This window comes from Microtus oregoni, unplaced genomic scaffold (genome assembly GCF_018167655.1).
Source record: "Microtus oregoni isolate MIOR12 unplaced genomic scaffold, Mior012 000006F_ref0000085, whole genome shotgun sequence".
Lineage (NCBI taxonomy): Eukaryota > Metazoa > Chordata > Mammalia > Rodentia > Cricetidae > Microtus > Microtus oregoni.
Window position 1 is genome coordinate 49,720,328 of NW_024543065.1, and position 72,089 is coordinate 49,792,416.

Genomic DNA, 72,089 nt, shown 5'->3' on the forward strand with positions numbered 1-72,089 from the left:
GGAGTCTCGCCCGCTTGAGTGCCCCGAGGATTCGGACCCAGTGCCCAGACAGACTGGACTGGGTGATGTTATTTGCAGAAAGAGGACAGTGGGGCCGAAGTGGGGAGGGTTCTGGATGGGAGCTGGATGGGCTAGGAAGAAAGAGGAGGTATGCAGGGAGTGGAGGCCCTGCAGAGAGCCCAAGCAGGATAGGGAGCCAAGGAACCTCTGAGCTCCCCTTCCGAGGCTGGCGCCCCGGGGCCAGAAACTCACCCCAATGCTGTCTCTCCTGGCGCCGAGAGATCTGGCCTCTGTGCTGGTGGGCAGGTTGCAAACAAAGCGCCTACCCTGCTTGGTGCAGGCAGGCGATAAGGAACCATTTTCTAAATATAACCCCAGTAGCATAGACATTGGGAGTGGCAATAAACAAATGGAACACCCTGAAACTGAGAAGCTTCTGTAAAGCAAAGAGACAAAAAGGCAACCTACTGAATGGAAGAAGATCTACACCAATTCCACATCAAACAATAAACATTCTCCAAAATATATAATGAACTCAATAAATTAGACCTCAAAATACCAAATAATTCAATTAAAAATGGGGTACTGAACTAAACAGAGAATTCTCAACAGAAGTATCTGAAATCACTGAAAGAATCATAAGTAAAAGTTCAGCATTCTTAGCCATCAGGAAAATGCAAATTAAAAAACTCTGAGATACCATCTTATATCTTTCAGAATTTTTATGATTGAATACAACAGAGTAAAATTCCCTCATTGCTGGTGGGAATGCAAATTTGTACAACCACTCTGGAAACCAGTTTGGCAGTTTCTCAGAAATTTGTTAATCAACCTAGCTAAAGACCCAGTCATACCACTCTTAGGCATACCCAAAGGATGCTCAATCATACTACATTTGTTCAACTATGTTCATAGTAGCATTATTTGTAATAGCCAGAATTTTAAAAACCCTACATGCCTCTCAACAGAAGAATGGATTAAAAAAATGTGGTACATTTACACAATTGGGTAATACTCAGCAGTAAAAACACAATAACATCTTGAAGTTTGCACGGAAGTGGATGGAACTGGAAAAAAGCCAACCTGAGTGGGATGAACCAGACTCAGAAAGATGAGCATGATGTGTACTCACTCATAAGTGGACACAAGCTGTAAAACAAAGGGTAACAAGCTTATAGTAAAGACCCCAGAGTAACTAATTAACAAGAAGATCCCTAAGAGAAACATATAAAGATCCCACTGGGAAGGGGAAATAGACAAGATCTTCTGAGAAAAGTGGGAGTAGAGGGTAGGTGGTGAAGAAGGGCAGAATTGGAGGAGGAAGGGAGAAAGGGGCGGGGGAAGAAAAACTTGAGTAAATGGGATAGTGGAGATGGGTGAAGGATAGAGACATAGAGCAAGGAAAGAGATATTTTGATGAAGTAATCCATTATTGGGCCAGAAATAAACTTGGCACCAGAGAAATTCCCAGGAGTCCACAATGATGATACCAGCTAAGGCCACAAGCAATAGTAGAGAGTGTGCCCAAACTGGCCTTGCCCTGTAATAAGATGGATGAATATCTTAACTGTCACCATAGAATCTTCATCCAGCAACTGATGGAAACAGATACAGATATTTACAGACAAACATTGTTTCAAGCTCCAGGAATCCTCTTGAAAAAAGAGAGGAGGGATTGTACGAGCCAGAGTCATGATGAAGGAACCCACAGAAATACTTGACCTAATCTCTGGGGAGAATATTGACTCCAGACTAAAAGTTAGAGAGCCTGAATGGGACTGATCTAGGCCTTTTGCATGTTTATGACAGTTGTATAGCTTGGTCTGTTTGTAAGTCTCCTAGAAGTGAGGCACTTAGATGAATTCTGTGAATCTGTTTGCCATTCTGAATTACTACTGAAAATTACTTCAATTATGCAAGGGGTCAAGCTTAGTCCTAACACAACTTGATGTGACATAACATTGGAGAAAACAAATAAAATGGTCTCACACTAGTTCAGAATTGAGCATGATAAAGGGTTTTTTATTTAAGGGGACTCACAGATCATAGTCCTCCACATGAGCACGTAACAGGAACTGAATTGTAAGAAGGTGCACCATTTCCACAGCTGGTACCCCCAAACCAGTCTCATAGTAGTGCTATCAGCATCATGACAACATTTCAACCAGGTGGTGTCATTGTTGTGGGTCCCCATCTTCTGCCTGGAAGCTTCAAAGATTACTGCATGGAAATCTACTGTTCATTGTGGAAAATTTAAGCATTATTCATATAGACATATTCAATGAAAGATACAATATAAACAAATGGGAATGCCTTGATTCGAAATGAATATAGTGGCAACTGGAAGTATCAATATAGTTGTAGTTACCTGCATACAATGACACCTGAAAGTTCTCTAGAGGATGTACAAGATTAATGTCAACCGTTTATTGTGTTAAACTATATGTTTCCTTGATTTCTATGGGGACATAGAGAAACACAAAGTGGGCTGAATTAAACGAAGTGAAACAGAGGGAGGGTCTCAGTTTCTCATGAACTGCAAGGCCCATAGAGCCTGAGGAGCCATGGACTATAATCTGAAAATTTTAGGATGCAGGCTTCTGTAGGCAAGTAAATAAGGACAACTCCATGGCTCCCTAAACAATTCCCTTCATACTCTTAGATTATTCTAAGATTCATTTTTTATCTTTTGTGGTCCTGTGGCTCATTTTGCTTTCTATCAAACACATGGAAACATTGGCAAAATTATGCTTCCTCAGGGTTAGGTGAATGCCAGTCCAACTGATTGTCTATGTATGAAATTTCTTTACATGCATGAAGTATTGAGGGGATTTTGTGGGTTCTTCTTAAGGAAGGTCAATGTGAAGCCTTATTATGTTTAACCTTAAAGAGAAAAGCCTTGGATGGCTCTGGCCCAGGCTGGGCAGTGGCTATAAGTACAGCTAGAGGGACACAGCCCTCCATGGTGCAAGGTAGGCAGGGAGTGGGCCTATTAGAACCAGCACAGACAATAGGGATCTGGATCCAAGATTCTCGGTCTGTACATTCAAACTTTGCCGGTGAATTTCACACATGACAAAAACTGTTTCTCCCACAGAACACAGGAGGCTCACCATCTCTGAGCACTCAGGTCCTCTGGTATCTGACTATGATTTTTCTTCTGCTTGGTTCTCTAAGAACATAGATTGAAGGAGGAGTTTTAAAAGACCAATGCTGGTTACTAAAAGGCCTTTGCAAAGATCAGGGATTCCAGAGGAGGCATCTTCTATATGGTGTCTGCACGGCACTGCTGCCTGAGGCCAATACCACAACTGGCCATTCTAACCTTAAGGAGATTGATGATGGTATGAACCTAAGATTCAGAATACAAGCTAGCTGTCAGTATAAAATGGTCAAAGTCTGCAAAAGGTGATAGGTTGAACCTGTCAGAAGGCAACTGTACTCTCATTTATTCAGTATCATGAATGACAGAGGACCCTGTGAGTATGTAATCTGGCAATGACTGACTGCCAACTGAAGTGACCTACTCAACCTGAATGCTACCTGTGAGTAATTTTTGTTGCATCATGACTATAAGTGCCTCCATATAGAGGTCTGGAGCTGGAATGTTTGTGACATTCACCCATTACACAGATGCCTTGGCTGATCATGTTGCCCTGGTCTAGACCAAGAATTTGTAGCAAGGATCAAGGTCCAAGAGGTGCAATGGGGTGGAAGGACTTCTGCCTAGAGCAATTCAGGGTGATGGACACAAGGCATATCTCAGACTCAGCTCAGTGCACTCATGATGACACAGTGGGTATACATTATACATTGTACCCCTGATGGATCAGGTGCTTGTGCTTGCTAAATAAGAAATCTTCTACTACAATCTGTACCCAAGCTCTGGTTGGGACATCCTTATCTAAGGTTACACTGTAAATCAAAAAGTTGTTATTTTGTAGCACGAATTCTAATTGGTCTTAATAATAAAAGCTCAGAGTCAGCTAACAGAGGGTGAAAACTGAAGGATCAGAGAAGCAGAGTGCCAAGTCACCAGAGTTCTTACTTCTAATGGTCACCAAAGGGGTAATCCTGTGTCTACAAATCCTTAGACTGCCTCAGACTGCATCCATTTCTATAAATCCTCAGACTGCCTGAGCTCCTGTGTCCTCCTGCCTTATATTACTATCTCTGCCCAGCCACATCACTTCTGTCTCCACCTCCCTAGTGCTGGAATTAAAGGTGTGTGATCCCAACTGCTGGAATCACCTTTGTGTGATCTCTGTTTCTCTTTTATACAGATTTATCTCATGTAGCACAAGGTAGCCTTGAACTCACAGAGATCTGTCTGCCATTGTCTCCCAAGTGCTGGGATTAAAGATGTATGCCACCACTGCCTGGCCTCTATGGATAACTAGTGGCTTAGCTCTGCACTCTGATCTTCATGCAAGCTTTATATGTTATAGTATAAAAAATACCACCACACTATTTTCTTCCCTATACCCAAATTTTTCCTTCCCATTGCTGACATTATATTTGGTTTTATTGTTTGTTCCAGATAGTTTGAATGTTTCAATCATGTTCCCCTCAGAAGTCATTTTCATCTAGGGGCAAACCTCTACATCTCATGCCTCACATCAACTAACCAACACACATAAAACTCTTGACTTATCAATGGGAAATAAGAAACCCCAGTAATCCTCCAAAAGTCTCTTTATCTAAAATGTAACTACCAATCCTGTATCTTCCTTGTCTAGAACATTTTGGTATCAATAGGGACAAAGCCTTGGTTTATGGGTAGATATAGAAATTAATTCATAACTTGTCTCGAGGGACAGAAACAAATCTCAGTCTTCTTATGAGAGTCCACATCTTTTTTGTCCTCTTCTCTTTGAATATGATTTCTCCTGGGTGACTTTTGATTGGTCTGGAGATGTGAGGGGGTGAGCTCCTTTCAGGTGTGAGGAAATTCCCAGGTAAGGAGACTTTACTTAAGGTCAAGTAGATGCTTCTTTCTGTCACTCATTCCTTCCTTACCCCCATTTGCTAACATGATTTCTATGACCCAGAAAGAACACTCAGAACTTTGAGCCATGTTCATGTTTCTTTACCCCAAATTCTCCCAGATCCTGTCTTGTCTCATCTGGTAATTGGCTTCTGCTCTGAATCCAATGGAGCCAGAAGAGGCAGGTGATGAACAAGAATAGGAGACCAGTCCTGAGTCAGGATGAAACAAATGTTTTAGTGATGCTCTTCACAGTGTCTGTGGTGGATATCAGAGTGCCCCTGGTTCAGAATCTGGAAGGAAGGAAAAGTAAAATACAGGGTAGTTGTTATTGAGCTGTGTGATGCTTCTTAGGATACAGCTGTGTGGCGCAGTAGACACCAACACATGTGAGGACCACAGCAAACAAAGAGGGCCACTCACTTGGAGAATGGGGAACTTCCTTGGAAATCTCCCTGTGGAGGAGAAGGACGTAACTGTTTACAACATGATCCTAGTTATCATCAACTGTTTTCTTGACACAGCCCAAAGTCAAGTGGGTGGAAACCAGAGTCTCACTGGAGTAATTCCTTATTATTTCAGTCTGTGGACATGTCTGTGAGGGATTGTCTTAATTGATGTAGGAGCACCCAAGCCATTGTGGACAGCACCATTCCTAGGCAGAAGATCCTTGGTTTTACAAGAAAGCTATCTCAGAGTGAGTAATAGAGGAGGCCAGTGAATGAGCCAACAAGTATCGTGTTTTCTGCCTTGACTTTCATCAATGCTAAGAAATGAGTGAGTCCAAGAAGAAAAATGGACCCTTCTCTCTCTCCTAAGCTGCTTTTACTCATGATTTTTTTTATCATAGCAAGAAAAAAAAGCTAGGACTTTGTATAAGTAGGAGCAGACAACACACCCATTTGAATCAATGTTCTCTGTACTCAAAATCAGATCCCCTCAGCACCCTATATGCAAAGAGAAGGAAGGATTTACATCACAAAGATGAACCAAAAAGTTCATTGAAGCCCCTAGGTTAGTGTCTTCTCCTTGGAGTCTTAAGAGAAATTTTCTGAGCATAAAGCTCCTCCAGAGAGTGCCCATTCTCTGGATACACAATGTTTCAGTTTTAGTGCAGGTCTTTGCAGGAATAATCTGAGGCCCTTTATAGACAAACCCTTCATGTAATATGAGTCCTGAAGAACACAGTGAATAGGATGACAGGCCCTCCATACACTTGTGCTGAAGGTATCAGGTCACTTCACATTTGAATTGTTGTCAATTCATGCTGTAGCCCCAGACATGAAATTTCAGTTCTCCCATAGATATTCAGGGAGAAATATGAAGATACATGCTCAACACTTAGAAAATGTTTCTCTGAGCTATAACCTTTCCTAGAAGACTGGATTTCATATCTGTCCCTACTAACCTAAAGCTCTCTCCCAAGGCCCTACTCTCACCTACTGGATGCTTCTTGTATCTGAATCACCTTTCTTCAGGGCAAGCTTAAAGCCCCATCCCTCCTGGCATCTCTCTATGGAAAGACAGAATTCCCACTGGAGAATTACCTAGACAAAGGCCATAAGAGGCTCAGGAAAATTGGAGAGGACATTGACTTACCTAATATACAGCTCAGTCAACAAATAATGCTGAAAGTTGGCTTGAAGTTCTTTATAGAAAGAACAGTCTTTTCAATGACACACAAGTCACATCTTCCCCAACACTAAGGACATGAAACTCATAAACCTCTCCCAGGACTCTGTTCTAGATCAAGAATTTGATTGGTGAAATTATTAATAAAGGCTTGCTCTTAATCCCTTGCATTCATTCAGCTGGTCCCTTTCCATCCTTCAGAGTCATTTCTGTCACCTTCCTTACAGGAGCAAATCCCACCTTTCCAGAGCACTGAGAACAGTGCACATGGGGTGCACTTAACAGGGCCCCTAGTCAAAAAGACACATAGGTGGATAGAGGCTCCCTCTTTGGTTCACTCTGACCCAAGGCCATGACACAGCAGATTTCAGACCTGGGATGAGCTATTGTTCTCTGAGGGCATGGGGATGTTTATCAGCATTGTTGCTAATGTGTTTCTTGTAGGTGAAACATAAAGAGAGAACAGTTGAGAGGGATGTGGGGCAGCACTGAGAGTGTATGGAACAGAGCAGTGCCTTAGACTCAGATCTCACCACCTGACACCCACTTGAGTATGCGAATTTCTATTGCCCTAGAGGAAGCTCAGATCAGAGGGAGGAAGGAGAGCAGAGGGAGGAAGGAAAGCAGAGGCTGGAATTTGGTTGGAACCGAAGCTCTTCTCCTCAGAGGGAGAGAAGCACCATGAGAAGAGAGATGGAGATGTTCTCTGTGCTTCCCTGTAAGTGGGGTACCACTTGGCAGGGGCTCCTGATCACAGGTAAGACACCAGCTCTCTGGGACATTAGCGAATTTCTATGGTCTATAAAGAGAACGGAATTCTGAGAGAAGAGTCAAGATTTCTGTTGTCATAGGACAAAAATACAGGGAGGGAGAGAAGCTCAGCTACTTGTAGCTATCTGTGGACAGGAGATGATAAATGATAAAAGCCTCTACTCCCTATTCAAAGTCAAACACATTGCCTGCCATTTCTGAAACCTGGTATTCCCTATCATGACAGGGTGACTCTTCCAATTGAAATTAAACAGGGGTGGGCCACTATGGCAAGTTAATCTGTGGAGACACGAGAATCTGAATGGTAGATGGAGAAAACAAACTCCTTCTGGGCTTTTTCTGCCTTAAAATATTTCAGAGATTGAATGTGCTCATACACACCCTGAGAAGTATGCCTTCACAAGTACACACATACAATACATAAATAGATGCAAAACCGTTAAAATCACACTTGAGTATAATTTTTCTTGTTGCCTATAAACCTGGAGCTATGTAGAAAGCAATTTTCTCTCGCACTCTTCTTTTCTCCCTTCCTCATTACTCCATTCCTTTCTTCATCCATCTCTCCTTCCTTCCCCCATTCCTTTCTATTTTCTTCCTGCCTACATTCTGTCCTTCCTTCAATCCTTCCTTCCTTGTTTCCTTCCGTCTCTCCATTATGAACTGTTATCTAAGTCTTTGCCTAGAACTGAACCTCCAAAAATATCAGACTAATCTCTGTCCTCAAAAATTCCTGATTCTATTGAATCTGACATCAGCATATACAGAAAATGATTTCAGGGTTTGACTGACACCACAAAGTATACAGAAATAAAATTTAAAAAGTGAGGATTTTCTAGAGGAAGAAGTCAGAGAGGCTTCCTCACACCAATTCGGGGCAATGGTAAATGGAAAGCCAGCCATACACCTGATCAGAGAATTCCTAAGATGAATTTCAATGAGAGGTTCTGAGGTCATGGAGGTCAAGCTGCTCATGTGTTAAGGAGGGTACAGAAACCCCTACTCACACACCTAGGCTGAGTTATGATGTCAGCTGTTCAATATTGATTGTTTTTCTCTTTTCCCTTTTAGCCTACCTTTTAACCTGTTGGTACCTGCCCACCACTGTCCAAGTCATTGTTGATTTAGTGCCACCCCATGTTGTTGAAGGAGAAAATGTCCTTCTTCGTGTTCGCAATCTGCCAGAAGATCTTGATGCCTTTGTCTGGCACAAAGGGGTGACAAAGATGGACCTCGGAATTGTACTTTATTCACTGACCACTAATTTAAAAATCACAGGGCCTGGACAGAGTGGTAGAGAGATAGTGTACAGAAATGGATCTCTGTGCCTCCAAAATGTCACCCAGAAGGACACAGGATTCTACACGCTACGATCCTTAAATAGGCATAAAGGAATTGTATCAACAACATCTATATACCTGCATGTATACTGTAAGTGATTCTATGTGAACTATCAGTGCTGGGTGGGTTCATTCCACTGGATACACACAGGATGGTGGCCTGTGCCTACCTCCCCTCTACATTGTGTCCCCATCTTTGTATTTTGGCATTTAGTGTGTGACTTGCAGTGCAGACTTTCCTTTTTTGGTGGTTAGAGACACAGGATACAGCAGAGAGCAACTCCAGGGTCAGTTGCTATTTTCTTGGTTCAAAAGGATATTAGCTTTGATAACTTGACTGGAACTACAAACGGAACAGAACAATAACAGAAAGAGTAAAAGCGCGAAGATGCAGGATCTGTAGGGGAAGATGTCATGAAGACATCATGACAAAACTATCCTACTGTAAATTTGAGCAGAGATCTGACAGCAGCGAAATAGCAACATACAAGTGCAGGGACGCAAATTAGGATGATAAGATACTTACGTACACAGCTAGATGGAGCAATGAACACACCTGTTCAGGATATAGGGCTTCATCTCACCAAAATGCAAAGTTCTTACTATTGATGGATCTCTCTCTCCACTTCTAGCCTTCCTTTGGACCTGTGGACCTCTTTCCACCTCTGCCCAAGTCACTATTGAATCAGTGCCCGCCATAATTTCTGAGGGGGGAAGTGTTCTTATACTCATTCACAATCTCCCAGAGAATATTCGATCCCTTTTCTGGTACAAGGGGATGATTGTGTCCAATGATCTTGAGGTTGCAAGACACATAATAACCATGAATTCAAGTGTGCTGGGTCCTGCACACAGTGGTCGAGAGACAGTGTACAGCAATGGATCCCTTCTGCTCCACAATGTCACCTGGAAGGATGCTGGATTATATACCCTACGAACTCTAAGTACAGATATGAAAACAGAATTAGCACATGTGCAACTTCAGGTGAACAGTAAGTGATTCTCTGTGATCATTCAGTGCAGGGTGGGGCTTAGACACATAGGATTATGATGCCTGGCCTGTACCTCCCTTCCCTCTGCACTGTGTCTCAATGTTGGTGTTTGAGCACTAAATGCATGACACACGTTAGAGAAAAATGATCATACGTCAGACTATATCTTCTAACTCTACCCCACACATGTCAAGGAAGACCTTGATGGAAAATAATTTAGCTCAGTCTCTTGGGAGAATGTAGAAAAGGGAGCCCTGAACTCTGTCATCTTTCCAAGGCTGGACTACTGTGAGAGAGGAATGTTTTGCTAGACTCAAACCTTACTTTCTTGTATACCTGATAGGGAACAATGTTTTTTTCACTGTCCATATCAAATTGGTGTATTTATTAACCCCAAGTTGAAAGTGTTATAAATAAAATCTGTCAACTGGGGCAGGGATCATGGAGGTATGCTGCTTACTGGCTTACTTTACATGGCTTGGTAAGTCTGCTCTTATATATCATCCAGTACATCTAGCCCAGGAGTGGGAATGCCTGCAATAGTCTGAACCCTTCCACATCAATCCTCAATATATATATGAAGATTGAGCAGGCAGCAATAGAAAAAGGCCTATCTATAGGCCAAGCTGGTAGTGGCATTTTTAATTGATACCTTGTCTATCAGGAGGGCTCTACATTTTGTCAAGTTTATGTTAAACCATGAACCAGCCTAAGTGAGCCTTTTTGAAGACCTGAACCCTGAAGATCAGACTGCTCCTGGCTTTCACTCAGTCCCAGTCCTGAAGAGTGCAGGACAGAGAAGAAAACTCTTCTGGGAGGTGAATTTAGAAGTTGAATGGAAACACAAAGAAAACAAACCAAAATGAAAATAAAAAACCTGAAACAATAAACACAGATAGTAAAAACCCTGGAAGTTCATGGAAAGCATCCTCTCAAACCCCCCAGTGTGCAGTGTGTTCAGTGTCTGCCTGAGGACAGTGAGGGAGCAGGCATGCAGATACTTGAGGGGAGATTTCCATCCTCAGAAAATTGCACTTTAAGGGGCACTGAAGGAATGGAGAAGGTCACATTACTGACCTTAATTAAGTGGAACAGACATTTAAACACTAGGAACTTTAGGCTGAGTGATGAATTTGTCTGCTCAAGATGGAGGTAATCATCTTTACACAAAGCACAATTATCCCCATGTGATGATGGTTTTTCTCTTTCTCCTTACAGCCTCCCTTTCTCCTTGCTGTAACCCTCTCACCTCTTCCAAACTCATGATCCAAACAATACCTCGGTATGCTGATGAAGGGGAAAGCATTCTTCTCCAAGTTCATAATCTTCCAGAAGAACTGCAAGCTTTTACCTGGTACAAATTGATATCTAGGACCGAGGTCCTTAAAGTTGTAGAATACAGCAGAGCCACAAATTACACCACCTGGGGGAGCGAACACAGCAGAAGAGAGATGGTGTACACCAATGGATCCCTGATGCTCCAGAATGTCACTGAGAAAGATGCAGGATTGTACACACTAGAAATTATAAATAGAGATTTCAAAATTGAAAAAGCAGATGTGAAACTTCATGTGAGCAGTAAGTAACTTTCTAAGGCCTCCACCTGCTGGGTGTGGCTTATGCTACTTCATACACTGGACTATCAAGACTGGCTTGCTCCCCATTACATTGGGTCCCCACAGTGGGGTTTGGATACTTACTGTGTGTCACACATATGCTAGACAGGGAATGTGTGCTCAATAACTCACCACAGGCTCTTGTGGCTATGAATACAGTCCCAAGAGAAACTCTATGGTTTCCAGGCAGGCCCTGGCTGAGGAAGCCATGGGGTCCTCACAGAGAGTACTAGAAAGCCCTGACTCCAAAACTCTCTCCTTGGATTGATTCCAGGTTAACAGTGCTTGGTTTTCACTTCATGTTAGAACTGACAGAGAACAAGGCTTTACTGACTTTCCAAGTCCCGTAGAGTGTGGAACAAGCTGTGCACTGCCATGACAGGTGCAGTTAGGTAGAACATCTGGGAATCTTTTTTCTCCTGAGTTTCAGTAGACAGGTGTCTAGGTCATAGCCTATTTTTCTTCCAGGCTTAGGAGACTTAATGGAAGATCAGTGATCTCGTAGAAGAAAAGGAGGAGCTTGCTAATCCACAATGTCCAGAGCCCAACCTAGGGAATTCTCTTCTACATGTAAATAGCTACAGATGCTGCTGATTTTAGCAGCTCCTACATACCAAGATCGAGGCACTGCTCATAACTAAGCTTAACTCTTAGACACAACAGTGATCATTTACAATTTGTCGTATTATAGGAAAATTGAGACTCAGGGAATACAGTGACTGAATCAGGGTCACACAGACCATGTGTGATAGATCAAAAGCACAAGTTATGTATATAATCACAGCTCTAACTTATTTATCCTGGAGGATTTATTAAGCATGAATTAAAGAGGAGATGATTGAGCTCTCTAGGGATACTATCATTTGCTCTCCTCTGTTTCTTTTCAGAGCCTGTGACACAGCCCTTCATTCGAGTCACCAACACCACAGTTACAGTAGAGAGCTCTGTGATCCTCACCTGCCTCTCAACTGACACTGGGATTTTCATCCGTTGGATCTTCAATAATCAGAGTCTGCAGCTGACAGAGAGGATGACACTGTCCCCAACAAAGTGTGGACTCAGCATAGATCCTGTCAGGAGGGAGGATGCTGGAGAGTATCAGTGTGAGATCTCCAATCCAGTCAGTTCAAAAACAAGTCTCCCAGTCACCCTATCTGTGATGAATAAATGACCTCTTTTCTCATCCTACAGTAGAACGAGGGCATTAATTTATCAACAACAAAGAGAAAAATTTGTGATGAAAATGATCAGGTACAGCCAGAAGTTTCACTCATGCCTCTACTCTTGGGATACATATGTCTATAAGGACAGGCAAAGATTTAAAGTGAGACTCTGTCTCTAAAGGAAAATAAAGACATCAATAAAGTAAACAAAAATGCAAAGTCATTAAGAGCTTATGTTGTCTATCAAATATATAGCCAAACCTCAGATTCCCTGGGAAATCATTTCAGGAACCCTCAAACTTTTTGAGTCTGCTGTAAAAATGGGGCAGTGTTTGCACAGAGATAAATGTTTTTTTTCATCTGCTCAGATACATTTTATGTTTAACTAATTCACCTAACATTGATGCTGCATGGACATAAGCAATCCATTCAGTGAGGATGAGTGACAAAAGAAGAATTTGTCCACGCTTCATTGTGGACATAACTGGTTTCTCTCTGCATAATGTCTGTCTGGGATTTCTGCATCTGTTCTGTTCTCATGTGCTGGCAAAGAAAGCCTCATTGATGACGACTGGTATGAAAATGATCTTTGAGTACAGCATATTATCATTAGGAACTATTTTTTTCATTTTTTAATTTTAGCAGTCTTATTTGTTTTTATCCCACACATTTTGGGTATCCAGTCTCTTGTTCTAGGTTACACAAGCAGTGGTGGATATGGGTTCCCTCTTGTGAAGTGAATCTTAAGTGAAATCAGACATTGGTTGACTATAATATGTCCCAAGGGTGGTAGAGCTGTATATTGAGGTAGAATGATACCCATCTTTCTGAGTATCAGCCTTGTTGATTTCCATAATGGCTTGACAAGTTTGTGTTACCACCAAAAATAGAAGAGTGTTCCCTTTGCTCCACATCAATGCCAGCATGAGCTGTCACTTGTATTATTAATCTTTTTTATTTTCTTTTTTAATTAATTTTACATACCAAAGAAAGTTCTCCCTCTCTCCCCTCTTGTCATTTCCCCTGCCTTACCCCATTCCTTGTCCACTCTGCAGAGAGGGTAAAAACACACATGAGAAGTCAAGTATTCTTACATATTGAATTGAGGCATGACTAAGTCCCTCCCCCACTACATCAAGGCTGAGCAAGGAATTCTACCATAGAGAATGGGCTTACAAAACAATGACTTCTCGAATTTTGCATGCAAATGGATGGAAATAGAAAACACTATCCTGAGTGAGGTAACCCAGACCCTCAAAAAGATGAATATGGGATGTACTCACTCATAATTGGTTTCTAGCCATAAATAAGGGTCATGGAGTCTACAATTGGTCATCCTAAAGAAGCTAAGTAAGAAGGTGAACCAAAGGAAAAACATATAGTTGTCCTCTTGGCTATGGGAAGTAGACAAAATTGCCCGTGAGAAAATTGGGAACTTGGGGGTGGGGTGGGATGGGGGTAAGGGGAGATGAGGAGAGAAAAGGGAGAAGGGTAGGATGGGGGGAACTTGGGGAAAAAGGAGGACTGGGATAAAGGAAGGTTGGATAGGGGAGCACGGAAGCACAATTCTTAGTTAAGGGAGCCACCTTAGGGCTGGCAAGAGACTTGAACCTAGAGTGGCTCCCAGGTGCCCAAGCCGAGGTCCCCAGTTAGTTCCTTGGGCAGCTGAGGATAGGGAACCTGAAATGACCCTGTCCTATAGCAATACTGTCGAATATCTTGCATATCATCATAGAACCTTCATCTGGTGATGGATGGAGATAGAGACGGAGACCCACACTGGAGCACTGGACTGAGCTCCCTAGGTCCCAGTGAGGGGCGGAAGGAGGGAGAGCATGAGCAAGGAAGTTGGGACGATGAGGGGTGCACCCACCCACTGAGACAATGGAGCTGATCTATTGGGAGCTCAGCAAGGCCAGCTGGACTGTGACTGAAGAAGCATGGGATGAAACTGGACTCTCTGAACATGGCAAACAATGGGGGCTGATGAGAGGCCAAGGACAATGGCACGGGGTTTTGATCCTACTTAATGTGCTGGCTTTGTGGGAGCCTAGCCAGTTTGGATGTTCACCTTCCTGGATATGGACGGAGGGTGGAGGACCTGGAACTTACCACAGGGCAGGGAACCCTGACTGCTCTTTGGACTAGAGTGGGAGGGGGAGAGGAGTGGGGGAGGGGGAGAGGGATGGGAGGAGGGGGAGATGGGTGGGAGGAGGGGGGGGGAAGTGGGAGGCTGGGAGGAGGTGGAAACTTGTTTTTTTTTTCTCCTTTTCTCAATAAAAAATAAGTTAAAAAAAAGACAGTTCATGCACCAGGAATAAATCCTGGTCCCATTGCTAGGGGTCCCTAAGCAGATCAAATCACACAACTGTCATCTACAGTCAGAGAGGCTACTTCAGTCCCATGTCGTCTCCCCAGCAGTCAGTCCAGGGACCATGAGCTCCCACTAGTTCAGGTAAGCCATTCCTTCAAGTTCTCCTCAACCATCCTCTTCTACCCTTCCTTCTACACACTGCCCCCATGCTCCCAAATTTTGACAGGCAATCTTGTCTGCTTCCAATCCTGGTCTATAAAAAGCTATCATATCTCTGGAATAATCTTAGTTGAGCAGGTCAACCCAGGGATGGAGTGCCAATTAATAGAAGACTACTCATGTAGCATGCACAATCCCTGATTCATTTCCAGCACAACACACAACACAGTCTCACTGTACAATGTGCAGTGTACATGTGTGCATGGAGTCAATTCTGAGATGTTCCCCATCTCCATCACCCACAGAAGCAAGAAGGGGCCATAGGACCTCCTGAAAATGGAATTACAACTTGCTTATGAGCTATCCTGGGTGTCCTGGGAACAGAACGTCAGTCTGCTAAAAGTATAGTCATTGTTTTAATCACTGAATCATCTCTCCAACACTCCCAAGTGGATGTTTACATAGGCAATTATTACTGGTAGATGGTAGAGGTATGTATGGCACAACTACATTAGTGATTTTGAAATTTAACATTTTCTTTTATTTATTTATTTTTTTTATTGAGAAAAAATATTTCCGCCTCCTCCCAGCCTCCCACTCCTCCCCATCCCCCCACTCCTCTCCCCGTCCCCCCACTCCTCTCCCCCTCCCTCTCAAGTCTGAAGAGCAGTCAGGGTTCCCTGCCCTGTGGAAAGTCCAAAGTCCTTCCCCCTCCATCCTGGTCTAGGAAGGTGAACATCCAAACTGGCTAGGCTCCCACAAAGCCAGAACATGTAGTAGGATCAAAACCCAGTGCCATTGTCCTTGGCTTCTCAGCAGCCCTCATTGTCCGCCATATTCAGAGAGTCCGGTTTTATCCCCTGCTTTTTCAGTCACAGTCCAGCTGGCCTTGGTGAGGTCCCAATAGATCAGCCCCACTGTCTCCATCGGTGGGTGCACCCCTCTTGGTCCTGACTTCCTTGCTCATCTTCTTCCTCCTTCTGTTCCTCATTGGGACTTTGGGAGCTCAGTCCAGTGCTCCAGTGTGGGTCTCTGTTTCTATTTCTATCCATCGCCAGATGAAGGTTCTATGGTGATATGCAAAATATTCATCAGTATGGAATAGGATAGGATCATTTCAGGTTCCCTATCTTCAGCTGCCCCAGGAAATAACTGGGGACCTCGCCTTGGGCACCTGGAAGCCCCTCTAGGTCCAAGTCTCTTCCCAACCCTAAGATGGCTCCCTTAGTTAAGATATGTGCTTCCATGCTCCCCTATCCAACCTTCTTTATCCCAATCATCCCATTGCCCCAAGTTCTCCCCATCCTACCCTTCTCACTTTTCTCTCCCCATCTCTCCTTACCCCCCTCCCACCCCACCCTTAAGATCCCGATTTTTTGCCTGGCAATCTTGTCTACTTCCCCTACCCAGGAGGATAGCTATATGTTTTTCTTTGGGTTCACATTCTTATTTAGCTTCTTTAGGATATCAAATTATAGACTCACTGACCTTTATTTATGGCTAGAAACCAATTATGAGTAAGTACATCCCATGTTCATCTTTTTGGGTCTGGATTACCTCACTCAAGATAGTATTTTCTATTTCCATTCATTTGCATGCAAAATTCGAGAAGTCATTGTTTTTTACCTCTGAGTAGTACTCTACTGTGTATATATTCCACACTTTCTTCATCCATTCTTCCATTGAAGGACATCTAGGTTGTTTCCAGGTTCTGGCTATTACAAATAATGCTGCTATGAACATAGTTGAACAAATGCCCTTGTCAAATGATCTGGCATCACTTGGGTATATTCCCAAGAGTGGTATTGCTGGGTCCAGGGGTAGGTTTATCCCAAATTTTCTGAGAAACTGAAACACTGCTTTCCAAAGTGGTTGCACAAGTTTGCATTCCCACCAGCAATGGATGAAGGAACCCCTTCCTCCACAACCTCTCCAGCAGAGGCTATCATTGGTGTTTTTGATTTTAGCTAATCTGACAGGTGTAAGGTGATATTTCAAAGTTGTTTTGATTTGCATTTCCCTGTTCTCTAAGGAGGTTGATCATGACCTTAAGTGTCTTTTGGCCATTTGAACTTCTTCTGTTGAGAATTCTCTGTTCAGATCAGTGCCCCATTTTTTAATTGGGTTAATTAGCATTTTAAAGTCTAGTTTCTTGAGTTCTTTATATATTTTGGAGATCAGACCTTTGTCTGTTGCGGGGTTGGTGAAGATCTTCTCCCAGTCAGTGGGTTGCCTTTTTGTCTTACTGACAGTGTCCTTTGCTTTACAGAAGCTTCTCAGTTTTAGTAGGTCCCATTTATTCAATGTTGCCCTTAATGTCTGTGCTGCTGGGGTTATACATAGGAAGTGATCGCCTGTGCCCATCTGTTGTAGGGTACCTCCCAATTTCTCTTCTATCAGGTTCAGTGTGCTCGGACTGATATTGAGGTCTTTGATCCATTTGGACGAAATTTAACATTTTCCATATGAGACCATTGTTATTTATATAAGGTCAATTCCTGAAAGGGTTACTTCTTTAAGGAGTACAATGGTGTATGATGAGAGACCAATGTAAATTGTTTGAAATAGTGACTCCCTATGCATAGAGAGTCCTAAGTTAGCTGCAAGATTCATTGGAAGGATGAAAGCAAAGTCTTTTCATCTGCCTTTCTGTATTAGTGGCAATAATATCCCAGAAAACACATGATTTCCTGTCCAACAGGTGGACTGCAGAGTCGTGGAATTTTGCAAAAATTCCCCTGAGGCAGGTAGTTTAGTTCTCAAGTCATATGAAACTGTCCATTTGTTTTTGACGCATAGAGCAGACATTTCCTCAAGATGCTGATTCCTGAGATTAACATCTCTGAAAAACAGCACGTCTTCCTCCACAGAAACCTGAAAATGTCTTCAGGGTGAAGAGATTGCACACATGGTTGTATGCAGACAGCTTGTCTGTAATCTATGGCTCATGTGTGGCAGATCTACACAGTAAGTTTTCTGTGTCTCAGTTTCCCAATGATAGTATACATGGTTAATGAATGTTGTCATGATGATAAAGTAGCCCCACATATAAACATAGTCCTAATACTGTGAAGGGACAGATGTATAGATGAGCAACATCTGTTACTGCTTGCCTGCAGGAGAAAATTCACAGGACTCTAAGCACAAGCAATCATCAAGGGAACATAAGTCCTCTGTCACTCTACTTAGAGACCCTGACCATCTTGAGAAGTCTCATAAGCCAATTAACTATTGACTAATGGCCAGGGCAACAGTGCAGCTTGGATGCTTATGCTGAGACCCAGAAAGAAATGCCCAATTGACTATTGGGTACCCAGGGATTGTGTGGAATCCCGGGGGTTAGAGTTAAGTGAGGTTGTGATTACTCTTCACATAGGAGGTAGGGACTGAACTCAGGTCCTCTGGAACAGCAGCAACAAGTGCTATTAAACACTGGATTATCTTTCAGTCCCCCATTTCTCATTCTCTTCTCTGTTCCCTTTTAGATCTAGTCAAACCCTGAATTCACCTTCTAAATAACTTTCTGCCTTCCAGTCCATCTCACTTAGGGCTTTAATTGTAGAGAACAATCTTGCTGTTTTGGGATGCTCTAGTACCTCAAAAAAGCAGAGACATCTCTATGTGAATGAATGAATGAATGAATGAATGATTATACAAGGGCTCTGACTTTGAAAGGATTATCATTTTGGTTGCTAATAAAATGGAATTATATTATAACATAACTTTTATTTGCAGTTACTTATGCGTTTTATATATGTTTGTGAGAGAATATGTACATCTTTATTCATGCGTACATCAGTGCATGGGTACAAGAAATTCTATTTTACATATAAGAAAGATAGAATATTTGAGTGAATTGGCTCTCCCCATCCACCAAGTTGAAGTTAGGGATTGAACCCAGCATTTCCACCCTGGTAGCTTGTACCTTTACTCTCTGAGCCATTTTGGTGGCCCACCATGATCTGATTTTCATTTATAGGGAAATCATGTCATAGTTGAGAACACCAGTTTTCAGAAAATAATTGCCAAAGATGATACACTTTGACAATAAAACAATCTGGTTTCTCCTCCCCTTACTCTTTCCATTTCCCCAAGGCCTTTCTTCTGCCAAACATTTGTAACTCTCCATCCTCTCCCTTTAGGCTGTGAGAACAAATACTTAGTCCCCTCTCAAGCTCCTATCATAGAAGACTCTTGCCATACTCTGAGTTCCCCATTCACTGTCAAGGCATGATCTCCACCACTTTGTATTAGGATACAAATCTGCAGTTTTAGGTCATGTCCTCACAGCTTTAATCAGACCACATCTCTTGCAGCTCCTTCTAGGACAGAGAGTGTAGGAACTGTCTGTGCTGTGACCTGTATGCTCTCAGTTTACAATACCTGGCTCCTCCAAGTTCCTTGTCACTTACACTACACTGAACTGAATAAATGATGTGAAACTTTCATCTGTAACTTTCCTATGCTCTGGGAATTGGGGGAAGTCTGCTTGATGATGATGCCCAGAACTGGAGAGTGCTCACAGAAGAGGTTCCTTGGATTCCCTCCATGATCACTCTCATGGCAGCTATTTCTTGTTCTCACACTCTCCCAAGCTTTCTCTTGTTTTCCCTACCTTTTAAAACTTTTAGGATATTTTTTAGAATTTTCTTGCATGCTTGTTGCATCTACATCATTTCATGCCTCATTCTCACCCTCTATCACTTTCCATGACTTCCACACTCTCTCTAATTCATGCTACTTTTATAATCATTACTAGAATACATATATTTATATAAAATTTATCAATGTATGAATACAATCTGCTGGGTCTACTTAGTGTTGCTCATGTGTGTATGTGTTTATGACTGACAATTCGGGATTGGATGATCTATCAGAGGCTCATTCATGGAGAATACTGATTTTCTGTCTTTCAGCATTCATTAATTACTCTAACACTTTACTTTTGGGTGGAGCTATTGGAGATTTCCTCATCCATGCTAGGATTTAAGTTAGTGTTGTCATTATTTAGGTCTTGTTGAATCAGGCATACAATTGAGAATGCTTGGGTGTAAAGTCCTTGTCATATATAGAACACACAATCTCACAGTAGACATGCTGGTCCTCTGACTTTTTACAATCTTTCCACCTCAACTTTTGAAATGATCCCTGATTCTAAACAAGGATATTGTAATATAGATAAATCATTGGGACTGGACATCCTGCAATATCTGTTGTTCTAAACATTTTGACAAATTTTGGAGTTCTTTGTTGGCCTCCATCTGTGCAAATAGAGGCTTTGTTGAGCACTATGAGAGCTACAATTAGCTGTAGGTACAATGATTCATGCTTAAATTTACCTAGAAATTATATTAATTTAGGAAAGTGGCCGCACTACGTATTCTTCTAGGGTCTGTGACCTTATTAGCTGAATTAAGCTGTCTAGGACTCCAATACCAGAAATGATTTCATTCCTGTCAAGCATATCTTACATCTAATTATATAGTTGTCTGTTACCTCGAAAGAAATAAGTGCCTTCCTAGAAACTTTATGTATATCTGCACATGCTATTTTACTGAGATTTGCAGATATCAGAACTGAGTAGGACTATAGTGATATTTATTTCTGTTTTAATAAAAAAAGATTGTCTAAAAATAAGAAAAGCCAAGCAGCCAAGCCACTAGGGAAGCCTTACCTCTATCAAGGCAAGGTGGCTATAGACCAAGCAGACTAAATAGACTAAACCTCTCTCTCCTCTCAATTTTATATTCCCTGTAGTTCTGGAACTAAAGATGTATGACTCCCTAGTACCGAGATTAAAGATATAAACCACTACCATCTTGATTTGTTTTAACATTGGTCTAGTGTAGTCTAGGGTATCTTTGAACTCACAGAGATCCATCTGTCTATGTCTCCCAAATTTTGGGATTAAAAGATTGTGTCACCACTGTCTGACCTATACTGCCTTAGTTTTGCCCTTTTGATATCCAGGCAAGTTTTATTTATTAGAACATAAAATAAATATCACTATATAGGACTACTAATTATTTCCCTCTGTTTCTAGGTTTCATAGAAACTCTAACTATTCTAAGATCTATTTTTCAGGGAGAAGATGTCTGGGTCAAATCCACTTAGAATCCTCAAAGCTTTGTGTCCCAAACCTGGGATGTCTCTTATTATTGGGTACAGCAAAGAGTACACAATAAGAACTTAAGTCATAGGGGTATGGTGTTTTTCTTCAGAAAGCATCGATCCAATCAGGGGCTTTGGTATGAGGAACTTGTTCTACCCCCAAAAAACAAGTTTCATGTAACAATTAATAAATATGCTTCTGCATAACTGTTTGAGGTTCAGTGCATCAGAGGCTGTTCCTCTCTGCTGTCACACAGTCAGATTACATCCTGGAGTTACCTTCTTTCTTTTGTGGTCCCATATAACTCAGAATACCATCAAATTCCAATTGATATTCCACTATGGATGAATAAATCTCATGGGACTCTACCTCAAAATGAAGAGCTGTAAGCAATCAATGAGTTCTGAGAGAGGGACAATCATTATTATTTAGGAATGGGTCCTCAAAAGGTCATCCAATCCCAATTGGTCAGGTAAAACTTAAGTTTATATGAGCAATAGTAAATGGGCCTAACAGATTGTATTTACATATTTATTAATTTGCACATAAATGAGTGTGATATTAAACATTAAAGAAGAAGTCATAAAGTTGAGATTGAGTGAAAGTATGAGAGGGGTAGAGTGGAAAAGAGAGAGGGGAAAATGGTGTAAATACAATAAGCATGTTAAATTTTTCTTTTTTTATTGATTTTATTGAGCCATACATTTTTTATGCTCCTCTCCTTTCCTCTATTCCCCCTTCAACCCTCTATCATGGTCCCCATGCTTCAAATTTACTCAGGAGATCATGTCTTTTCCTACTTCCCGTGTAAATTAGAACCATGTATGTTTCTCTTAGGGTCCTCATTGTTGTTTAGGTTCTCTGGGCTTATGATTTGTAGGCTGATTTTCTTCGCTTTATGTTTAAAAGCCACTTATGAGTGAGTACTTAAGATAATTGTCTTTCTGGGTCTGGGTTACCTCACTCAAAATGATGTTTTCTAGCTTTATCCATTTGCCTGCAAATTTCCAGATGTCATTATTCTTTTTCTGCTGTGTAATACTCCATTGTACAAATGTACCACATTTTCTTTTCTTTTTTTTTATTGAGAAAAGGAAAAAAAAAGTTTCCCCCTCCCCCCAGCCTCCCATTTCCCTCCCCCTCCTCCCACCCTTCTTCCTCTCCCCCCACTTCTCTCCCCCTCCCTCTCCAGTCCAAAGAGCAGTCAGGGTTCCATGCCCTGTGGAAAGTCTGAGGTCCTCCCCACTCCGTCCATGTCTAGGAAGGTGAACATCAAAACTGGCTAGGCTCCCACAAAGCCAGAACATGAAGTAGGATCAAAACCCCGTGCCATTGTCCTTGGCTTCTCATCATCCTTCATTGTTCGCCTTGTTCAGAGAGTCCAGTTTTATCCCATGCTTTTTCAGTCATAGTCCAGCTGGCCTTGGTGAGCTCCCAATAGATCAGCCCCACTGTCTCAATGGATGAGTGCACCCCTCGTGGTCCTGACTTCCTTGCTCATCTTCTCCCTCCTTCTGCTCCTCATTGGGACCTTGGGAGCTCAGTCCAGTGCTCCAGTGTGGGTCTCCGTCTCTATCTCCATCCATCACCAGATGAAGGTTCTATGATGATATGCAAGATATTCGTCAGTGTTGCTATAGGATAGGGTCGTTTCAGGTTCCCTATCTTCATCTGCTCAAGGAACTAACTGGGGACATCGCCTTGGGCTCCTGGGAGTCACTCTAGGTTCAAGTCTCTTGCCAGCCCTAAGGTGGCTCCCTTAACTTAGATTTGTGCTTCCGTGCTCCCCTATCCAGCCTTCCTTTATCCCAATCATCCTGTTTCCCCAAGTTCCCCCCATCCTCCCCTTCTCCCTTTTCTCTCCCCATCTCCCCTTACCCCCAACTCACCCCACCCCCAAGATCCCACTTCCCTCCCCGGCAATTTTGTCTACTTCCCATAGCCAAGAGGACAACTATATGTTTTTCCTTTGGTTCACCTTCTCATTTAGCTTCTTTAAAATCACCAATTGTAGACTCTGTGACCTTTATTTATGGCTAGAAACCAATTATGAGTGAGTACATCCCATGTTCATCTTTTTGGTTCTGGGTTACCTCACTCAGGATAGTGTTTTCTATTTCCATTCATTTGCATGCAAAATTCGAGAAGTCATTGTTTTTTACCTCTGAGTAGTACTCTACTGTGTATATATTCCACACTTTCTTCATCCATTCTTCCATTGAAGGGCATCTAGGTTGTTTCCAGGTTCAGGCTATTACAAATAATACTGCTATGAACATAGTTGAACAAATGCTTTTGTCATATGATTGAGCATCTCTTGGGTATATTCCCAAGAGTGGTATGGCTGGGTCCAGGGGTAGGTTGATCCCGAATTTCCTGAGAAACCGAAACACTGATTTCCAAAGTGGTTATCCATTCCTCAGTTAAGGGGCATTTAGGTTGTTTCCAGGTTCTCACTATGACAAACAATGCTGCTGTGAAAATAGTTGAGCACATGTCCTTGTGGGACGATTGAGCATTGTTTGGGTTTATACCCAAAAGTGCTATTGATAGGTGTTGAGGAAAATTGTTTTCTAATTTTCTGATAAATAGTCATACTGATATCCAAAGGTGCTTGTACTCACACAAGCAATGCAGGAGTACAAAACTTAAAAAAGAAAGAAAATAAGGGAGAGCTAAGTAGAGGGAGGGAATGAGAAATAGCTGCTCTGAGAGTGATCATGGAAGGAGGCAAAGGAGCCTTTCTGGACAGCATTCTTCATTTCTGGGATATACCATTTATCGTTTTTCCCCCATTTCTCAAAAAATGAGGAAAGGCCTTAGCTTTTATAACCTCATGGGAGTAGGGAAAATTTTCACCCCATGTGATTTAGTTCAGCATAGTTTAAATGACAAAGTCACAAGGAGCATGGAGCATGTAAACTGTGAGGTTTCAGGAAGACAGCTCTTACACTCTATGCTAGAGTGAGCTTCAGGAGAAGTGACTTGAGGAAGGCTGTGAGAATCAGGCCTAAAGTGTAGACCTGTGTCCTGACACAAAGTTGAGGATACCATGACTTGACAATGCGTAGAAGAAGCGGAACTCAGAGAATAACTGGAGTGTTCTGAGATAAGAGCTTAAGTAGGGACTTGGGATTTGCTCCTGCAGAGCACAGGTAGAAGACAGATGGGGAAAGTCGTTCAGCAGTCAGAATCTCTGGGTGAATAAGTCATGAAAATGAGTGGATGAACATAATGTTTCCCTACTGATACTTGATCACCTTTGACATTTATGGTCTGAAGAACAATGCTCCCAACTATGACAGGGTGACTCTCCAAATGAAAATCAGACCAGAGTGGGACACTGAGATTGGTCAGTGGGTAAAGTCACTTGCTTCCACAGTTGACAAGCTGAGTCATTCCCTGATTCTATCTGGAATAAGGAGAAAATCAACTCCCTCATGCCCTCTAACCTCCATATTTATACAGTAGCATTCTCACTTTCAGTGATACATGCATAAGTAAGCACATACATATCACACACATATACATAAAATCCATATATACTATAAAATTAAAAATAAAAATGATATTATTAACTGACTGCATTACCTACCCAAAAATGACATTCTCAAAAGGCAGTGCCTTGGTATACTCATCCATCCATCCATCCATCCATCCATCCATGTATTCATTCATGCATTCATTCTTTCATTCATCCACATGGCTGAGCCTTTTCCAGGCACTACTGTTGGCAGACAACTTGTTCATTCCTGACTGCTTAGACCTGAAATAATCACACAGAAACTATATTATTTGCAATACTGTTGAACCAAAAATTTAAACATATTTTTAACTAGCTTTTATATCCTAAACGGACCCATCTCCATTAATCTGTGTATCGCCACATGGTTGTAATTTACCAGATAAAGTTCTGTCCATTGTCTGGCATCTATATCGGACCTGGTTGCATGGCTTCTCTCTGACTCTGTCTTCTCTCTCTCTCTCTCTCTCTCTCTCAATCTCTCTCTCTCTCTCTCTCAATCTCTCTCTCTCTCTCTCTCTCAATCTCTCTCTCTCTCTCTCTCTCTCTATATATATATATATATATATATATATATATATATATATATATATATATATATCTTTCAGCCTGGCTTTACTCTGTTAAGCCATTGGCCCAAAGCAGCTTTTTTATTAACCAATGGAAATGAAAAATATTCACAGCATACATCACCTCCCCGTTTTTTGTCTAAATAAAAAGAAAGGTTTTAACTTTAACATAGCAAGATTACATATAACAAAACAAGTATCAAGCAAGAATTACAACATTTATGTCTACTTTATTCTTTATCATAACTAAGGAAAACTATAACTGTAACTATCTATTCTTCAACTCCATCAAAGATTCCAGAAGGATATAATATTACCTAAGAAAACAGGAAACACATTGCAAGCAACTTCCAAAACTCTAGAACTGACAGAGACATCTTGCTACCTGGACAGTCACCCAAAGTTCTGTAACATTTCATCAACCATCTTCAGTCTATAGGTCCATAGTATCCAGTATACTTTTCTATGAAGTAGGAAATTTGAAGATCTGTTCTGCCTTGCAATGGCAAATCCATCAGTTGCTTTCTTCTGTGTCCTGCAGAATATCTGGCAGACTCTTACATGAAGCTGGAACCCCAAGGGATTGTCTCACCTTCTTAGGCAGCTACATCAATCATTTTTCTGTAGGGTCCTTCAAGTCCAGTCAAGCAGTTCAGGCAAGAGCAGTTTCTTGCCCAAACTGCATGAGGAACCTCTTCAATGCCCACCATCTTTTGAAGTAGATTGGTGTTGCCAGGAGCAGATGTGCCTCATTGTCACGAAAAGTTCTAAGTTCTTAATATATTTTAAATGTCATGTTCTATAGTCTTTAAAAGATCTGAAGAATATCTATCCATTTGAAATATATCCCTGTACATTTAGAAAACCTAACTACCATGACTACAAGTTTGACTATCATGGATGCTTCTCTGTTGACCTATATTTCTTAATTATACATTACCTTTTGAAATGAGCTGCACAAACACAATACCTTTATAAAGAGCAGAAATATACATATAACAAAATTTGTATCAATAAACCAGTCTCCATACTAATGCAAAGTATTCATCTTTATAGCATATCCTCCTTTGAATGTAAACAAACATTTTTAAACAATATTTGTGAATTTGAGCAAAGATCTCTCCAAACTTCTTCCTGCTTTTTGTAGGGTGAAGTAATTTTTGTGGGTGTTCATGGTGACTTTTCAGGGTCCAGTAGACCACATTAATCTGGAAAGAATGTGCAGGTTCTCATCTTCTTTAGAAACCAAAGAAGTACTTCTTTCCAAAGAAACATATCCTTAGATTCAAATTTTCTTAGCAGCCCATACAAGTCTTTCTGTACTTAGCTCATTCACAGCCAAAAATTTAAAGAAAACACAATACACAATCCAGATTTTCTGTGCATTTTCCATCTTTACATGGCTTATTTTTTCCTTTACCCCTTTAATCTGTGCTCCTTTAATCTGTAATGTGTCTCTACTCTGTCTCTTTAAAGACATTGTTTTAAGTTTTAAAACCATTTACTTCCTTTTATAACTCTCTATATTCTTTTCCCTCTCTTGCCAAAGCTTATGTACATTTTTAAAAACACACTGTGACCCATCTAGAGGTCTTTTTCATCTGAATTTGTCTTTATTATGTATCTGTAATCCTATTTTGACCACAACCACTTCTTAAAATGTTAAACCATGTGACTTGGACTAAGGCTGCTTTGCCTTTTAGATCCGCCAAGTCTAACATGGCATAGGTCTGTTCACCACCTCTGTGAGCCATGCACACTGCCTTTTTGTCTTATTTACTGTGTCCTTTGCTTTACAGAAGTTTCTCAGGTTCAGGAGGTCCCGTTTATTTATTGTTGCACTCAGTGTCTGTGCTACTGGAGTTATATTAAAGAAGTGGTATCCTGTGCCCATGCATTGAAACATACTTCCCACCTTCTCGTCTATCTGGTTCAGTATGGTCAGATTTATATTGAGGTCTTTATTCCATTTAGACTTGAGTTTTATGCATGGGAATAGATATGGATCTATTTTCATTCTTCTACAGGTTGACATCCTGTTACACCAGCACCATTTGTTGAAGATGCTCTCTTTCTTCCACTGTATAATTTTAACTTCTTTGTCAAACATCAAATGTTTATAGGTGTGTGGAATAATACCCTGGTCTTTGATTTGATCCCATTGGCCAACCTTTCTGTTTTCATGCCAATACCATGCTGTTTTTATTGCTGTAGCTCTGAAATAGAGCTTGATATCAGGGATGGTGATGCCTCCAGAAGATCCTTTATTGTACAGAATTGTTTTGGCTATCCTGGATTTTTTTGTTTCTCCATATGAAGTTGATTATTGTTCTTTCAAGGTCTGTGAAGAATTGTGTTGGGATTTTTATGGGGATTACATTAAATCTATAGATTGCTTTTGTTAGGATTGCCATTTTTATTATGTTGATTTGACCTATCCAAGAGCATGGGAGATATTTCCATTTTCTGGTATCTTCTTCAAATTCTTCCTTGAAAGACATAAAGTTCTTGTTGAATAGGTCTTTCACTTCTTTGGTTATTGTTACCCCAAGATACTTTATGTCATTTGTGTTTATTGTGACAGGTGATATTTCTCTGATTTCTTTCTCAGCTTCTTTATCATTTGTATATAAGAGGTCTACTGATTTTTTTGTGTTGATTTTGTATCCTGCCACATTATTAAAATTGTACAACCACTTTGGAAATCAGTGTTTCGGTTTCTCAGGAAATTCGGGATCAACCTACCCCTGGACCCAGCAATACCACTCCTGGGAATATACCCAAGAGATGCCCTATTATATGACAAGAGCATTGGTTCAACCATGTTCACAGCAGTATTATTTGTAATAGCCAGAACCTGGAAACAACCTAGATGTCCTTCAATGGAAGAATGGATAAAGAAAGCGTGGAACATCTACATATTAGAGTACTACGCTGCGGTAAAAAACAATGACTTCTCGAATTTTGCATGCAAATGGATGGAAATAGAAAACACTATCCTGAGTGAGGTAACCCAGACCCAAAAAGATGAATATGGGATGTACTCACTCATAATTGGTTTCCAGCCATAAATAAAGGTCACAGAGTCTACAATTGGTGATCCTAAAGAAGCTAAGTAAGAAGGTGAACCAAAGGAAAAACATATAGTTATCCTCTTGGCTAAGGGAAGTAGACAAAATTGCCTGGGAGAAAATTGGGATCTTGGGGGTGGGGTGGGATGGGGGTAAGGGGAGATGAGGAGAGAAAAGGGAGAAGGGGAGGAGGGGGGGAACTTGGGGAAAAAGGAAGATTGTGATAAAGGAAGGTAGGATAGGGGAGCACGGAAGCACAATTCTTAGTTAAGGGAGCCACCTTAGGGTTGGCAAGAGACTTGAACCTAGAGTGGCTCCCAGGAGCCCAAGCCGAGGTCCCCAGTTAGTTCCTTGGGCAGCTGAGGATAGGGAACTGGAAACGACCCTAGCCTATAGCAATACTGACGAATATCTTGCAATATCACCATAGAACCTTCATCTGGTGATGGATGGAGATAGAGACAAAGACCCACACTGGAGCACTGGACTGAGCTCCCAAGGTCCCAATGAGGAGCAGAAGGAGGGAGAACATGAGCAAAGAAGTCGGGACCACGAGGGGTGCACACACCCAATGAGACAGTGGGGCTGATCTACTGGGAGCTCACCAAGGCCAGCTGGACTATGACTGAAAAAGCATGGGTTAAAACTGGAATCTCTGAACATGGCAAACAATGAGGGCTGATGAGAGGCCAAGAACAATGGCATGGGGTTTTGATCCTACTTAATGTGCTGGCTTTGTGGGAGCCTAGCCAGTTTGGATTTCACCTTCCTAGATATGGACAGAGTGGGGAGGACCTAGGACTTACCACAGGGCAGGGACCCCTGACTGCTCTTTGGACTGGAGAGGGAGGGGGAGAGGAGTGGGAAGAGGGGGAAAATGATGGGAGGAGGGGGAGAAGGATGGGAGGAAGGGGAAAAGGGTGGGAGGAGGGGGAGGGAAATGGGAGGCTGGGAGGAGGTGGTAACTTGTTTTTTTTTTCTTCTTTTTCTCAATAAAAAAAAAGATTCCACTGTTAACAGTTCTAGGCGATTCAATGTCCTCTTGACTCTTTTGGCACCAGCCATAATTGTGTTTCAGAAATATACATACAGTCAAAATAACCATACACATTCAAAAAATTAAAAGAAAGAAAACATCCACCTTTGTTTGAGGAACTATCTCTGCATGGTTATTACCTGTGTGAGCCTGGGACAAAGAGGCCTTAAAAAAGAAATGATACTGTGTATTAGTTATGGTTTTTATTGATATGAAGAGACACCATAACCGTGGTAATACTTATAAGAAAACATTGAATTGAGGGTGCTCAATCACAGTTTCAGAAGTGTAGTCCATTATCAGCATGGTGGAGAGCATGGTGTGTACAGGCCGACACAGGACACTGGAGCTGAGAGTGCTGTATTTTTCAAGAAATAGGACTCACTTGGTGGTATCCTAAGCATAAAGATCTCAAAGTCTGCACCCACAATGACACACTTCTACCAACAAAACCATTCCTCCTCTAACAAGGCCATACCTTCTAATAGGGCCACTCTCTATAAAATTATGGGGGCAAATTATATTCAAACTATCACTTTTCACTCTTGGGTACCCATAAGATTATTATAATATCACAATTCAAAATGTATTTAGTCCAACTTCAAAAGCCCCCATAGTCTATAACAGTCTTAACAATGTTAAAAGTCCAAATTTCAATGTCTCTTCTGAGATACATGCAATCTCTTAACTGTTAACCTGTAAAAACAAAAAATAAAAAAAAAATCACATCACGTACTTCCAACATATAATGGCAGAGGCTATATATTAGCATTTCAAATTGCAGGGAAGAGTGCATAGTGAGGAAATGTATGACCAATGCAAGATGGAAAATCAGCTGAGCAAACTCCAAACTGTGCATCTCCATGTCTGATTTTGAAACATTATTCAGATCTATAATTCCATGTATCTTTGTTAACTACAGCACACTTATTTTTCTTTGGTTGGTTTTTTACCCCTGTTTTCAGCTCTTCTCAGCATGTATTCCATGACTCTGGCATCTCTAACATCTTAGGGTCTCCAAGGCAATACAGGCTTCAACTTCACAACTTCATGTAATGGCATCTCTAGGTCTTCATTTATGGAGATTCCTGACACTTGCCTGTCCTCAGAAGCTTTCCTTAGGCATGAGAGCAAATTCCATAACCTGTTTCCTCAATCCTTAACTATAAAGCCAGAAATAGTTGGTAAAAGCTAATTTCTGCTATTTTCTGTAGCTGAAACACATACTGCTTATTCAATTACATATTCACCAGCTTTCTGTTATTCACTGCCTAAAGCTTGACTGTTCTGAAACTTGCTCTATGGAATAGGCTGGCCTCAGACTCAGAGATCTGCCAGTCTCTTCCTTCTGAGTGCTATTCCCGAATTAAAGGTGTGCTCCACCACACCTGACTTTAAACTTTTCTTTAGATTCTTTCAACAAGTTGTTAGTTTAGCTGGGTGGGATCTTGGCATGGTTGACCACCCCCTTTATTCCATTTCTTGAACACAGGACTTAATGCTTGCCCATTCTTGGGTATTCATTTTCTTCTTAAATTTTATGTTTTCGAATTTACCCTGCTCCTATTCATTGTAAGTGTTCATTAGAGTTACCATTAATAACCACATAACAGAATCTATACCGGGCTGTTTTGAGATTTCTTCTGCCAATAGAATTAATCCAAAACTTTTTCTTTAACCTCAGTCAGACTTTTTGGACAAGTGTAAAAAACAGCCACTTTCTTCACAAAAATATCACAAGAACAATCTCCAGGCAACACATTAAAATTCTGATCTCCTGAAACTGAGCCCCTAACAGTTCAAATAAAGCTTAGCACCTCTGTCTTCCATGCTCCTACTAATATGACCCTTTAGACAGTGCTTAAAGCATTTCTCTGCTTTCTTAACCCAAAGTACCAAAGCCCAAATTCCTCAAAACAAAGACATGATTAGGCTTATCACAATATCCAAGTTCCTACTACTAACTTCTGTCTTAGGGTCTTTTATTGCCATGAAGAGATACCATGACCATGACAACTCTTATAAGAAATAATTTAGTTGAGGGGGCTCACTTCGGTTTCAGACATTCAGTCCACTATCCGCATGGCAAGGAGCATGGTACATGCAGGCAGATGTGGTACTGGATCTGAGAATGCAACATCTTGCAGGCAACAGAAAGTTGACTGACTTACTCAGGAAGTGACCTGAGCATGAGAAATCTCAACACTTGTCTCCACAGTGATACACTTTCTCCAACAAAACCATACCTACTCTGACAAGACCATACCTCTTAATCATGCCATTTCCTATGAGATTATGGGGGATAATTACATTCAAGTTATTGCATCCTGCTTCAAGCCTGTCTGTTTCTCATGTCTCAAGTGTTTGTTCTTACTACTGTGCTATGATTACCTGTTATGGCTATTCAAGTAATTAATCAGACTCAAGTTTGATGGATCATAGCAAGTCCTGAGGCTGTGCCAATTTTATTGAGAGTGATCAGACTTACTATAACCTTATCAGAAACAGAATATAGTGGTGATTTCCATGATCAATATAGTTGTAGTTGACAGGAAATAATGATGTTTTCAAGCTATATGGTGTACACAAGATTGGTGTCTAAGACCAATTGTTGGGCCAAACTATATGCTTCACTGACTTCTAAGAGAACTTTAAAAAATGCAAAGTGGACTGAATGCTTCATTACCTGATGGAAGATACACAGTGCCCCAGGAGACATGAACTCTAACCTGAAAAACAAATCTATAACACATGCTTTTCAAGGCATTTAGGCTGAGCCAACTCCATTGTTCCCTGAACCATAACCTTCAATCTTCTAGATAACTCTGAAACTCATCCTTTACATTTGGGGTCCTGTAACTCCTGTCAATCAACATGAAACACTTGGGAAGATTGATGCATGTTACAATCCAGCCTAGGTAGTTAGCTGAATGTCAGGGCCACTTTTGGTGTCATGTGTGAGCTTTCTGTAGAAACATCAAATCCTGAGGAAGGATGGTAGGTATTTCTCATGAAAACTCAATGGCATATGTTATTCTGTCATATCTAGAGCACATCCTTACAGCAAAGACTTGGTAAACACTGGTCCAGGCTTAGCAGTGGAAGTGAGTGCAGTTGGAGGGACACAGCACTGCATAGTGTTAGGTAGGCAGTGGTCGGTGAGGACCAAGAGAAGACAATAATGATCCGAGTCCATGTTCTATGAGTCCAGGTTCTAGGACTGTACCATCAATCTATGAAGCTCTGTTCACAAAAGACAAAGACTTTCTCACACACAGCACAGCAGGCCCACCATCTGAGCACTCTCATTCTACTGCATCTGCTTATGAGTCAACTATCTGGTTCTCTAAGAACATGGATTGGAGGTAGAGTTTAGAGAGACCTACATTGGTTGAAAGAGGACTTTGCAATGATCAGAGTTCCCACAGTAACATCTTCTGTGTGTTGTCTGCTCAGCACTGGCACTGCTTCCCAAGGCCAATATCACAAGTAACAAATCTAAGGGTAATGATGTTAGCCTTGAGCATGCTCCTGAGATTTGGAATACAATTGTAGAGGGAAAATGGTTAAAACCTATCAGAAGGCGACACATTGAAGATGTCTGAGGGCAACAGGATTCTGAGTGTCACAAATGACATAGATCCCTATGAGTGTGTAATCTTGAAATGAGTGACTTTGACCTGGAGTGTTCCATTCAACCTGAATGTTACCTGTATGTCAATTCTATAGCATCATGGATATAAATGCCTACAGATAGAGGGCTACAGCTTGGACACTCAGTCCCTTTTCTGTTGGGACAGAGATCCACCACACAGATGCCTAGGCTGGCTGGGGCACCCTAGCCTGGGCCAAGCACATGTAGTTTTCTTGAGGTATAATATGGTAGGGAACTTCTCCTTCCTAGAGAGGCTCATGGTGATGGTGAAAAGGGACATCTCAGACTTAGGCTCAGTGCACTCCTGAGTGTACAGTAAATCTATTGTGTGTGTTATGCTGGCGATAGATTAAAACTTGTGCATGTGGCACAAGTACTCTTTTATTAACCTGTCCCTCAGCTTAATATGGACCTGTTTAACTACAGTTATAGAAGAGCTCAAAAAAATACTATGGCCTTCTCTGCATAAGACTTTCCTTAGAGAGTAGGGTACCCATCTTGGTGGCTGATCACTCACATCTTGGTTTAGTCTGTGCAGTTACAGCCTGTGCTCCAGAGTTTCTCTGAGGTCATGGGGGTAGGTGTGTTTGGGGGTGGAGTGGTACTTATAGCTTACAGGGTCCAATCTAAGGGTGGGGGTGTTGGAGCAGCTTACCTGCAGGAAGCTTACCTGAGTTAGTGAGATCCCAACTCTGGCCTGACAGTGAGGGAGCCAGCATTAGACTCTCAATATGGGTGGCAGTTGTATGACTGGGGCAGATTGTGAGGCCAATGGCAATGAGACCAGAATTTATCCCTACTGCTTATACTGGTTCTTTGGAACCCATTTTATTTGGAGGGATACCTTGCTCAGCTCAGATATAGTGGAGAGGGCCTTGGTACTCCCTCAAAACAATGTGCTATACTTTATTAACTTATCATGGGAAGCCTTACCCTCTCTGAGGAGTGGATGGAGGGGTGGAATGGGGGAAAGTAAGAGGAGGGGAGGGAGGGAGATCTGTAATTGGTATGTAAAATGAGAATAAATTAATTTAAAAGACTTTCCCTTTCCTTATGTTGACATAATATATAGCTTTATTCCATTTGTTCCAGATGGTTCAGATGTTCTGAAACAAATGCTGCTGGGATGTTGCCTTGAAATCCGCTATAGGAAGAGGGACCCCATGGTTCTTTTCAGGTTACAACTACTCCAGAGTTTCTCCTGATTGATCTTCCTCTCTAGTCATCCCTCAGCTGGTCCCTTTGCAGCTCTCACAGTAATCTCTGTCACTGTCCTGCTAGGAGTAAATTCCACCTTCCTAGAGCACCGAGAACACAGGGCAGATTAAGTGCTCATCTTGGTCTTTGGGACACATGGACACATAGGGATATCTCATTGCATCTAAGAGGTCCAAGGCCAGGACACAGCAGTGTCAGCTTTGGGATGATCTGTTATTCTCTGAGGGCATGGGGATGATTATCAGCCTTGTTGCTCAATGTGTTGCTTGGAGGTAAAATATAAAGAGATAAAAGTTGAGGGATGTGAGACAGCACTGAAAGTAGAAGGGACAGAACAGTGTCTTGGACAGACACTACCCATAAAATCCTGTTGGATTTTCGGAAGTTATCCTGCCTAGGAGAACACTGAGCTTAGAGGGAGGAAGGACAGCTGAACTTGGTGGCTGTGTTGGAGCTGAAGCTCTTCTTCTCAGAGGGAGGACAGCACAGTGAGAAGATAGATGATGATGTCCTCTGTGCTTTCCTTCAAGGGGTACAACCCCTGGCACAGGCTCCTATTCACAGGTAAGCCTATCTACTCTCTAAGTGTGAAGGAAGGGGAACTCAGAAGCAAGATAGAGTCTCCAAAATTGAACAGGAGCCCCAGGAAAGACTCAGGGTTTCTGTTTGAAGTCAAAGGTCAGAAGGTACCATAAGGTACAGAGGTTCAGCAGCCAGAAATCCTCATCAGACAGGGGGTGATGAGGGAAAATAAAAAGCCCCAAACCTTCACTGTTCAAAGTCAGTCATATTAGCTGTCATTTTCTGAAGCCTGATATCCCCAATCATGACTGAGTGACTCTTCAAGCAGATACCAAATTGCGGTGGGCCAGTGAGATTGTTCATTGTCCAGATATACAAGCAAGCTAAATTTATTCCTCAATCCACATATGGTAGATGTAGAGAATGGATTCCTGAAGGATAAATCCTCTCCTCCACACAGGAGCTGACACATGCAACTGTAGATGTGCATGCTAGGATACATGCTTCCACACAAGCACCATTGCATGGACTGGCACATGCACACACTAAGGCAGGTCCTTTATAAATACACACATATAATACATAAGTAAATGTAAAATGTTTGAGTGAATCATTGTCATTATTGTCAAACTTAGGAACTATGTAGATAAATCCATGGGTGTAGTCCTTCCTTTGTTCTTTCCTTCTTCCTTCCTTTCTTTCTTTCCTTCCTTCCTTCCTTCTTCTTTCCTTTTCCCACTGGTGTCAGTGTCCTTTATGGAACTGAACCTTACAAAGAGAACAGGACCTCACAAAACTGTGGTTAAAGTGGACTAGAAATCAGATTGTTTGGGACATGAGGTCTTAGGTTGGCTAGAACCACAAGGGAAAGAGGAAAAGTCAGAAAGTGAAAGACACTGTAGCAGAGATCAGAGAGGCATTGCATCTTGCACCAAATACTCTTTATTTGAGGAGGGATATGGGGACAGTGTGTTGGGAGCCAGGCAGACACCTGAGAAAAAAATCCTATATACAGGAAATGATATAGTTAGAGGCTTAGAGGGAATGGAGGTCATACTGCTCACCTCTATCAAGGAGGGTTGACAAACACCTACTTATACACCTCAGCTGAGTGATGAACACACATCAGTGTTGATGTTGACTGTTTTTCTCTCTTTCTCGCTAGCCTCCCTTTTAACCTGCTGGCACCTGTCCACCACTGTCAAAATCACAATTGACTCAGTGCCACTCCAAGTGGTTGAAGGAGAAAGCGTCCTTCTACGTGTCAACAATCTGCCACAGAATCTTCGAAATTTTGCCTGGTTCAAAGGGGTGACAAATATGAACTTCAGAATTGCATTATATTCACTGACCAGTAATCTATGTGTGATGGGGCCTGAAAATAGTGGTAGAGAAGCTGTGTACAGCAACGGATCCCTGTTTCTCAAAAATGTCTCCCAGAAGGACACAGGATTTTATATACTACAAACAGTAATTAGAGGTGGAAAAATTGTATCTACAACCACATACCTCCACGTGTATGGTAAGTGATTCTCTATGAACTCTGGGCTCCAGGTGGTACTCATTTCAGTGGACACACAAAGAAACATCAAACTTATCTTGTGCCTATATTCCCTTTGTGTTGTGTCCTCATGTTGGGTTTTGAGCATTTGCAGCAGGGCACACATGATAGAGAACAATTGGAATAGGTCAGAGTCCTTCATCTAATGTCACTTTGTAGGCATTTGGATGCATGGTGAGCAACTCAGTCTAGGGTATCAGACACTGTCTAGACTCCTGGGGTTCTCATAAGGAATGTGTCCTTGAGAAAGTCCTCAAGGGACAGAAAGTGGACCTGGTTGAGAATGCAATGGGATTCTCACAGAAGAGTAAACCCCAGGAAGCCCTGGTGGGCTCAACACCAAATAGTTCAACACCAGGTAGCATGGACAAGCATTTTCCTAGGGTTACATTTTAACTTCTTGATATCAGGGAACTGTTTTTTTTTTGAATAGTTGAGGTCACCTCAACTAGTCACCAGTTGTAACCAGCTAGTCCACTGTCATGAGAGCTACCTTTATGCTAGATCCCCAGACATCTTCTCCAGAGACTCACCAGTGAGAACATAGCTCAAGAGGTGTTTATGCCATGCAATAAATATCCTGATGTGCTTATGAGACTTCCAGGAAGGTCATGGTTGCCAAGAGAAACAGAGAACACAGGTCCTCCTGACAATTGCTTGTCCTCTGGGATGCATCTCAGAGAATTCTCCCCTGGAGGCAAAAGATTAGAAGACCTGAGTTATAGAAATGTCTTCTTCACCCAAACCCCTACACTGAGACATACTTTTGCACAAATTCTCACTCGAATTTAATTTGTAAGTAAATGTCAGAAATAATGCCAATGAAAAAATTTTACACTATATAGCCAAACCAATGAATTTCTTAAATTCATGAATATACAGGTTCAAGAATATCTTTCATTCATTTATTCTCTACCAGTATATGAAATTTTCCAGGCAGCATTTTCTTTGAAAATATAAGACAAATCATAGTTTTTAAATTGCTCCATTTTGAATGAGTTTAAAGAAAAAAAAGCCAGAATGTAAAGTCAAGTGTTGACTGGAACCACAAAAGAAGCAGAACAACAACAAAAGTCAGAGCATGAAGTTGCAGGGTATGTAGGGGAAGAGGTCAAACAGGTATCGTCCCAACATAAATAAAAAGAAAATATTTATTGTACCATAAATACAAACAGTGATCTGAGGGCAATGTGCCAGGCCATGTTGACAACAGAAGAGAGAGTGCTATATAGTGGAAATGACTATTTGGGGACACTGAGAACATGGAGGTCATGTGCTAACCTCCACCAAGTAGGAAAGGGAGTCATTCACCTTGGCTGAGATGATGGAGGAAGGTCATTGGCTAATAAAGGAACTGCCTTGGGCCATTTCATTGGTTAGAGGATAGGTGGGAGGAGTAAACAGAACAGAATGCTGGGAGGAAGAGGAAGTGAGCTCAGAGTCTCGACAGCTCTCCTCTCGGGGGCAGACGCCTCAGAGAGACGCCATGCCCCGCTCCCGGGCAGACGCACGTGATGAAGCTCTGACCCAGGATGGACATAGGCTAGAATCTTCCCGGTAAGACCGGTGCTACAGTTTATTAGAAATGGGTTGATCGGGATATCAGAATTAGCCTAGAAGAGAATGGGCCAAGCAGTGTTTAAAAGAATACAGTGTCCGTGTAATTATTTCGGTGCATAAGCTAGCCAGGCAGGCGGCTGGGGTGTTGGGGACGCAGCCCGCCGCCGCCCTTATTACTTCACTGAGAAATTAACGCAGCTGTTCAGGACAAAGATATTCAACCTATCAAAATGCAAAGGTGCCTATTGGATTGATGGATTTCTCTCTTCTCTTCTAGCCTCCCTTTTCACCTGTGGGCACCCTCCACCCTCTTCCCAGCCCACTATTGAATTAGTGCCACCCCGTGTTGCTGAAGGGGCAAGTGTACTTCTACTTGTTCACAATCTTCCAGAGAATATTAAATATCTTTTCTGGTACAAAGGGGTGTTTGCGGTGAAGAGATTTGAGATTGCCAGACAGATAAGGGAACTAGATTCAAGTGTGCAGGGGCCTACACATAGTGGTAGAGAGTTATTGTTCAGCAATGGATCCCTGCTGCTCCACAACGTCATTTCGAATGACACTGGATTCTACACCCTACGGCTTCTGACTACAGATCTAAAAGCAGAAATAGCACATGTGAAACTCCAGGTGGACAGTAAGTGATTCTCTTTGATTTTTTAGTGCTGGATGAAGTTTAGACACACAGAACTGCCATGCCTGTTTCCCTTCTTCACTGTGTCTACTTGTTGGGGATTGAGAACTTAGTGCAGGGCATCTATGGTAGAGACAAATGGCCATTGATTAGACTCTGCAGTCTGACTCCTTGCAATATCAAGGAAGATATTGATGGAAAGTAATCCATCATAAGATGTCAGACTCTGTCCAGTATCTTGGGGTCCTATCCATGTATGTGAGGAAAACATGACATCCTCCAAGAGAGGTAAGCAACAGGAAGCCCTGGCCACTGTAATATGTTCCAGACTTGACTACATATGACCCAGGGGATTTTTGTGCAGGATTCAATTCTTACTTCTAAGAGCCAACAGGGAACGAGGATTTTTGACTTTCCATGCCAATCTCTGCTATATATTAGCTCCAAATTGAGAGTATCATAACTAAAATTTAACAACTGGCTCAGAGACCATGGAGAAGTGTTGATTACTGATATGGTCCTTATGCCTTTTTCAGCCTGTTCTCTTTTTTTTCACCCAAGGCTGATAGCCCAGGTGTGGAATGCCAGAAGTGAGCTGGACCCCCTGCCACTAATCTCCAAAATAACATATATTATATACTACAGGCTTGCTCACAGACCAATCTGATAATCTGATAGTGGCATTTTTAATTGAGTCTCCTACTTTCCAAAGACCTCTAGCTTGTGTCAGCTTGACATAAAGCCTGGTACCTGAGACTTTTCTATGACTTGAGTATGCTGAAAAGATCAGGCTGCTCCTGACTTCACCCAGCCCAAATCCTGTGGGATGCGGGGCAAAGTTATAAGAACTTTAGTCAGGGGTTGACTAGAGCCATAAAGCAAACTGAACTAAAGGTAGAAAATGAAATTCTATGGTCTGTAGAGTTCAAGGGAGGCATAATCTAAAATTACAGTGATCATGAGTGTGCACAGTACCTGACTGAGGACAGTGAGGTGTCAGCCATTTAGACAATGGCAGAGTCAGCTCCTTGCAGAAGAAATAACACATCAGAAGCACTGAGGGAATGGGGGTCATGATGCTGGCCACCACCTTGAAGGATAGACACACCCACAATGTATCTCAAAACTGAGTAATGGATCCATCTGTTTAGGAAAGAGGTTACCATCTTTCCACCAACCCAATGTTCTTCAATTGATGACTTTTTTTTCTCTTCCAGCCTCCAATTCTAAATGTAATCCTTCTGCCTCTGCCCGAGTAAAAATTGAAGCAGTGCCTTCGTATGCTGCAGAAGGGGAAAGCGTACTTCTCCTAGTTCATAATCTGCCAGAAGACTTTCAAATGTTTTGCTGGTATAAATCAGAATATAGATCAGACATCTTTAAAATTGCAGAATACAAGAGAGCCACAAATTCCACCATCTTGGGACTTGCCCACAGCCAAAGAGAAATGGTGTATACCAATGGATCCTTGCTTATCCACAATATCACTGAGGAAGATGCAGGACTGTACATGCTAGAAATTTTAAACAGAGACTACAAATTTGAAGACACACATGTGCAACTCCATGTGAACAGTTAAGTGACCATTTATGGCTTCTAACTGTTGATTGTGGCTATCCTACTTCATACAGTGAACTGTTAGGACTGAGATATACTTGTTCATTCATTCTCATCATTGTGTCCCCATACTAGGATTTAGACACTTACTGAAAGACATACATAGATTAGACAAACTACAGTAGATCAGAATCCCTTACCAGTCTCTTCTTGCAGAGAGAAGAATGTGTGTTGGATAACTCAGCATGAAGGATGTCAGACTCAGCCCAGACTCTTGGGACTCTTACCATGCAAATGGCCCAAGAAAGACTCTGTGGGAGTCAGGCTGGCACTGTCTCAGGAAGCCATTGTGTCTTCACAGAGGGAACCAGCAAGTCCTAACTCCAAAGCTGTGTCCCTGGTTCTTAATTTAATTTCCTATTATTGTTGATAGGGAACAAGTGTTTCCTAACTGTCCAAGTCCCACATATTGTGGGACCAACTGTGCACTGACATGGGAGCTGCAGTTAGGCAGATCACCTTGGCATTTCCTCTTCTGAGTCCAAATATACCCGTTACCAGACCATTAGCATATTATTCTGATGGGTTTATGAGACTTCCCAGGAAGATCAATGTCCCAAATGGTAGAAACAGATGAAACAGTTACTCCATACTCCTTATTCTTAGAGGTTCCACCGAGGGAATTCTCTTCTGCAAATAAATATTAACAGATTCTGTTGATTTGAGAGGCTCCCCCACTACAAGGTCAGGTTGCTGTCCTTAGCCAAGCTCAAATCATAGGCAAAACAGTAAACATTTTCAACATGTTGTATTATAGGGAAACTGAGACACAGAAAACTCAGGAATTGAATCAGAGTTTTCCTGGCCATGGGTGGCAGATACAAAGCACAAGACAAATCTACGGCCTAAGTACAACTTCTTTCCTCATGAGGCTTTATTAAGTGTGGCGTATAGAGGGGTAGTCGAGTTCTCCGAAGAACTACTATCATAAGGTTTCCTTCTCTGTTTCTTTGTAGAGCCTGTGACACAGCCCATCATTCGAGTCATCAACACCACAGTCACAGTACAGACCTCTGTGGTCTTCACTTGCTTCTCAGCCGACCCTGGAATCTCCATTCACTGGATCTTTAATAACCAGAGTCTGCAACTCACAGAGAGGATGAAGCTTTCCCCAACAAAGTGCCAACTCAGAATAGATCCTGTTAGCGAGGAGGATGCTGGAAAATATCAGTGTGAGGTCTCCAACCAAGTCAGTTCAAAAACCAGTTTCCCAGTCACGCTGGATGTGATGGATAAGTGACCTCTCCTCTCATCCTACAGTACAATGCCAGTGTCTCTTTATTAATGGGGGCACAAAACAGAGGAAAGTTAAGAAGTAAAAATTGTCAGCTATCACTCAGATACAACCATTATGGTGACTTACATCATCTATAATCCTGAAATAAATGTGCACATGGAAAAGCCAGGATTTAAAGTGAGACTCGGCTTCCAAAGGAAAATAAAAACATCAATGCAGTAAATGCTATAATTTATTTTAAAATGAAAGTAAGGAACACATCATACAACAGGAATCATACGGGATGTTTATTGGAAAAGGGGCAGAAAAAGGGACAGAGAAGGAGGCAGACAAGGGGGCAAAAAGGGGACAAAATGTGGGCAGAAATTTGTCCCTAGGGACAAGAGTGCCAGAAGAAAAAGAGACAGGAGGTGGGAAAGGTCTGCCTTTTATAATGGTACATGATGAATATGGACAGTGGGCGTTCTAAGCGGCTTCAGTTGAGCACATATCCTGTCAGGACCCTAAGGGCAGGCCAGGGTAGATGCCTGAATACTAACATTCCTCCATTTTGTTTATTATAAAAAAGTAAGGAGTTATAAAGGGGTAGCAGATGGGGTAGGGATGAAGACATTGTGTTCTCAAGACTGTTTCATGACAACCTGGACCGGTTTGGGAGACCTGAGAAATTTGGGTTGCTGGCCATGTCCTGGGTTATCTGGCTGTTTCACTTCACTGTCCAGGTTCTATGGAACTTTCAGGTGCCATTTGACCTGGCAAAATGCTCTCAGAGGTGTATCCAAATTGACTCCCTAGAGCACAAGAAGAAATTTGAGTTTACAAAAAGAGATAAGTTATAGACACATTAGAAAGCAACCAAAGAGAATATAGTGGCAGAGTATAGTGTTTAGTACTCTGACAGAGTTGGACTATAGATTATCAGAATTCTATCGATTAATGTCAAGATTGTGAATAGCAACATAGTGAGAGAGAGAAATCTAGAACATGTTTCATTTATACATCTCAAATCACTTTATCCCTATCAGCCCTTAAGCTTTCCTATTTTCATATAAACAAACCTCAAAGCACTTGTTCCTTTCCCATCAACACACAGTATCACCTTACCACCCTCTTTCTATCCAATTTACCAGATGCAGGTGGTTGATTACTGATGGCAGTCAATAGTAAAAAATGTAACAGTACCAATTTGTACCAAATTGTTAAGACTGTCTCCTGATAATTCAAGGAAGAGTTAAATGGGAAGGATCACCAGGACCAAATGGAAACAGGAAAAAAGGGGCCTGTGAGCAGGGACTGAAGAAGCACAGAGGCCAGCATTGCCCTTGACAAGTCAAGGGGGCCTCTGCTCAAACGCCCAACACTGGGAAAAGGACACTCATGGGGGACCAGAAAATCCATTATAGAATATATATCTTGTTTATCAAATACTTTATGTATCAAACATATGTCACCACTTATTTAAATTCTCTAGAAATTTGGGGTTGAACATTTGGTAAAGACATAGGTGTACTTAGGTGTAAATCTCTAAGTCGGCTTTTGTTAATCTTGATAGATTTATAACCTTCAATAATCTTTATAGATAACTTTATAACCTTCAATTTTATCACCATATAGAGTATATTCTAAACTAGAGTTGAATCACATATAATTTTACATTTCTATCATAGTACAATCCAAAATATTTGAGGCTTGTAGTTTACGGAAGTAGACCTAGATTTCCAGGCAAAAATTGGGATCTTGGGGGTGGGGTGGGGTGGGGGCAAGGGGAAATGGGGGCATGGGGAGAGAAAAGTGAGGAGGGGAGGATGGGGAGACCCTGGGGGAATGGGATGGAGAAGGGTGGATATGGGAGCAGGGAAAAAGCTATCTTAATTAAGGGAGCCATTTTAGGGTTGGCAAGAGACTTGACTCTAGAGGGGTTCCCAGGTATCCATGGAGATATCCCCAGCTAGTTCCTTGGGCAGCAGAGGAGAGGGAGCCTGAAATGGCCCTTTCCTATAGCCATATTGATGAATATCTTGCATATCACCATAGAAGCTTCATCTGGCGATGGATGAAGATAGAGACAGAGACCCACACTGGAGCAATGGACTGAGCTCCCAAGGTCCAAATGAGGAACAGAAGGAGGGAGAACATGAGCAAGGAAGTCAAGACAGTGTGGGGGGCACCCACCCACTGAGACAGTGGGGCTGATCTATTGGGAGCTCACCAAGGCCAGCTGGACTGGGACTGAAAATGCATGGGATTAAACTGGACTCTCTGAATATGGTGGATAATGAGGGCTGCTGAGAGCCAAGGACAATGGCACTGGGTTTTGATCCTACTGTATGTACTGGCTTTGAGGGAGCCTAGTCTGTTTGGATGTGCACCTTCCTGGACCTGGATGGGGAGGGGGCTAGGACTTCCCACAGGGCAGGGAACCCTGACTGCTCTTTGGACTGGAGAGGGAAGGGGAGGAGAATGGGGGGAGGGGGGAAATGAGAGGTGGGGAGGAGGCGGAAATTTTTAATAATAAAAAAATAAAAATAAGTAAAAGGAAATAAAATGAACAGAGAGCTCATTAGGATTAAGAAATGTACTCCTTAACCTTAGTTAAAGATGACTGCCAGCCATGTAGCTGCTTACATCATGAAAAGGTCACTAGACAAGATGGAAGAGAGCCATGTGGTTGCTGATTAAAATATGTTTTTCTAAACATTAGTTCCATGTACATTTAGAGAGGGAGAGAAGACAGACATAAGCATGTCTTGGAGGAAAGAAAAAGAAAGTGGAGAATTATTTCTCTATTCCCCAACTGCCTGGTCTGAAATATATTGAAGCCAGTCTTACATCCAGGGGAAAGGTCAGAGACAGATAGCCCTGCTAGAGATTCAAATGATGGTATTGAATGGAAGGAAAAGAAGAGATCTTTTTCTTCCATTCAATACCATTCAAAAAAGGAAACATCAGAAAGCAGATTTGTTGCAGGTGGAAGAAAGCAAATCTGTTGCAGGTGGAGCAGGTGGGTAGGATCCTAATATGAAGTGGGCACATTTGGTAGGCTCTGCCAGGGTAAGCAAATATGTCACACATAACAGAGTTAGTGCAAGAGATTTATTGCGAGGGGGAGAGCGAAAGAGTGAAAGGTTGCATCAGAGTGGGAACTTGAGAGAGGCAAGCAGACAAGAAAAAGAGAAGCAAGAAGAGAAGAGGAGGTAAGAGAGAAAATTAGAGACAAAGAAATGTCTAAAAGGCAAGAGATGAAGCAAAGAGAATGAACTCTGCCTGGCAGGTACTTTTAAAGGGTGCACATACTGCAGAGCTGATGGTTGCTTGGGACCTGGTGACATACAACTGCTTAGGACAACAGAGGTGGTTTGCTGCTGTGCAAATTAACATCATAATTCTTTAATAAAAGAAGCAGATTTAGATATAGAAGACCTCGGGTTTTTTTTTGTCTATTTGAGAACTTAATAGGCTTCATAGCTAGTGAGAGATGGGTAGAAGAACAGGAAGAAAGAACAGAGAGAATGCTTTGAGTGAAGATAGGAGAAAGCTTGAGAACAGGATACCTTCTACCATCTATCAGATTGTTGGCAGAATGTTGCAAAAGTCCTGTAAAATATCAGGATATAGGGTGCCAGGAAGTGGTCATTTAGATCAATATCTAAGGGCCAGAACTGACTGCAAAAGTGGACTAATTTAGAAAATACTAAGCATAAAAGTGTGAGGTTTTCTAAGAGGCATCCCAGTGGGGAGCTTGGAGGCGTAGATGATGATTTAGTTCCCATGAGTGAGGAGACAAAGATACAAGGGTTTGCAATTCTTGCCATCCTAGGAATTCAGAGACGATCTGTTGAGGAGGCACAGGCTGCTCTGTGAGTTGTAACACACAGGCACGGGTCAAGGCTCTAAGCCCTAAACATGTGGCTCTGAGCCTGAAGAAATGTGGATTGCCTGGAACCAAGACTAACTGTGGTTGATAGACATGAACTGGTAAGTTTTATAATAGCCAGCAGTCAAAGTGTGCTAGGGCCTAGACACGTGGCAGAGAGACCATGTATACCAATGTATCTCTAATGTTTCAGAACACCATCCAGAAGGACATGGGATCTTTTGCCCGACAAATCTGAAATGCTGAGGTTGAAACTGAAAAAAAAAATGTGTATTGTATCTACAAGTGCTCATTAAAGTCCGAGGTTCTTTTTGACATCTAAAAGCTAGGTGGGGGTGTCTCTACTTTGCAAAAAGATGATGATCATGTATGGACTTTGCCTAATTCCTGTCAATATTTTGTAACCACATTAGGTTTGAGCTTTTAGTGCATTTATACGTTGCCAGTGTAGACAAATTAAAATATTAGAATCTTTTGTCTGAACTAAACCTACTGAGAGAAGGATGTATGGTGGGGTAACTCAGGCAAAGAATAAGAACAAGGTCATATTGTGTGGACCTCAGCATAAATGTAGCCCTAAAAAAGTTCTCTGGTACTGGAATAGGTTCTGACTGAATGGAATACATAATCTTATTGGTGGGGGGGACCACCAGGAAGCCCTTGCTCCAGATCATTGTCCCAGACTCCTAACTCCAGGTGACCTGAGGGGAATCTGACCTGTTAGAAGATAACAGAGAAGAACAATTTATCACATGTCTGAATCTCCTAGCTTATAGAACCACCCAGCGCACTGTCATGAGACACACAGTTAGGCTAGGTTGCATGGGCCTCACTCCTTATGAGTTACAATGAGAGCACAGCTGTGCAGGTGCCTATGTCATTATCCAACTATTCTGATGGGCTTATGAGACTCACAGGAATGTCAGGGTCCCTAAAGGAAGGAATAGAGAGCCTGACTCTTCAATGTTCTCAGTGACATTTGATCCAGGAAATGAAAAAATGGACAATTAGATTTTACTGTATTATTAAGTCAACTGCCTCTGGAAAATTTCTGCAGAATTTCTGAACTTCACAACTCACTTACTGGACAAGAAATCACATATTTTCTGGTGTGATACTGTCACTTCTCCTGGAAGGTAAAGGACAGAGCTTCGCTTTATCCCTCCTAATAGATCCTGCATCTAACACAGGGTTCTTTATGCTCAGAGAGTCATTGATTCCAAACATTTGTAGCATCCACAAGAAATAGAGCATGGCATCTCAGTTCCTCTTGGGTTCATGACCCAAAGCACCCACATGGACACCTAGGTTGGACATGGCATCCTTTGATATCCCCAAGAAAACTAGCCTTGTGTCAGAAATAGGGTGAGGGTCCATTATGTTTGGAGTAGAATTGGGTTGCATACAGTAATGGAGAAATAGAGGGTATCTTGCACTTGATTTTAGTGAGTACATGAGGGTATAGTTTAGTCTTTTATGTGTGTATGCTGATAGTGATGGAATCCTGGGCCTTATGTTTGGTAGATAAGCACCCTACCACTAAGCTATGCCATGATCTGTGGTTGGAATCTATTTAATTTTGGTTGTAACACAGCCCAGAGGGATACTGTGGCCTTTGATCAGTGACTTCCCCTTTCCTCTGTTGAAATCAGAAGTGATTATTTTGTTTTCACCATGTGGCCTTGATGCTCCATCAATAATACCTAAGACTCTTATTTCCATTGAAGAACAACCTCTGCCTCTCTTGTCGTAAAGTTGCTCACCCATCTGTATACTCCTGATGAACTTATAAATGGGGACGTCAAGGGTCCTTATGAAAACACTTTTTCTGAGCATCATTATTAAAAGTAAATACATACCTTCCTTTTCCTGAGAGTCACCCTTCCTTTTCCTCCACACCCCACTACCAACCAGCTCTTGAACAAGCCAAAATTGAGTGTCATTACACAGGAACTGGGGAGAATGTACATCAAATCTGTCAGGATCACATAACTCTGTTATTCAATAACTCTAACAATAGCCTCAGTAGGATCACAGATGAGAAAACTATATTTCTTTCTGAATGGATATACACTAAGCTTTGGGGTTGAGGCTTTTAGTTTTCTGGAAAGACACAGAAGATGATTTCTAGCCTGTGTGAATCCAATCAAATATCAGTTTTTCCCTGAGCCTTCAGATCTGACTCTGAGTCATTTCTTTCTGCCTCTCTGATTTCTCCCAGGTCTGGCTTATGTTGTGTGGATATCATAAACATCTCAGGAAGTGTCTGGGACATCCCCAGGGAAAGTAGGAAGCTTAAAGTCAAACAGATTTTTTTTTCACCAAGCCATGTCTTCATGTTATCCCTTTTCCTTTTATGACATCCATGACCTAGACATAACATTCAGAGTTTTGAAATGTGCTCATAAACAGCTAGCCCAAATGATGGATGAAAGTGTACCATAAGTGGGTGACAAAAAGCAGCTCAGAGCTCTGCTTCTTGGTCTGTTCCTGTCTCATGTAGAGACTGACTCACCTCTGATGACACTGTAGTTGGAAGGGGAAGTGAAGTTGCCTGTAATACCTGTACTCAGTCAGAATAGAACATGTAATTAATTTCACTACTCTTCTTGGGGGTGAAAAATGTCACTGATTGACACCAAAGAATCTCCTGGTTGAGGATCAGGGAAACGGGAAAGTGAACCTTAGATGTTGGCGGGGTGTCTGTTCCTACCCGATGCCTGCAATCTTTAAGTCCCAAAGAAATCACACAGAGGACTACATTAGTTATAAACTGATTAACCCATTAGCTCAGTATTCTTATTAACTCTTATAACTTATACTAGCACATTATTCTTGTCTATGTTAGCCACATGGCTCAGTACCTTTTTTAGCCAGGTAGTTACATCTTGCTTCTTCTGTGGATGGATCAGGACTGCAGAGGAATGGACTTCCTCCTTCCCAGAATTCTCCTGTTCTCATCAACCCACCTCTATTTCCTGTCTGTTTGTCCCACCTATACTTCCTGACTGGATACTGAATAATCAGCATTTATTTAAGATATAATTGACAGAATATAGAAAATTGTCCCACACCACTTAGAGTAGAATGCCTTTGAGCGGAGTCCTGGCTTTGTAGGTCCAGTTGTGTGAGACTGTGGACAAGAGCATATGTGATGATCATTAACAACAGTGATGGACACACTCTTAGAGAATAAGGAGGTCTTTTCTAGTTAGCATTTACTCTCAAACTGACACAGATGTAGGATTAAAAGAGACTCAGTTGACTCAGTGTCTTTTTCATGTCACTCTGAAGAAATATGGCCAAGACTGTCTTGATTCACACACACAAACACACACACACACACACACACACACAGAGAGAGAGAGAGAGAGAGAGAGAGAGAGAGAGAGAGACAGAGACAGAGACAGAGACAGAGACAGAGAAGAGACAGAAGTAAAGAGATCACCATAAATGATCCTACAAGCAGCTTTTCTCCTTAGTTCCTGTCTCCAGTTTCTGTCTTGAGTGTCTACCTTGACTTCCTTCAATGATGAATTTAACCTAAAAGAGAAAGTACGAGGATTTCCTTTGAAATTTTGTAAATACATGGCTCAGTCTATGGATACCCTACCCTAGATGTAATCTACTTCTGCGTATGGACTAGGAGTTCCAAGAAAATATCCAATTCTCCTTAGACTCATCCACTAGGGACTGGGTGGAATCGGGAAATTTGAAGAGCCACAGTGAACAACAAAATTGTCCTCACAATGCACCTGTGTACAGGCATCAGGTCAGCTTACAGCATTTAAGCTTAGTCACCATTTCTACTATAGCTTCAACAAATGCTTCAGGTCTAATGATCTGCAAGGTGTGACATCTAGACTCATAAACAACATTCACAAAATTATTTCCATGTATCGTAATTTCCATGTGGGCTTAACTTGCAACTAGGCTTTCATTTCCACTCCAAAGTCCCAGAGGTCACTTCCATAAGCCTTCTCTGGCCTGATGACTGCATCTTGGGTCTCTGATCATATTATCCTGCCAGAAGGGCCTGTGTAATCCCATGTCCTGTCATTTCCCATGTGATAAAGACAGATTTCCCAGAATATAATTCCCTAGGCAGAAGACAGGTATTTCAGAGGAATAAGGGAGGATGTAGGCAGAGCTGAAGTACATATTAACCAAAGCAGGAAGTGGGAGTAGCTATTCAAGACCCTCCATATGATAATGAAGCTCATAGGGACACACAGGGGACCTCCTCCCACGTATTCAGAGTATGAAACTTCTGATACAATAGCTCATGGACTTCTGCCCCTAACTGATGAAATGAGTGGTGATGACTGAGTTCCATTTCATAGACATCAGTAAGCAAGTCCCTTTCTACCCCTTATAGAGATTTCTGTCATATTTCTGCTAGAAGTAAGTTCTGCCTTTCCAGAGCAGACGTAGATAACTAGACACTTACCTGGGTTTCTATGCCAAAAAGTCAAATAGAGGGGCTGGAGAGATGGCTCAGCGGTTAAGAGCATTGCCTGCTCTTCCAAAGGTCCTGAGTTCAATTCCCAGCAACCACATAGTGGCTCACAACCATCTGTAATGAGGTCTGGTGCCCTCTTCTGCCCTTCAGGCATACACACAGACAGAATATTGTATATATAATAAATCAATAAATATTTAAAAAAAAACAAAAAGACAAATAGAAAGGAAGGGAAGGGGGTTCTCCCTCTTTGGTGTTGACAGACCCAAGGTCAAGGACACAAAGAGGTCATCCCTAGAGTGTTGTTCTGTTATAGCATAAGACTTATCAACTTTATTCCTCACTGTGCAGCCTGAAGGACTGAGACATAAAGAAAGAAAATGGGAGAAGGGTAGGTGATAGAAGAGAGAGGGGAATGAGCTGTTGTGTCTTCTTCAAAGAGGGAAGTTTCAGTCTATAGTTGTGAACCAGACACAGAAGAAGCAAAATGTGACCATCTCGCTGAATAAGGTACAGAGCCATGTGGCTAACATAGACAAGAATAATGGGCTAATATAAGTTATTTGAGTTAATAAGAAGCCTGAGCTAATGGGCCAATCAGTTTTATAATTAATGTTGACCTCTGTGTGTTTCTTTGGGACAGAATGACTTCAGGATCAGGTGGGACAGAAACCTCAGTCAACAAATGGTGCCCAATGTGGGTCAACTACATCCACATAAAGCCTAAGAAAGCTTGGAAAGTAATTCTAGACAAAAAATAGCATTAAGCACAGCTTATTGATAGTAGCATTTTCTCAGTTGGGCTCTGTTTGCTAGAGGCAAATACATTTCATTTTAGAGAGGCTTCCTTACTCAGGTTTAGCTGCAAAACTTTGCAGCAGATTTAAGAGGCTCTGCTACAAAACACTTAAATTGTGTTTATAAATAGCCTACAGCATGCTTTTTGGAAGCTAAACAAGGGATATTAGATTCATAGTTCTTGGTTTTTTAAAAAAGGGGAAAGAAGTACTGTGGGACAATGGTCTTTCATCTTGTCACTTGTATTGTTTTTAATAAAACAGCAATTTGTCTAGTAGCCAGGCAAAAAGTAAAGGCAGGGCAATGAGAATTCTGGGAAGAGGGAAGTTTCAGTCTACAGTTGTGACCCAGACACAGAGGAAGCAAGATGTGACTGCCTATCTGAATAAGGTGCTGAGCCATGTGGCTAACATAGACAAGAATAATGGGCTAATATAAGTTATAAGAGTTAATAAGAAGCCTGAGCTAATGGGCCAATCAGTTTTATAATTAATGTAGACCTCTGTGTGTTTCTTTGGTACTGAATGATTGTAGGACCAGGTGAGACAAAAACCTCAGTCAACACAAACTGCATTGGGCCAGTGAGATAACTTAAATGATGTCGGTACTTGATGTCAGTCCTAATGACCTAGATTCAACCCCCATATCCCACAAACTAGGAGAAGAGAACTAAATAACAAAAGTTGTCCTGTGACCTACACATAGATACTGTGGCATGTCCCCCCTCATATCACACACACACACACACACACACACACACACACACACACACATCATTAGTATGCACATGTGATCTCCCAGAAGGAGTAAATAAACATAAAAATCAAATTGGGGTTTAAAATCTATAATTTGTTTGGAATCTGAGAATTTGTTTAGCTTCTCTCACTCAAACTAATTCATGGAGATACAGTGACCTGAAGTGTGCCTTCACTTGTTCATTCATTCATTTATCCACTGAGTCCTTTTTAGGCACTGGACTTTCTGAAAATATTAAACTGGGCCCTGGCAACAAATTCCTAGTAGTGGATTGAAAGACACATGAACAAGGACATCAAGAAGGTACTACAAAGATGTTGTATAGGGAGCAGCGGGCTACATTCCTGGCGCCTGGTCGCCCGCACGGCTAGCTTTACCCGAAATAATTACACAGAAACTGTATTCTTTTAAACACTGCCTGGCCCATTAGTTCCAGCCTCTTATTGGCTAGCTCTTACATATTGATCTAACTCATTTCTAATATTCTGTGTAGCACCACAAGCTGGCTTACCAGGAAAGATCCTAACCTGCATCTGTCTGGAGCGGGAGAATCATGGCGACTCTCTGACTCAGCTTCTTTCTCCCAGCATCCTGTTCTGTTTACTCTGCCTACCTAATTTTCTGTCCCATTAAAGGGCTAAGGCAGTCTCTTTATTTAACCAATGAAATTAACACAAAACAGAAGACTCTCCCCCATCACAAAGGTACTAATGAAAAATAAGTCAGAGTGTGAAGACCCAGGTTCTGCCAAGAAGAGACCATCAGAGGCACATTCCTTGATGTTCACTGGTTGTGAACAGGGATCTGAGGGTGGTGAAGGGTGAGTCATGTAGACAGATGAGGAGAAAGTTTTATATAGAGGAAATCACGAGTTCAATGGCACTGAGTGCATGGAGGTTATGTTTCTGGGTTTGAACAAGTAGAATAGGCATACTGTCTCACACACCAAGGATGGGTGATGGACATACCTGCTCAAGACTGAGAAACCCATTTTTCCACCAAATACAAGGATTCATTATTGATATGTTTGTTTCTATTTCCTTCTAGCCCAAATTTTAGGCTTCAAGAAGTATACTACCCCTTCCCAACCCACAATTGAGTTGGTGCCACCCATGGTTACTGAAAAAAAAAACAATGTTCTTTTACTGGATCATAATCTGCCAGAGAAGCTTCTAAGGTTTGCTTCGCCCCAAAGGGGTACTTCCTCTCAGCCAATTAAATATAGCAAACCATGCAATTCTCATTAATTCAAGTATGCTGGTACGTGTATATTTTGGCAAAACAACAATATATACCGATAGATCTCTGCTATTCCAGAATGTCACTCAGAAAGACACAGGAATTTGTACCCTACAAACCATAACTGCAGATTTGAGATCAGAATGGGCCATTATGCACCTCCAAGTAAACAGTAAGTGATGCTTTGTAACCCCTTGTCAAAGTGGAATGTGTTCTACTTTATAGACAGAGGGCAGCAAGGTCTAGCCTGTGCCTATTTCCTCTCTGCACTGTGGCTTCTTATTTGTGTTTGGGTATTTAGTGCAAGACACACAAATTGTACTACATCAGAAGCCTTTGTCACCCTCAGTTCAGTCTCTCTGGGCTCTTGCCATGTGCGTAACCCTGAGAAAGATGTCATGGGACTTAAGCAAGAAGAAAATGAGAAGAGCGTGAAATCCTGGTAGAGTGGTGAGTACCATGGTACCATGGCTCCAGAGTGGATTCCAGGTAACGCCAGGGAGTTTTGTGATATTATTTGAATTTGACTACCTACAAGAGCTAACTGTAAGCAATGCTTTATTATGTCTCCAACTCCTATAGCATTTGCAACTAGCCAGTAGCTGTCGTGAAAACCATGATTAGGCTAAGTAACATGAAACCTGCCTGTCTCTTTTTCCTGAGACTCAGAATGAACAGCATAGCTGGACAGGTGCCTAGGCCACCAGTTATAAGTCCTTTTGGGCTTATGACTTCAGAGAAAGATCAGGGTTCCCAATAGGAGGAATAGAGATCATCTTGGCAACTGGTTGCCTGGGTCTAGCCCAGAGAACTTTCTTCTGCAGGCAAATAGTAGCAGGCAACACTGATTATTAACAGATCCTCAGGCCTAAACAAAGTCATTTCTAATATTTGTTTCACTTATAGTTATGGCAAGGATAATTTACCTTGTGTCCTATTGTAGAGAAAGCAAGAAATAACAAAGACAGTGGTTGAATGAAGGTTACACAACCCATGGGTGTCAGATCAGAAGCACAATATGTCTTTGTATAGCCACAGCCCCAACTTCTCCAATTCATGAGGACTCACAGGTGTCTGTTGGGGCACAGCATATCTGTGGGTAAAGACAATTTTATCTTAGGTATCAGCAGCTCACAGGGACAGTCTAGTACAGGCATCAAAAGCAAATGAATAATAAGTTTTTACTATGTAAGGAAGCCTCAACCAAATTCTGGACTTCCCCCATCCACTTCTACTGCCCACTAGCTCTGAAATTCAGATCATAGGTTTTCTGGAATGGTGGGTTCACAATTCATGGAGGGTAAAGAGAAGACTTTGTCATGTCCCTCCATGAAGATCCTGCAAGTCATGGGGTCTATGTATAGCTTACTCTTAATACTTTCATAGTGAAGGAAGAAAGGAATGAGTGAGTGATGGAGGTGGGTCTTGTATCTTATCTGTTGCTCTCATTGGTTAACTAATAAAGAAAACTGCTTGGCCTGATAGGGCAGAAAATTAGGTAAGCAGAGTAGACAGAACAGAATGCTGGGAGAAAGAAGCCAAGTCAGGCAGTCGCCATGATTCTCCCACTCCAGACAGGCGCAGGTTAATATCTTTCCTGGTAAGCCAGCTGTGGTGCTACACAGAATATTAGAAATGGGTTAGATAAATATGTAAGAGCTAGCCAATAAGAGGCTGGAACTAATGGGCCAAGCAGTGTTTAAAAGAATACAGTTTCCGTGTAATTATTTCTGGTAAAGCTAGCCATATGGGCGGCTGGGTGCTGGGGATGCAGCCCTGCCACTCTCCTTACAAGTCACAAATGAGTGGGAGGGTTTATGAATGAATGGTTTTATGAACAGATTGGGGGCGGATGGATGGGTATCTAGGAACCCCTTCCAGATATTAGAAGCTACATGTAAAGTCTTACTATATCTGACTTTGACTATGTGCTATATATCCTGGAGTTGAGACCCTTGTTTCATGTCCCCCTTCTCTTAAGCCACTTGAAATACAAAGACACAGAGGATCCTAGAGATGCTGGTATGTGCAGGCATTCTCACAGTGACACTCCTCAAGCAGTCATTCAGAGTTTCTTGGAGTTTTGGAAGTCATTTAAGCCCCACTGTCACTGTCATTCACATTTCTGCTATGACAGTTCCTTCTGTCACTTATGCTCTTTACCTTCATTCAGGTAGGTCTGCCTCCATATTGCTCAGATCACTGCTTCTACAACTTTTCCGTATGAATGGCTGTGTTTCCTGGATCCTTCTCACTCAAACCTGGACATAGGGATTCACTTGAAAGCCATAGTGAAGGGTACAGAAATTCAATGAAACAGCCACTCCTTTGAGGCTTATAATATGACAACACTCTACACACACACACACACACACACACACACACACACACACAGTGAAGGATTCTTTTTGTGTCCCTGCTAGAGCTCTGGCCTGCTGCAGTGTTGACATGTAGAATAAGCCAAGAGATAGGAAGAAATACATCCTGCAACTCCATATTGACTTGCCAGGGCTTAGAGGTAGAAGAACAAGACTGCCAGTCATAAAGTGTTGTGTCTTTCTTCCATTTCACTTTTGATGTCATCTTCCTCCCTGTGTGCCACATGATCCTCCTGTGTCTTATGGATCTTCCTAAGGGAGAGGTGACATAGTTGGTGCTAATAGGCTTCATCTCATATTCTCACACTACCACAAGATGGCTCCTGTGACCCAGTGACACAATCCAAAGCTTCAGCAGTTAGATTGCTCAATATGAAAATATTTTATACAACTTTCCTTGTGTTTTTTGAGGTCCAAAGAAAAGGGAAAGTACCTCTCATATAGGGCTGGCCTGATTGCTCTGTGACTCACTGTTCATAGAAACTGGAGCACAGATGTCTTGTAAATATACTTTACCTGTGACATTTGACACTGCTGCAAATTGGGGATTGCTTCTCTTTTCGCACAGTAGAGAAACCACATACTCACCCTCAGATCAGTGCTGTACCCAACAGGATTTATAGGTCTTTGTTTATAGAGTTGCTAGGTTCAAATCAAGTTTTAACTTCTACAGTTAATCAAAATGGTACCCTGTAACACCCAAAGCTTTGTCTGAGGCCTTTCTGTGATCTAGAGAAATATTCCTTGAAGGCACTAATCTTAGATCTTGGATTTTTGCCTAGAATAGCTGGTTTGAAAGAATTGAGGACAGTTTAAAGAGCCATTATTGTCTCTCAACCCATCAGATTATTAAACAATAGGCTACCCTCCAAAATGGGAATCTTTCCAGCAATCTCATGCTGGGAGAAGGATGAGACCCCAACCAAAGGGGACCTTCTCTCTGGAAAGATATTCCTCTTTACAGGACCACTCTGCAGAATGTTAGTCTAAAGCCCAGGCAATGATGGATCAGTGGTAAGCAGGGCCACAGCTTTGTTTTCTCTTTAATGATTTACCTTATGTCAGGATCTAAAAGTCAAGCTTTAGAATTCAATGACCATCTGAGGTAGTAAAATATTTACTTTGAAGAACTGAAGATGGAATTGGAGAATTTTTATTGTTTTGTTTGCCATCCTTCCCAAATTATTCATTCTAAATAAATTTCTTTCTGTTTACCAGTATTTCTTTGGGACTTTTAATGGACTTATTGAAGCTGAGTGGCTGAATCCAGTTGGGTATCCCAGCAAATTCAATAACAACATGGAGAAAGTAACTGACACAAATTCCTACTGTTAGAAACAGACATTTCTCTAAGGCTCCATAATGCACCAGTGTCCTCTACTGTGAAGTCACTGCCCAGGGTTCTTGAATTCTGCAGTGCTGATGTGTGGTTAAGCCAATTATGCTTTATGCATGTCTTTCTGAAAATGAATATTTGTTCTTGACTGAATGTTCATACTTTTTTATCTGGCCCTCCAAGCCCCGATAATGCTCTCCTATGCATGATGAATGACCCACTTTATCCATAAAGCTTCCACAGAATTTTAGATTTATCCTGTTAAGGACTGGTCTCAACAAAATCACCTCTTTCCAGGGTAGGGGCATGGGAAAGTAAAGACAGAAACCACAAGACAGTTTCAGGTGGGACTTTCAGGGATTCTTCAGATCCTGAAAAACACCAGCGTTTATTTTTCCACAGCATTTATATCAACTGGGGGAGAAGGCAACAAAGGCTTCATTAACATGATAACATGAGACTTCCCATCATCAGCATTCTGTTGCCTAGGTAGCAGGATGACTCAAGTCACACATACTCATATACACTTGGTCATATGGGCAGAAAACAGCCTCTCTCCAGGTGACCTCATAGTTACAATGGAAGTAGCAGAAGTACACTGTCATATCCTAACCACCTGTCAGGATTGTACTGAGCTTTCTTAACTTCAAAAAGGGGCCAGACAGCCACCTCCTAAGCTAGAAGCTGTGAATAAGCTTGTTTTTCCCCAAACTCTCTGGCCATCAGATAAGGTGGGAAATGGGCCTGCATTTCTCAGATCCCACATTATCCAAATGCTAATTTTCTGTAGCATGTGAATTTTAATTCACATTTCTAACTTTTTTTGATTTATACCCTCTTATCCTGTACTCAGTTCCTTAATTAAATGCCTTTTTGTGTTTTGTTGTAATTAATGTGTTAATTTGTGTTCCCTTTGATTTCTTTGAATATTCTTACAAGCATTTCTGTAGTCTTTTTATTTCTTGAGACAGGGTCTCTCTGCATACCTCTGGATGTCCTGGAATTCCCTAAATAGTTCAGTCTAGAGTTGAAATTGCATAGATCTGCCTGCTTCTCCTTTTCCTGTGCTGGGATTAAAGACATTTGCAACCATGCCCAGCTCCCCTTGATATCTTTGTGCAGAATTTTTATCTATTTCCTTGTCATTGGAAGCCATTGTTGTAAGATAGGTGATATGGAGAGGAGTCATTATCTTGGTTTTTATGTTCTGTGTGATTTGGGGTCAGCTTGTTGGTTAAATTTTTCCCATTTTTTTTATTAAAAGTTTGATATCAGTGTACAATTAAATGAGATCCTATCTATCTCAATTTCCCTTTGATATAGCCACAAATCATATCAGTAGCACTGATATCACAGGGAAAGTAGAACCAGCCTGAGGAACAACAACACTGTATGCACCACCAACCTTCCTGGCTTCTTGACTTAGAGGCCACCATGAAATGAGTTTTGATTGTGTCCCCATGCACCCTTCACACTGCTTCCACCTCCCCTGTGCTCAAGGTTTCCACCCTGACTTGCCAAAGTCTGCAGGGAACATGGGCAGCAGTGGGATACATGACAGTTGAACCTCAGCTCCTCTCCAGCCTGGATCACTGTTGACACCCAGGTCTGGTAGGCTCCATCTCCACTAGGAAGAGAGTTTCTGGGCCCCAAATGTGGGCTGAGGAACAGGTTTCCCATCACAAAGTAAGGTCAGGGTGATATTACAAAGACCCAGATTAAGAGCAGAGCAATTCAGAGTGTGCCACCCTACTGCAGAACTTTGGTGGGTCATAGTCACCTCTTAGGGACCTGGGGAAAGTCAAGGCAGAGACCAGAGAGGGTGAAGACTCTGAAGTCCTTGTCTGGCAAGACTCCAAGGGCAGAAACAATGCAGGTATTAAGTGTCACCCTGTAGACAATTGCCTCCAGCCTCCTCTTTCTGAGAGTCAGGACACCTGTAGTCACTTGACTTTGTTAGATCCATTGGTCCTTGACAGTCTGTGGGTGTGAGCCCCCACTTTCCTGAAGAACTTGAGAAGAAATGAAAATATCCCTGTCAGAGGCCAGCCAGTGATGTAGAAGAATTTGTAGACACTCCTGGGACAAAGAGCTGCCCTAGTCTACAGAGGCTGGTCACTTGATGTCAGTGAAATGTAGTATTTTATTCAATAGAAGAAAGAAAATCCGGTTCTGATGTACAATTAATAAAAACACAGGGTCAGAAACTGGGGTTCAACCTGAAGATCCAAAAAGTAAAACAGCCAGCCACTGTCTCTTACCTCAACCTCATTTTGAAAGGCCTCAGTCTGAAAATGATGATCCTGCCTCTGGGAATCTCAGAGTGTGACTGTGTGTTGAAAGCCAGTTCCTCCCATTTTATAATCCTTGCTATGGACGGCATTAAAGACATGTACCACTGTCATTTAAGGCATGCCCTTCCCAGTTTCTATGGTAGCTAGTGTGGCTACTGGAATTAAATTAAAGGTGTGTTATCATAACCAAGCCTTTAAGGCTGACCAGTGGGACTGTTTTACTCTCAGATCTTTATTTATTAAAGTACATTTGGAATGTCTCTACACAATTCTACATGCTTTAAGACACAAAGAGGGACAATCAATCCTAGGACAGAGAATTGACTTGGATCCTGATTACTGAATGTTCTAACTTTTTACTCTTGAAAACCCCTAGCTTTGATGGAGGAAGGTCATTGGCTAATAAAGGAACTGCCTTGGCCCATTTTATTGGTTGAAAGATAGGTGGGAGGAGTAGGCAGGACAGGACGCTGGGAGGAAGAGGAAGTGAGGTCAGTCTCGACCGCTCTGCTCTCGGGAGCAGACGCCTGAGAGAGACGCCATGCCCCGCTCCCGGGATGAAGCTCCAACCCAGGATGGACTAGGCTAGAATCTCCCTGGTAAGCGCACCTTGGGGTGCTACACACAGATGATTAGAAATGGGCTAAATTAATATGTGAGAATTAGCCTAGAAGAGAATGGGCCAAGCAGTGTTTAAATGAATACAGTTTGTATGTTGTTATTTCGGGGCATAAGCTAGCCGAGCAGGCAGCCAGGGTGCTGGGGACGCAGCCCTGCCGCCCCTAATACTACATAGCTTTTTTCAGGCAAGAAAGAAATCTGGTTCAACATCACTGGGATTTGTCCAAACATTGAGAGTCTGACCCTTGTTAGTTTAGTTTAGGCATACTTAAACACAGCAAAATTTGAAAAGAAGTTTCCTGGTGATACTTAGCTTAATCTTGTGGATTCAACAAAGCATAAGATTTGACTACATCAAAATACTTATAAAGTGTACAAGTGGCATCTTCCATAAATATGGGTTTCTATAGATTATCTGAGGAAAAAAACATCCTCTCATGGTAAGGCTCTGGGACAACTGATGTGGCTTGGCTATACAGATAGTGCAAAAGTCACCCAGCTATTAATCACCTCCACTCCTGCTTTCTGGGCAGAAAACGGGTTATACATCTCTCCCTTTGAAGATACAGCCCTGTGTGTTTAGTATTGCTGGTTTCCCCAGTGCTTATTTGTGAGCACAAGGGCATGCATGCCTCCTACAACTCTGTTTCTGTCAGAGACTTATCTGAAATAGAAGCTTTGTACTTAACCTTTCTTAATCAAGATCAGAACAAGAGAATGACCTTTGACCCCCGACACAGAATTTTTTTTCCCCCACAGGGAACAAGAACTTACTTTGAGAAATGCTTTTTCTCTGTCAAATAAACTTTGGAATTAATTTTATATAGAGATAGGAAGAAAGCATTAGAAAGATATAAAAATTTATAAAAAGATAAAGAATTTCTCCAGTGTATTGAAATGAAGAAATAAGATGGAGGCAGCTGGGGCCAAAGCTAAGTGGGAGCTAAGCCCTTACCCAGCATGTGTGGGGTTGTGGGTCCAGTTCCCATGACTACAGTGGAATGAGCTAAATAGTATATAAGACAGGAATTCCACTGAAGAAATGTATAACATCTGAAAGTTAGGACTCATGATGGGAAGTGGTCAGATAGAGAGAAATATTTCTTTGTCAAGATCAAATGTACTTTCAGGATGTTTACTATGTGCTCTGAGTAACAATGATAAGTTCACGTAGTTCATCAGGTGTACCAAATGCACTGCTCTTATGGGAGATGTCTTTATCATTTTAGAGAAAAACAATCTTATGGAAACTGATATAGAAATAAAGACAGAACGTCAGTAGGTCCTTCGGCTGTTTAAGAAAGTAATTCACACTGAGTGTGGTATCACATGGCCATAATGTCAGGACTCAAGAGTGTGCACAAAGAAGCGGTTTAACTGAAGCTAAGTTAGTTGGAGCATCTTGACCTTGGGCTTCTAGAATAGAGTTGGGTAATTTTCCAAGGAATTCTCCATGGAGACCAAATGCTTGTTAAACTTGAAATTGCCTCATTAAGAACACAAGATGGAGGTATCTGCACTGCTTTGCTCTGACACAGAGAGGGAGAATTAAAATTACAAAAACAAATATAACAAAAAGAAAGCAACCATTATAGAAATCAGCCACCCTAGTACATGACTGGAAGTGTGGGATTCACGAAACCAATTGTGCTGACTTCTCTCCTATCCTTTATTTTTTTCATAAAAATTTGTATTACAAAAACTAACTCTCAGACACTGCACAGTGGTGAATTCTCCTTTGCCCTTAAAGACTGAGTCATAGGATTTGAGGTTGGCAACCTCTCAGAGCCTATGGAGTCCACTAGAAAACTCTTGGACCTAATAAATATTCAGTAAAGACACAAAATCAACATTCAAAAGCAATAGTCTTCATTTATACTAACAGTACAGTCTCTGAGAAAACTTCAGTAAAATGTTATTCAAGATAATTCCCTCTGAAGTAAATATTTAAGAATATATCTAACCAAAGAAATGAAAACCTCTACAACGACAATTTAAATACATGGAAAAAACACAGAAACTAGTAGACAATGAAAAATATTCTGTTTCTGGATAGAGTTAATATTGTAAAACTACCCATAATATCAAAATTAATTACAGAATTAATACAATATCTGACAAAATTCCCACATCATATTTTGAGTCACATGTTTGAGTTATTTGAGTTGTTTTCAGAAATGGAGTGGGTTTTGGAGAATGAGCCAAGTTTTTGTTCTATGATGTCCATTTCTACCATTATGAAAGATATGCAAATTCAGGTAGGGTCATTCCTTCCTGTTGTCTGATGTAGGTGGAACATTGCTATCATGAATCTTATGTGTCTATGAGGGCTGGACAGTTGGAGCTGACAGATGAGATAAAGTTGAGGGGCTCTGGTAGGAGCCTAAGGAGGTTGAAGTATGAACTGAGGAAGCTGTGTTATTCCATTTTGAAAACAGGAGCCATTATGTCAAGTTGTTAAAAAGTAAGAGCTGAGCTTCTGTTTTGAATGTGACCTGTGCCTACCCATGACATTGACTTGTTTTTGAGAATATCCAAACACTCTCTAATCACTCTAACCCTTTTTAATCAGTGGTGATGACTGTTGTTTTCAGATTTTTCTGTACTTCTCTTACTGTGCCATTTTCTCACTTTTGTAAACATTCCTTGCAACTACTCATGATTTTACTCCTTAAAAAGGCTCTAAAAATGCATTCAGTGCTACTGTCTCCCTAATCTGACTTCAGAAGCAGTTACTGTACAGTTTTCTGGTGCACCCAAAAAAAAAAAAAAAAAAAAAAAAAAAAACAAAAAAACATTGCTTCAAATTTGGCTCAAAAATTGTGGTAGTGGTTTTATTCACCTGGTGAGGTCAACATTTTCTGGAGGCTCCCAGTGAGATTAGAATACCTACCGAAATTCTAAAGGTGGACCTTTACTCTGGGACTCCAGAATTGACAACACACTTTGAAATTTTCCAAGGGTTTGAGGCATACCTTCAGTTTCTTTGACTATCAGATTTAACTTCTGTGCTAAGAAAAAGAGTAAGTGCCTATGGAGGCCTTATCTGACAAGTCATAGTACATCTTCTACTGTGAGGCAGATCTAGGATGAGGGGGAGTTCAATTGGATGCAAATCCTTTCCTTTCCAGGGCCAAAAGTATCATCACACCACATGCCCACCTGATGTTTTTGGTTTAGCTTTATATCTTGTTTGTCTTATCTTTATCTTCATTTTACCATCTCTTTCTCTTGTAGTCTCTGTCTTCTGTGTTAATTGATTTATTTTGAACTTGGGGTGGCTGAACATATGGATAACATGGGCAATAAACTTAGCAAGGGTAACAATGCTTTACCCTATATTCTAAAGAATTTTGACAAAATTTACCCCCCTATGGTCAAGGAGGATTGTTATTATTCTATCACCAAGAGTTGCCTCTGAACATTCTGTGAAACTGAATAGCATACATTTGCGATGGATGGCCAATCCCTATTTGATTCTCAGATAGCCTGGGAAGGGGCAACTGTCACTCTTAATAAGCCCAGCTACCCAAATCAGATTGCATACATATTGCCTTGGGCTGAAGCAACTTCAGACCTGCTCCCATGGATAAAGGTATTTCTGGTTCACAACAGGCAAGATGGTAAAACCCTGATTGTCAGTAGGTGGGCCCTTAGAGGGCCTGTTTCAGAGACCCAGGAGTCCCTTCTGAAACCCACTCTCCCTTATAGCGCTTCCATACCTTCCCCTGTCTTTCCTCCCTCAGTCACACCCACCAGGGGATCCTCTATGACCCCTTGCCACCAGATTCCTCCTCTGATCCTGGTTCTATGGCAGCACCTTCTTCCATTCCTCCATCCTTGATCCTTTACAATTGTTTCCTGACAATCTCTCTGTGTATGTCCTTTTTCTTCACTACACATCTCTACAACTGAAAAAAAAAAAACAGAACCCCTCTTTCAGTACCGTGGGAGTTTGAATAACTCATCCTGATAAACTCATAGGAAGTGGCATTATTAGGAGGCATGATTTTGTATGAAAATCTATGGCCCTGTTGGAGCAAGTCTGTCACCATGGGGATGAGCTTTGAGGTCTCATATATACTCAAGGCATACCCACTGTCTCAGTTCACTTTTTGTTGACTATGAACAAGGCTGTAGAACTCTCAGCTCCTTATCCAGTCCCATGTCTGCCTATACAACACCATTTTCCACTATGCTAATGATGACTAGACTTCTGAAATTACAAGCCACCCCATTAAATATTTCCTTTATAAGATTTGCCATAGTTATGTTATCTTTTGTTATCAATAGAAGCACTAAGACAACTACTAAATCAAAGTCCTTAATTTCCCTAATTGATTCTATCTTTTCCCATAACCTCCAATGTTGAACAAATGTCAGCATGTTCTTTATACCATTCTTACTACCGAAGAAAGGCAATGAAATCTCAAGGAAGCATCTGAAGTACTGACTGGAATAGTTTCAATGGCTGATGACCAGAGGGTGGGGACAATTGACTACGCTCTGTCAAAATGGAGACCCCAATGGGGCTACAACACAGAGGGACTAAAGTTCACATCAGGTACCTACTTGAAGCAGGTATACTTATTCCTTGGCAGTCAGTCTGGAATACTCCCTAGTTGCCTGTCCAAAAGTCTGGAAATCAAAGATTATAGACCAGTTCAAGACCTGAGGGAAGTGAACAAGCAGATAGAAATTGTTCACCCGATTGCTCCAAATACCTACACTCTGCTCACTCTCTTACCACCAGGGCATAAAGTTTACTTGCCTATCTTAAAATGTTTTAGTTATTTAACTTGAAATATGCATTCTTCTCTATCCCTCTGTCAAAATAAAGTCAACTCATACTTGTTATATGTATCCTCCTCAGAGTTGAGGAAAGCTAGAAGGATGGATAGAACATTTTTGATACTGGAGGCAACTCGGTTGACCTCTTGTCTGGTGCCTTCTCAAGGCCCACTGAACCCCTTACTGAAAAGAGTTCATCCCATACATGGTTAACTTTTGGTAACCACATCTCTGGGTAACCACATCTCATGATCTTTTGGGTACATTCTAGACTGCTGTAAGCTTGCCCCCACTCGAATCTCTGAGTCCTTAAGAGGACTGAAATTAACTTTGGAGAAGATTTTTTTTCCTCAGGTTTAGGCTGTTCAATTGGTTGGATACTGCCCACTTGGTGACCCATTCTGGTCCAGTGATGTCTACCACTTCAAAACCAATCATCTTGAAATTAGATGGAAAGAATCTCTTACACTGTGATTTTCTGGAGGCTTACTGTTGTTAAAGAAGTTGGTATTCCTGCCTAAATTCATTACCTACACCTCAAGAAGACACCCAAGTAACCAATGGAAGTAACCCATCCCCCAGAGGTGGAAGTGGCTGAAAAGGGACCATTAAAACATCAAACTTTCTAAGGTTTGACTGCCTAACATATCTTTAAACATTGTGTCCCTTCTGTTGGAATCTGCACCATGATGGTCCTATGTCTAATAATTTTATTGTCATATTTTTAACCCATGCAAACAGAACCTAAATGCATCTTGATTGGGGAAATAAAAGGCAATTTTATTATTGGAAACATTTTGATATTTTATTGACATTCAAAAGATTGCTTTTATCTAACAGATCCCATATTTTGGAAAAAAGAAAGGTAACAAATAATTTTTAGTTGTATGGATGAGGGATACTTGGGATACTATTCTAACTGACCAGTCCCAGCATAATAATACAGACTTTAGTATAATTAAACATACCTTAAATCATTCTATTAAAGGAAATGAAGAAGGGGAAGGGAAGATACATTAATCACTTCAAATGAACTTAGCACACCCAGAGTAACCCTATGTGTAACTAATAGTGTAGGGTATAATCTCTTACTCCATATAGTACTAGAAAGCCATTTAAAAAGTTCCTTTTGTGTCTGAGGACATGCTTCTAATAATACATATTGCACACTATTTATGGGCTATAAGGGTTTGTGTGTGACAAGGCATGTTGCATCTATTTTACTCAGCAAATCTTTATAGTCAGTTAATAAAATTTCAAGGGCTCTTCCAAAGAATTGTGATGATTCTTACATCTATTATATACCACTATATTTCTACTACCATGGCCTTTTTTTGCTTGGCCCAGGACTTCTTGTGTGATTATAAAGATAAATTTCTAAAAAAAAAAAATGCCTAACTTCAAAAACTACTAATATTACAGGAAAACTATTAGCCAAAATATAAAGAAATAGGAGAATTTAGAACCACTGATCTACAAAACAGAGTTATTATAGATTACCCATTACATAGTCTTGTTTTACAGCAATTTTCAGAAATATGCTACTTTAATATCTCTGATTTCTCTCATACTATTGACAATCAAATTGATGAACTACAAGAAGAAATAGGTGAAATCTCTCAAGCAAATTTTGACCAGCCAGCATGGATAAGATAAGATCCTCTCCTTTACTGATCCTCTAATTTTTATTTCTACTGGTTATCATAATTGAGCCCTGTGCCTTCCAATGTGTTAACAACTGATTACCCATCAGAAAAGCAATTCTAGAATCATTTCAGCTTGCCGGCATTATTAAATACAGTTCCTTGTCACGTATTTGAGAGGGACACAAAAGTTAAGAGAGGAATGAGTAACCTGCCCATCTCCATTTTTTTTTTGAAAGAAGACCATATTTACCTTTATTTCAGTACAGTAAGACTGTCAACTTTTGATATGTAAAACTGAAACACAACACATTTGACTTAATAAGGTTTCTGTGCAATAAATGTGTTGCAAGGAACTGCTTGTTTCTCCTGGCCACCCAGGACTGAAATAATCACACAGAAACTGTATTAATTAAATCACTGTCTGGCCCATCAGCTCTAGTTTCTTATTGGCTAATTCTTTTTTAAATTTTTATTGCTTTGTAAATAATACCATTAAAAATTTCCACTTCCCAGTAGCCCTCATTGGATAGAGGGGGGAGGACCTTGGACTTCCCACAGGGCAGGGAACCCTGACTGCTCTTCGGACTGGAGAGGGAGGGGGAGGGGAGAGGGGTGATGGTGGGGGAAGGGGAGGGAACAGGGAGGCGGGGAGGAGGCGAACTGCCTCCTCCCCTCCTCCCATTTTCCTCCTGCTCTCCCACCTCCCAGTCCAGTCCTTAGAGAGGGCAGGGTACCCTGCCCTGTGGGAAGTCCAAGGCACTACTCCCTCCCTCCAGGCCTAGGAAGGTGTGCATCCAAACAGACTAGGATCTCAAAACGCCATTACATGCAGCAGTAGAAACAAATCCCAGTGCCATTATCATTGGCTTCTCTGTCAGCCCCCATTGTCAGCCACATTCAGAGAGTCTGGTTTGATTACATGCTCGTTCAGTCCCAATCCAGTTGGCTTTGGTGAGCTCCCATTAGATTAGGCACATTTTTAAAGAAGGAGCCATTATGCTGTATTGTATACATTTCCATTTTCTGTAAGTGGTGAGTTTCTGTTTTCAAGTCTCTGCTTCCTAGAACTGGAATTACACCAACCCATGACCTTGATTTGTTTTTGAGAATACCTAAAACTTCTCTAATCTAATGGTAATTGCTGTTACTTTTGAGATTTTTCTTTTTTTATTGTTTTTAATTGCACTATACATTTTTCTCTGTTCCCATTCCTTCCTCTCTTCTCCTATTCCACCCTCTCTTTTAACCCCTATGCTCCCAATTTACTAGATGATCTTGTGTTTTTCTTCTTCCTATTTAGATCCATGCATGTCCCTCTTAGAATCCTCTGTTGTCTAGGTTCACTGGGGTTGTAGATTCTAGGCTGTTTTTTTTTTCTTTATGTCTAAAAACCACTTATGAGTGAGTACATATTATATTTGTCTTTCTGGGTCTGGATTATCTCACTTGATGTGATTTTTTTTCTAGATTTATCCATTTGCCTGCGAATTTCAAGATGCCATTAGTTTTTATCACTGAGTAGTTCTCTATTGTATAAATATACCACATTTTCGTTATCCATTCTTCAACTGAGGGGCATCTAGGTTGTTTCCAAGTCCTGACTTTTATAAATAGTGCTTCTATGAACATAGTTGAGCACCTGTTCTTGTGGTATGAATGAGCTCCCTTTGGGTATATATCCAAAGGAGGTATTGCTGGGCCCTGAGGTAGATTGTTTCCTAATTTTCTGAGAAATCACTGTACTGATCTTTAAAGTGAACGTACAAGTTTGTACTCCCACCAGCAATGGAGACATTTTCTCCTTACCCCACATCCTCTCCACTATTAGGTATCCCATCAGTGTTTTGGATCTTGGCCATTATGACATGTATAAAATGGAATCTCAGAGTTGTTTTGGTCTGCATTTCTATGAAGACTAAGGATGTTAAGCATTTCCTTAGGTGTCCTTCAGTCATTTGAAATTTGTCTGTTCTCTGTTTATTTTCATGTCCCAATTTTATTGGATTATTTGTTCTTTTGATGTCAAGTTTCTTGAGTTCTTTGTGTATTTTGGATATCAGCAACATCTGGTAGCAGTCAAGCAAGGCCCAAGCAACCCCCAAGACCAGGCAGGAAGGCCAGAGATATTATTCTGTACTTCCTAACTGCTCCATTTTATCACTTCTATAATTTGCTTTGCAATTGCTCATGATTTTACTTCTCAAAAGGGTACTAAGAAATGGATTCAGTGTCATGCTTTCTCTAATCTAATTTTGGAGGCTTTTGTTGGCCAACTCTCATGTATACCCCAGTTAAAACAAAACTTGCTACAATTTTGGCTTAAAAATGTGGTAATAGTCTTATTCTGATCCAGTAGGATTAACGGGATGGGGGTTAGGCATGGAGGGGGTGTTGTTACTGGCAGGGGAAATTATATGGAAGCATGTAGGTCAAAAACCAGGCAAGAGGAAGTGAGTTTGGATTTTGGTTTAGGTTTTTGGAGACAGACAAGGAGTTGGTGGGCAGAGCAGAAATGGCAGAGGGAGGAATAAGAGGTAAATAATACATTAGGTCCAAAATAAACCCCATTTCCCCAAATTCCAAAGAACATGAGGGACAAGTGACTATCTGTGGTGCCTATTAACACACAAAAGCACATGTTGGCATCCAGGATCCCTCAGTGTCACAAGTAATGTCATACATTCCAAAGTCCATGATAGCATTCTGGCTAGGATCATCTTATCCTCTACCCTAAATTGCCCCAGCTCATAGACGTTTCTCCTCAGGCTACTCATTTTCTTTATAACCCTGCTATTCTGGATATTTGCATTTGTGTATGTATGTGTGTGTTTCCCTTTCCCCTCTCTGCTCTCCTGTGATGTGGAAGTCCCTGATATGTGTTGTGTTTACCGTTAATGAATAAAGAAACTGCCTTGGCCTGTTGATAGGGCAGAACTTAGGTAGGCAAGAAGGACTAGACTGAATGCTGGGAAATAGAAGGGCAGAGTTAGGGACATTATGGAGCCACTGCTGCTGGAGATAGGCATACTGAAACTTTTCTGGTAGGCAACAACCTTTTGGTGATATACAGATCAATAGAAATGGGTTAAATTAAGATATAAGAGTTATCCAATAAGAAGCTAGAGCTAATGGGCCAAGCAGTGATTTAATTAATACAATTTCTGTGTGATTATTTTGTGTCTTAGCTAGCCAGGTGGCTGGGAAGAACACGTGGCCCCTCCACCAGCACTGCTGAGCTCTCTCTCTCTGCCACCCTTCTCTCTCACTAACTCTCTCTCTCTCTGCTTCTTTAATGGCCCCCATTGAGTCTGCTGGCTATGTTCAGGGTACTACTTTCTCTGTTCTGGACTCTTCCAGTTGCCTCTGGATATTCTTTTATATCTACAAAACACCAACAAGACTAACCAACAAAAAACAAACAAAAAGGCAAACCTTTAATTTTAACCATGCCATGGAGCAGTAATGTCACCAGTTGATACAGGATGGATGGTCTAACAAATATGTTCCCTTCTCCTGATGTTTCGTTACTAAAGATCTTGGTAATCATGGTTCTGGTTCTGCTGCATGGATATAGATGCTGTTGACTTATAACTGTGTGAAACTACATAAGGTGCTAAGTAATCTTACACTCAACTTCCATGGAAAGGGTGGAACATGAAGAGTAATTGTATGGAGGAGTAACCATAGTAATGAATCTAAAGCTCCATGATGATAAAACTGTAATTCAACACCCCTTTAATCTGTAAATCTGGTCAGTTTACTCCAAAAAACAGACAGGAAAACAAAAAATAAAAAGTGAAGAGTCTAAAAACAGAGAGAAAAATTCTAAGACTCAAGTAGGGTCAGTTCTTCCTTCCTTCCTTCCTTCTTTATGATAATGATGATGATACAGTTTTACAATCCCCTAAAATGGTTCCCAGTCCTTTAGGGAAGCCAAGCACCCCTCCTCTCCCTTCACACAGAAGATTCTTAAGTCCTGTATTCTGCTAAATTCTACACTTTGTTAAATTTTCTGCACTTCTTTTGTTGAATCCGGAGGGGCCTGAACACCAGGATAAGGTATTTTGGATGAAAAAGTCTGTTTTCTTTCTTTGTATTGCTTTGTTTTGGGCTTTTTCCCTCTACTACAACAGGGGATTTGACAGTGGAGAAAAAGGAAATGTAGTGAAAAAAAGAGGGCACAGCCTGTGCAGACTTCAGGTTCCTGGCACAGTAACCCCACCACACCCTGCAGTTTTGCAACTTCATGATTTCCACACAGCAAGTTTTACCAGCTCAACAAAGATACCAACTGGGCAAGTGAGGCCTCTGTCAAAATCAGAGCTGTTGTTATTTCAGGATCATCTTATTCCTGCTGAGACACTGACTCAGAGTCTGGAGTTTGGTTCTCTTCTGTTTTGGATTCAAGCATGCTTTTTCTCTGTGGTTAAACCCTTTCCTGGGCTAGACAGTCCTTCTGGCTCTGAAACAGAGAAAAGTAGAACAAAAGAACCCAAGATGTTATATACACAGGGTTAAAGCCAAAACTGAGGCGGTAACTTTCCTTAGAAAGACTTGGAAAGCTAAATCTTTCTCCTCCCATCCTCCAATCTCATTTCTTTTTTTTTTCCATTTTTTTTTATTGAGAAAAGGAGAAAAAAAAAACAAGTTTCCACCTCCTCCCAGCCTCCCATTTCCCTCCCCCTCCTCCCACCCTTCTCCCCTTCCCCCCACTCCTCTCCCCCTCCCTCTCCAGTCCAAAGAGCAGTCAGGGTTCCCTGCCCTGTGGTAAGTCCTAGGTCCTCCCCTCTCTTTCCATTCCTAGGAAGGTGAACATCCAAACTGGCTAGGCTCCCACAAAGCCAGCACATTACATAGGTTCAAAACCCCGTGCCATTGTCCTTGGTGTCTCATCAGCCCTCATTGTTCGCCATGTTCAGAGAGTCCGGTTTTATCCCATGCTTTTTCAGTCACAGTCCAGCTGGCCTTGGTGAGCTCCCAATACATCAGCTCCACTGTCTCAGTGGGTGGGTGCACCCCTCGTGGTCCCGACTTCTTTGCTCATGTTCTCCCTCCTTCTGCTCCTCATCGGGACCTTGGGAGCTCAGTCCAGTGCTCCAGTGTGGGTCTCTGTCTCTATCTCCATCCATCACCAGATGAAGGTTCTATGATGATATGCAAGATATTCGTCAGTATTGCTATAGGATAGGGTCATTTCAGGTTCCCTATCCTCAGCTGCCCAAAGAACTAACTGGGGACCTCGGCTTGGGCATCCAATCTCATTTCTTAAAAACCAGAGCTTTCTCAAATGCCCACAGGCTCAGTTTCCCTGAGCTAAGAATATATTTGTGTTGTTAATATTTGAAGGTTGTGTTTTAATCTTGATACAGTTTTTATATGATACCAAACACTAACATACTAACAGAGAGCTGAGTCTTTGAGATTGGCAGATTTCAACAGAAAATCACAGGACAGTTACAGCTGCTGCCACTGAAGAACTGCTGAGGTCGCTCGGCTGGGTCTTAATGGCTCCCAGACACACATTTCCCATTGGATGGGTAAGAATAACTTATGTCTGCGCCTTTAACTGTGTTTTGTGTACATATATATATACATATATATATATTACATTTAAAATATTTTTCCTCTGCAAATTTCTTTTAATTATTATTATTATTTTATTACTTAAAAATACCAATCCAAATTCCCACTCCCTCCCCTCCTGCCACTCCCCTCTCATGCCCTCCACAGACCCTCCCACCACCCCCATGCTCCCCAACCTGTGGAAAGTCCAAGGCCCTACCTACTACATCTAGGTTGAGCAAGACTTACATCTGAAAAGAATAGGATCCCAAGAATCCAGTACATGCCATAGAGACAAATCCCAGTGTCACTATCAGTGGCCCCTCCGTCTTCCCCAACTGTCAACCCCAGTCCAGTTGGAGTTGGTGAGCTTAAGCAATGGACAGCTCAGTGGATGAAGCCCACATGGTCTTGGATTTTTTGCTCATACTCTCACTCCTTCCACTCTTCATCTGGATTTTGGGAGCTCAGTCCAGTGCTCTGATGTGGGTCATTGCCTCTGTTCCCATCTGTTGTTGGACAAAGGTTCTATGGTGATATTTAAAATCATCATCAGTCTGACTACATTTGTTCAACTATGTTCATAGCAGCATTGTAATAGCCAGAACATGGAAACAACCTAGATGTTCCTCAACTGAAGAATGGATAAAGAAAGTGTGGCACATCTACACATTAGAGTACTATTCAGTGGTAAAAAAATAATGACATCTTGAATTTTGCATGCAAATGAATGGGATTAGAAAACACTATCTTGAGTGAGGAAACCCAGTTCCAAAAAAAAATGAATATGATAAGTACTCATTTAAAAGATTTTAAAGATTTTTTTTTTTTGCTCTACTATCCTTTTAAAAACAAACCAATAACCAAGTGAGTTTTATAGGGCTTCTGTCCTATTTTCTAATTTAAAAAACTGCTGTTTTCCTACTTTAAAATAAAAAAAATTGGAAATCTACCTATATGGCTATAAAAAGATATGGTATTAAATAATAAAAATGTTATTAGGATAAAAGTTAAAAATATTCTACTAATTAAAATTATTTATA

General features: G+C 41.4%; 2 protein-coding genes across 2 annotated transcripts; both read left to right on the forward strand.

The window, feature by feature from the left end:
• The first annotated feature begins 7,303 nt into the window (after positions 1–7,303).
• LOC121449477 (pregnancy-specific glycoprotein 22-like) lies at positions 7,304–12,509 on the forward strand. Its single transcript, XM_041653937.1, has 5 exons — positions 7,304–7,376; positions 8,462–8,821; positions 9,363–9,722; positions 10,941–11,300; positions 12,226–12,509. The coding sequence occupies exons 1-5, from the start codon at positions 7,313–7,315 to the stop codon at positions 12,507–12,509; spliced, it is 1,428 nt and encodes a 475-aa protein (XP_041509871.1). The 5' UTR covers positions 7,304–7,312.
• Positions 12,510–35,853: 23,344 nt separating this feature from the next.
• Positions 35,854–41,292, forward strand: LOC121449478 (pregnancy-specific glycoprotein 22-like). The gene is made up of 4 exons (XM_041653938.1): positions 35,854–36,202; positions 38,079–38,438; positions 39,653–40,009; positions 41,009–41,292. The coding sequence occupies exons 1-4, from the start codon at positions 36,001–36,003 to the stop codon at positions 41,290–41,292; spliced, it is 1,203 nt and encodes a 400-aa protein (XP_041509872.1). The 5' UTR covers positions 35,854–36,000.
• The last annotated feature ends 30,797 nt before the right edge of the window (positions 41,293–72,089 follow it).

Excerpts from the sequence above, each read along its gene's own strand:
- LOC121449477 (XM_041653937.1), top strand. The coding sequence starts at position 7,313 with ATGGAGATGTTCTCTGTGCTTCCCTGTAAGTGGGGTACCACTTGGCAG. Across the intron at positions 8,822-9,362 it reads TATATACCTGCATGTATACT|CCTTCCTTTGGACCTGTGGA; the intron begins GTAAGTGATTCT and ends CTCCACTTCTAG. Across the intron at positions 9,723-10,940 it reads TGTGCAACTTCAGGTGAACA|CCTCCCTTTCTCCTTGCTGT; the intron begins GTAAGTGATTCT and ends TTCTCCTTACAG.
- LOC121449478 (XM_041653938.1), top strand. The coding sequence starts at position 36,001 with ATGAACTTCAGAATTGCATTATATTCACTGACCAGTAATCTATGTGTG. Across the intron at positions 38,439-39,652 it reads TGTGAAACTCCAGGTGGACA|CCTCCAATTCTAAATGTAAT; the intron begins GTAAGTGATTCT and ends TTTCTCTTCCAG. Across the intron at positions 40,010-41,008 it reads TGTGCAACTCCATGTGAACA|AGCCTGTGACACAGCCCATC; the intron begins GTTAAGTGACCA and ends GTTTCTTTGTAG.